This window comes from Rhinichthys klamathensis, unplaced genomic scaffold (assembly GCF_029890125.1).
Source record: "Rhinichthys klamathensis goyatoka isolate OS25496 unplaced genomic scaffold, OSU_Roscu_1.1 h1tg000157l_1, whole genome shotgun sequence".
Classification (NCBI taxonomy): domain Eukaryota; kingdom Metazoa; phylum Chordata; class Actinopteri; order Cypriniformes; family Leuciscidae; genus Rhinichthys; species Rhinichthys klamathensis.
The window spans coordinates 5,640,613-5,712,701 of record NW_026606692.1 but is presented as its reverse complement, the minus strand read 5'-3'; the positions used below and the strand labels follow the sequence as shown (position 1 = coordinate 5,712,701).

At 37.9% G+C, this 72,089-nt stretch overlaps 3 protein-coding genes and 1 long non-coding RNA gene across 4 annotated transcripts; 2 read left to right on the top strand and 2 right to left on the bottom strand.

Moving 5' to 3' along the window:
* The first annotated feature begins 7,745 nt into the window (after positions 1-7,745).
* Positions 7,746-11,573, top strand: actb1 (actin, beta 1). Its single transcript, XM_056258749.1, has 6 exons — positions 7,746-7,895; positions 8,882-9,006; positions 9,552-9,791; positions 10,130-10,568; positions 10,664-10,845; positions 10,936-11,573. Exons 2-6 carry the CDS (start codon positions 8,884-8,886, stop codon positions 11,077-11,079), a joined length of 1,128 nt encoding a protein of 375 aa, XP_056114724.1. The 5' UTR covers positions 7,746-7,895; positions 8,882-8,883; the 3' UTR covers positions 11,080-11,573.
* Positions 11,574-13,643: 2,070 nt separating this feature from the next.
* LOC130090967 (F-box/LRR-repeat protein 18-like) lies at positions 13,644-22,417 on the top strand (the record flags this gene model as incomplete). The annotated part of the gene is made up of 4 exons (XM_056258612.1): positions 13,644-13,856; positions 14,916-16,492; positions 21,826-22,044; positions 22,261-22,417. Coding segments are annotated over 4 exons (2,166 nt in total), but the record flags the coding sequence as incomplete, so codon positions are not given.
* A 28,454-nt stretch (positions 22,418-50,871) lies between these two features.
* LOC130090966 (uncharacterized) lies at positions 50,872-53,192 on the bottom strand. Its single transcript, XM_056258611.1, has 5 exons — positions 53,033-53,192; positions 52,589-52,679; positions 51,721-51,908; positions 51,420-51,604; positions 50,872-50,922 (listed from the first exon to the last, which is right to left on the bottom strand). The coding sequence occupies exons 1-5, from the start codon at positions 53,190-53,192 to the stop codon at positions 50,872-50,874; spliced, it is 675 nt and encodes a 224-aa protein (XP_056114586.1).
* A 2,758-nt stretch (positions 53,193-55,950) lies between these two features.
* LOC130091062 (uncharacterized) lies at positions 55,951-56,736 on the bottom strand. The gene is made up of 3 exons (XR_008807766.1): positions 56,596-56,736; positions 56,178-56,309; positions 55,951-55,978 (listed from the first exon to the last, which is right to left on the bottom strand). It is a non-coding gene; the product is annotated as an uncharacterized LOC130091062 (long non-coding RNA).
* Positions 56,737-72,089: the final 15,353 nt, after the last annotated feature.

The window sequence follows — 72,089 nt, the reverse complement described above, 5'->3', positions numbered from 1 at the left end:
ACTGCCGAATATTATAAGGTAGACCTAGCTATTTTAAATTTGTATTGACACTTGTTGCCTATCACATTTGTAATGTTGAAGTTGCAATTTAGTACATTTAAAACATGTTAACTTTAAATGGTAACCTAGCCTATATTACAGTAAATAACACACTACAAAATGATCAAGTAGCTATTAACATGTGCTTTAGTATTAGTCAACATCAAGCTAACTGTGCTTCTTTAAAGCATTACAAAATCATGTTTTAAAATGTAGCCTACATTAAAGTTAAAAAATAATTTGCCATTATGACAGAAACGTAGGCCTATTATAGAAGTTTAAACCTGGAAGAGGAATTGGGGTGTATGGGACACTTGAAGAGACCTTCTGCAACAACTATTAACCTGTAGCTTTTAGACTGAGGGGTTGAGCTTGGTCAGTATATGAATCCTTTTGGGAAAGCAGAGGTTGCGGCTGTGTGTGCGGCCAGAAGGAGGCGCTCTTCGTGTGATCTGTCTGTATTCTAACGCCCCACTGATGGTAACGTAAAAGGCACCGTTGTTCAAATGTGATGTTAAAAAGTTTCTGCGGTCAATTAACCGCAACTTCAGTCCTGGAGGGCCACGGTCCTGCAGAGTTTAGCTCCAACCCTGACAAAAACTCTTTTCTAGTGATCCTGAAAACATTGATTAGCTTGTTCAGGTGTGTTTATTAGGGTTGGAGCTAAACTCTGCAGGACAGTGGCCCTCCAGGACCGAAGTTGCCCATCCTGCCCTAGCCCTATAGGGTCTTTCTCAGAAAAAAAAGTCCTAAAACAATCCCCACATACAAACTCGTTACATCACCAATGAAACTCCGTAAAATTTACTTTTTTTAACATTTAATACTTTACATTAGCCTACCATTCAACTTATTTTTTTTAACAGTGTAGATCCCCCCAAACATTTCCTCTGCTCATCTGAAATAAGGACGAAGGAAGCAGGAACTTGCTGGGGTTATTTTCAGACCAAGCTGCAGCCTTCCTCTTCCTCTTCCTCTTAAAGGACAGGATATTGATTCAGTCATTTATGCTCTGCCGACTGTTTGATGGAAATTAAATCTCTCCACTCATACTCTCCTTTTTTCTTGATCATGTGACACATGAACACACATATAGCCTAAATACCAGTGGTAAGATGTACAATTATTGATTGTATTAAAGGGATAATTCATTATCTATTTGTTATTATGTAGCCTATTTAGAAATTGTGTTTGGTGTCTAATTTAATAACAACAACAACAACAACAAGTCCATTAAATCACACAGCACATTAGTTCATTTTTATACTGGCACATAAAGATGTAAAATTCAGGCACAAATAGAATCAACACTTAATGTAAAATCTGTTTACATTGACAAATACACAGCACTAAACATTACACAAACCATTATAAATTTGATACAGCTAGACTGAACAAATAGTTTATATTTAAGCATGATTTGTTTTATTTGATTTCTTTGGTAACACTTTACAATAAGGTCCATTAGTTATTGAAATTTATGATAAGCAATATTTTGTATCTGTTAATCTTTGTTTGCTAGCTAATAAAAATACAACTCATTATTAGCTTAAATCCAATGATTAATATTAACAGATACAACTTTTGATTTTAATAACATATTAGTAATTTTTTTCATTAATATTAATAAATGCTTTAGAAGTCATTTTTACTGTTAGTTCCCTGTCACTGGGGCGGCACCCTTTAAAAAGGTATGTACCATTTAGGTATAATACATAACCTTTTGGTACCAATATGTACATTTGAGGTACTAATATGCACAAGTTACAGCTTTTGATACCATTTTTTTCCTGAGATGTAAACTAGTTGTTAACAAATGTGTTAGCATTCTTATTGTTAAAAAGAGTTCATGTTGATATCTTCACATGATCTAGAGTTTTAACATATCTCAAATTCTTTATAAAGAAAACATGTAAAAGTTTACAGCCGTTATAGTGAAGACAAACACTGAAAAAGGCCATATATGCAATATGACAGTACTAATCTAACTTGAGCTTCCTCTTGTATTTTTTCTTGGGGAAAAATTAACTTTACGAGTGCATTGTGTGGAACAAACACTGATGGATTAAGACGAAGCATCTCTGTGACAGAATTAAATGTTACCATATTTACACGGATAACTATCACGCCCCTAGACACAACACAGCCTAGACCACACCAAAAAAAAACAGCTACGTTTAGGATGCATTCATATATAAGAAGCTAATTAAACCAGCTTAATTTACTCTCTTAATGAGCTGAACTCTTATGTGGCCCAGAACTACACATTTCGACTTGCTTCCAGGCTCTCTCAGTCCAAAATCAGCATTGACTGAGTTATGATCTCTGCTAATGAAGCAGTGTGAACGATGCACAAAGTGCAAATCTCTCGATTTAATGAGGTTTATCTGTCAAACCCAACTAATGAAACCATTAAGTGAAAATAACATCCTAAAATATATAATGCTGAAAGCTAGATTTTGTTTTTTCTCCCCAACTAACTCAAAAAGTAGCAGAAAATATCAGTATTGTCGATCTATCTGGCAGGTTTCTCACTTTGATGTTAAGATACTTTTGTAAACATCAACTCACACAACACATGTTGCAATCTCTTTGTCCAAAGTCCTCAAAGAATGAAATTCAAAAACACGAATGTCCTGTTGTCTGTTGAGGATTTGTGCCCATGATAAGACAAGTATTTCAAGAAGTCAATGCATAGAGTGCTTGTTGAAAGTAAACCCATCTGTGTGTCATGAATGTGTCCTTGCATAAAACCTTGATATGATCTTCTTAGTCAGACTCAACAGCTCTCTCTGCTGATGATATTGTAGAAGTTGAAACTCAAACTCTTTTTGTTATAAACTGATTTTTCAGCATCATTACTCTTCAGTGTCACATGATCCTTCAGATATCATTCAGATTTGTTGATTTGCTGCTCAAGAAACATTTCTTATTATTATCAATGTTGAAAACAGTTGTGCTGCTTAATATTTTTGTGGAAATTGTGATAATGTTTTTTAGAATTATAATTTGTGTGACATTATAAATGCCTTTACTGACAATTTTGATAAATTTAATGTATACTTATTATTAGTCCTTATTAGTATTATTATATATACAAATATCTTACTGCCCACACACTTTTAAAAGATAGTGTATTTTTATTTAATATAATTACATCATTTTTTAATTAAGTTATTCCTTTATATCTTTTTAAAGCCACATCATAAAATAAGGAAATATAATTATCTAGTATAATGCAATGCAGTACACACAAAATAACCAAAATGAAACATATTTCCATCCCCTCTAAACATTTTTCAAACCAAATCTTTTAATTTTCTTCATGGGAGAGTGCTAAAATTGAGAATCTGATTTACATGATTGCATTCATGGATGCATGGTGTGAAAAGTAAAACTGAATCTTTTTTTAATGTACCTGAGTTTGTGCATGTTCTGACACATATACATTCCTGAAATGACAGCGAGTGACCACCCTCTTTTCCTTATATGTACAATCAGAGAGCTTATTTGGAACACTATGTAGGCTGTTTCATTTTATGAAAGTATGAGAGCTACTTGCCTTATGTTATACTGTCATGTTCAGTAATTAGACAGCATAAAGTTGGCTTCCAACACATATCTCAAATTCAAAGCGCTGTGCTCTAGTCTGAACCACTCAGAGAGAGCTTAAGTGGGACCGAACAATTGGAAAATACCTGGGAAAGGTTACCTGTGGAAAACAAATATTGGGGTTATACATCACGAGGCATACTGTATGTACCTTATGTAACTTACTCAAGATCAATCATGCTTAGTTTCCTTTTGTGAACCTCAGTCATTTTGGTTATATTTCCATATTAGGAGTCTACCTGTTCCCATTGCTTATAGAGAGCAGCATCCACCAGTCCATCCCATCAGACCTTTGTGTGAGAGTGTGTTACCTGTCAATGTTTCCATATAGGGTACTCGAGGTCTGATGGGTGGAGACAGTCAGTATAGGCCACTTATAGTGTTTCTGTATGTAATCTTATTCTGTATTTCAATTATTCTACGTTGTTACAGTAATTGAACACAATAATTGTAAAAAAAAAAAAAAGAAAAAAAAAAAGGAATAAATGCAATGACAGCAGAGAGAGAAGCAGAGAGTGCCAATCACTCTTTCTAATTTCCGCTTTAAGGTGTCACGTGACTTCGCCTTGGCTTTCCAAAGTACTATACCATGTGACTCATCCAGAGATTGCCTTTTAAGGAGATTGGCTGAATATCTCTTAAAGGGGCCGTGAACAAGCTGTCTTTGTAAACAAGAAACAACACAAAGGTTATCTCCTTCCTTTATATTGGGCAGCATGTGACATGTTTGAACTCTGTATATGGCTATATGGAAGAAAACTTTTCATTTAGCTCTCTGTGTATGTTGGTACCCCCCATCACAATAAACATGCCCTTATGTCAAAACAGCTGCTCAAACTAATAAATGAATAAACAATCACACTTTACAAGTTTACCAACCAGTTTATACGCTATAATTATTTCAGAGAGTAGACTAAATTAAGTTTGCCTTACTTTATATTTCCTTTCTGATACAAGCTCCTGCGACTTCCTTTCAAATTTGTCACATGCTGTGGCTGTAAGACTTTAAGTCGTCTATCTCTCTTCCTCTTCCTCTTTCTGTTTGAAACATCCATATAAGGGCTTCAGTAATCTGCTGATGAGAGAAACAATATAGAATCTAAAACTGATAAAACAGCATCATAAACACACACACATGTATGCCATTCTTATTACTCTTACCATGATAGTCATGGACCCCCACGCACACACCCTAAACAACAACAAGCTGATACTCACACACCCACCAGGAAACAATGAATGCTGTACCATTACATACATCACTTTGTGAAATATTTTGTTGCAGTAGGCTGTAATGACTCATTCAACTCTGCTCAGTGAGCTTTAGGTGTAACATTTAGATTACACAGCACAGTTGAGTCACCTGTTCACTGTTGGAACCGGTACGGTCAAAATTCAGTGTTAATATTGATGCACGCATGTTTGGGTTAGGGGTGGGCAGGTGTATTGGGTGTCACTCCTGTTAGAAGACTCATTCCAGCCATCTCTTGATGACAAGCTTTCATCGATAGATAAATCACTCACTAGGCTGTTGACCAAAGACTGTGGTGGTGGGATAATGATACTTTAATATATCTCCTGAATAGTCCATTAAGATAAAATACACAATTTGGCTGTCTTTTTAGTTCAACACTGATAAGATAAGGCAAGAAATGCAGAGCACCCCAGACAGGACGTGTTGCTACGCGTCTCAGATTGCCCATGCTGAAGGTGACACACATATAACCGGGATTTTCATCTATAAATGGCACCTATAGGTACAAAAAAAGCACCAATAGGTACCAATAAAGGATTAACATAGGCCTAGTTTCCACTGTAAAATCAAAATAAATAAATATGGGATCTCATTTGAATAGTATAAGAATCTAATCTCACGTTATCACAGTTCTACATTAAGTAAACTAATAATAAACTTAAACAAGTTAACTATTGTTACCCTGGAAAATCTTCAAAACGTCTGCATTCAACATTTAGCAAACATTTAAGACACAAACTGATATTTAATTTATATATATTATAAGTAATTTATGGTAACAAAGAATGTAATATGCGAGCACTCTCAAGATCTGTATATTGCTACCTTTAATGCAGCAGCAGCGTGAAACGTAATCGGTATCGGTTATGACGTATTACGCAAAAGCCGGGTTGACAGGAAGTAGAGATGGGATTTATGGCTCTTTGAGGAGATCCGGATCTTTGCGATCCGTTCCTTTCAAAGAGCCGTTCAAAAGAACGGCTCTTTTGGCTCTTTTTAAATATTTAGTCAGTTTAAAGAAGCCAGCTTGGGGGAATCTCAGTTTATCCTGGAAATAATCACTGGGAGGAATGATGAGGTGAGATTTGTAGTCAATTAATTAAAACTCAGATATCACACACCAATATCTGAGTTTGAATTATTCTGAAATATTGATTATTACCTCATTTGTCATGTGTGGACTATATTCCATAGGGTTGCACAACATCCCTCTGCTTAGAAAGTGATATCACTATTTTGGATTTACCTTTAGTACAAAGTATGTGTATGTGTAAAGCTATGTTGACTTATGTTATTCATACAATACCACAAGAACTTTTGATAAAAAACAAAAACTATTTAAAGTTGTAAATATGTAGATACAATAACATGAACACAAAATGCAATGTAAATAAATACAAAGCAGTTCCTTTGTATTTATTTACAAAGGAACTTAGTGTTACTTTAGTGTTTTTTTTTTTTTTTTTTTTTACTGGAGTAACCATGTGACGGCATAAGTCATTGGCTCTGCTCCTACCCAATGACAGCACGTAGGGTTTTTTCCCACTGGAGTACTCACGTAAAGGATGCGCGCGCGTGCACAACTATCATCATGCTGTTAGGCAGTAGCTGGGTGCGCCCCTTCCCCTATAACTGAGGAGCTAATTTGTGTGCATCTGTGTGAAACACGCATGAAAAAAGAACGACAGAAAGAACGGCTCCCCTCCAGCCGCGACTCGGCTCCCATCGTTCATGTTTATGAGCCGTTCAAAAGAATCGGTTCGTTCGCGAACGTCACAACTCTAACAGGAAGTGACCGGTTCAGGCGACTCGCGAGCAACATGCCCTTGTTGTCTATGGTTTTCTATCCCCTGCTTTGCAGACAACCCGAAAACATAAAATATTCCAGAATGAGTTGATCCTTAAATACCTTTGAGCAACTATACAGGAGACACCGGTCCAAACGAAGATCGTCAACATGTCATTAATTTCTGAATGACCCCTGATGCACCCACAGACTGGAGCTTTAAATTCATATATTACAAACGCCAAACGGATCCAAAGCATTGCGCACAAAAGTGCACTGCGATTATGTGAAACAGTTACTAATGAATATGATTTAATATTGATTTACAGTTGATTTTACAAATTGTCATGATAAATATCTGTACTTTAAATGAGAGCCACGCCCACGTAACGTTAGTTCATCTAATGATCCAAACTGACCCAATGCAATGAATTAATCGCATAGGCGAACAATAAATATATTTTTATGAACTGATCCTGAATCAATTACTTTAAATTAGTTTATGTCAAATAATGACTGAAAAGTAACCAGCTCAGTCTATTATGTTAAATGATGCTCCTCTGTTCTGTCAATAATAACGATGACTCGCATTATAGGTTCCTATACTATGGTCATTTACAGTGCAGTAACATGCACAATTACATTGCACAAGGGCAATATGTCGTAATACCAGTTTTCCATGTCCTGTCATTCCTGTAACCTGATTAAAGGCTTATTTAAATGTATTTGATCCATCGCTAGAGTTTCAGTGAGCTAGTAAGCAAACTGTTCAGTCGCTATGTAAAACGTTTAAAAAAATTAAGCCACAAACTTAGTATTCAACACACAATCGTAAGGCATTTTCACTCCGCCTTATTTCAAATTATTGTAACATTCTTAATTAAAATCAGTAATATATATGCTTATGTGGTATTAAATTCACTTTTCATTTCTTACTTTTTCAAAGAATTCTGCCAGTTCGATTAGCCCTGCATACAACCAGAGTCAGAACTTGAATTTCAAGCAACTAGCTTGAAACTCGCCAAGTGGACGACGGCTGGCCAATCAGATCACTCGATGCCGAAAGTTTACCTTATATGGAAGGAGCCGGCCCCAGCGCCGGGTATAAAAATGTGACCCACCTCACACAGAGTATTGTGAGTTTTCAGTGCACGCTGAGAAGAGCTTCATACCCCTTGTTCACAATAACCTACTAATACACAGGTGAGAAAGCTTTTAACAGTATTTTATGGTATTTGGATTCATGATATTGTTTGTAATGTCGCTGGTTAAAGGTTTATATTTTTAATTGCTTAAGCTACGCATATTCAGTTCATAGTGGTAACGGTATGTGATTTGAGTTTTAATTGTGAATGCAGTTTGAGTAAACCGTGTAGCTGCTAATTTTAATGTGGATTTTTATAGCTGTAAGTTACTGTTAAGGTTACAAAAATATTGTGCTTTTATGAATCTTGCAGTAGTATCAACCGGTCGCAATTCCAGCCTTCTTAGTCGGAAGGACTTAACGTTAACCGCTTTTTGTAACTAGAGGGGCTTAAATGCACGCTTTGGGCGTTAAATGCCTTTTAATTAATCCATATAATGCCGTTAAATGTGGATTTTAGTGGCGTAGTTTCCTCCGTGTCTGTGTTCGCAGTTTGAATGGTGGGTGTGGCGACTATAAAGCATTAACCGGCATATTTAACATCACAGCCATTTGGTTCGTTTAAGTTAACTGTGTCTAAACGTTTTATATATTAAGTTTCTTGTTAACCGTTTGGCTGCAAAAAAAATTATAGCGTTGTCATTCCTAATCACTAAATAGGATGTCAGCACTTGTAGTATCTACTTGAATGCCTGCAATACAGATCATTTTGATAAAGAGGTTAGTTTTTCAGGCATCAGGATTACAATGGTGGTCGTTTGGTAAAGCGCTTATCTCGGGCCTTTGAAACTGGGAGTGGTCGTGTCCGTTGGTCTGGTTCCACGCGCTGAATCGGCGGCATTGAGCTGCTCGAACTTATTGCCATATAAGGCAATAGTGAGACTGCCTGACCACTTCCTTTGTCTCAAATCGCTTGGTTTCAACCCTGCGCCTTTGCGCCGCCTACTGGACAGTCGTCACACGTTACTCAAGCATTATCGCAGCCTATAAGAAACTAAAGGATTGCAGTATTTTAACGATTTCACCATTTTTTTTTTTTGTACAGCCATGGATGAGGAAATCGCCGCCCTGGTCGTTGATAACGGCTCCGGTATGTGCAAAGCCGGTTTTGCTGGAGATGATGCCCCTCGTGCTGTTTTCCCTTCCATTGTTGGCCGACCCAGGCATCAGGTATATATTAGTCTTTTTTTTTTTCATCGGGGCATTAAGTATCTTATTAAAACGTTAAATGTTTGTGAACTGTCATATGCATACATGTAGAATTAAAAACAAAAGCTACATTTATAATGGTAAACATTTTCAATTGAAATTTATATTATGGGAGTTTTTCTATCAAAACAGCTCCACTGTAATGACAGGAGTTTTGCATAATTTGATTATAATTTTACTTCATTTTCAGCTGTAAAGCAGCTCTACAGATGGTTGTAATTAAGCTCAAATAATTCAGTGGTGTTAATGTTGCAAATTCCTTATGTTGTGACAACTTAAACCGCTCCACAGACTATGTGTCATTATCTAACTATCAGATGTGAACTTTGAATTGAACTGTCAGAGCAGTGAAATTAGTTTTTTTTTTTTATGTTGATGACTTTCACAGTTTTTTAAATGTGTATGGGTTCCCCCCCTCTGGCTTTGAAATATTTAAACTACTTGATTTTCTTTGCACTTCCTTGTTGACTGGGTTGCTTACTAATCTTTAATTTTCCTTTCTCTAGGGAGTGATGGTTGGCATGGGACAGAAGGACTCCTATGTGGGAGATGAGGCTCAGAGCAAGAGAGGTATCCTGACCCTTAAGTATCCCATTGAGCACGGTATTGTTACCAACTGGGATGATATGGAGAAGATCTGGCACCACACTTTCTACAATGAGCTGCGTGTTGCCCCTGAGGAGCACCCTGTCCTGCTTACAGAGGCTCCCCTGAATCCCAAGGCCAACAGGGAGAAGATGACACAGGTGTGTTTTTGTGACTCATTCATATGACCCCCTACTATTTAGCTTTTGTTCCCTCTTTTCATTTTCTTTTCCATCATTTCCTCTCAGGCTCTCTGTCCTTCCATGAACTCTGTTCTGAGGTTCAAAAGGTTCATCCATCTTTGCTCCTTCCTTTTCTTTCTTGCATGGTAGCTTTTCTAACACTTCTTACTAGCATTGTCCTGAGTGTGAACTGTATCAGCATGGTGTGCCAGGGAGGTTTCCTGCCCATTATTGCTTCCTTAACCTTGTATTGGTTTGAATTTGGAAGTGTCTGAAGGGGATTCTTTTTATTAAACTAACTTTGCTCTTTCCTACAGATCATGTTTGAGACCTTCAACACCCCTGCCATGTATGTGGCCATCCAGGCTGTGCTCTCCCTGTATGCTTCTGGTCGTACTACTGGTATCGTGATGGACTCTGGTGATGGTGTTACCCACACCGTGCCCATCTATGAGGGTTATGCTCTTCCCCATGCCATCCTGCGTCTGGATCTGGCTGGTCGTGACCTGACAGACTACCTGATGAAGATCCTGACCGAGCGTGGCTACAGCTTCACCACCACGGCCGAGAGAGAAATTGTCCGTGACATCAAGGAGAAGCTGTGCTACGTGGCCCTGGACTTCGAGCAGGAGATGGGAACCGCTGCCTCATCTTCCTCCCTGGAGAAGAGCTACGAGCTGCCTGACGGGCAGGTCATCACCATTGGCAATGAGCGTTTCCGTTGCCCTGAGGCTCTCTTCCAGCCATCCTTCCTTGGTGAGTTTCATGCTGTGCATTTAAATGGGTTGTGCATTAACCAATCCATGTATCACCTGGTTTACTATGATGACTAAGTTGTTTTCTTTATGCAGGTATGGAATCTTGCGGTATCCATGAGACTACCTTCAACTCCATCATGAAGTGTGACGTGGACATCCGTAAGGACCTGTATGCCAACACAGTGCTGTCTGGAGGTACCACCATGTACCCTGGCATTGCTGACCGTATGCAGAAAGAAATCACCTCCCTTGCTCCTTCCACCATGAAGATCAAGGTATGCACCTTAAATGCATGCAAAGATGAGACTTAAAGTAAGTTTGCTTGCAATGGTTAAGGATGAGCTAACATCTCTTTTCTCTTGTAGATCATTGCTCCCCCTGAGCGCAAATACTCCGTCTGGATCGGTGGCTCCATCTTGGCCTCCCTGTCCACCTTCCAGCAGATGTGGATCAGCAAGCAGGAGTACGATGAGTCCGGCCCATCCATCGTCCACAGGAAGTGCTTCTAAACAGAACTGTTGCCACCATTTAATGGCCATGCAGTAGGATTCAAACGACCAACCTAAACCTCTCGAACAAGATGACATCAGCATGGCTTCTGCTCTGTATGGCGCATTGACTCAGGATGCGTAAACTGGAAAGGGAGGTAGTTGTCTTGCAGGGGGAGAAGCTTTCCCCGAGAGGACTTCAATGTACATTTCTTCTTTTAGTCATTCCAGACATGTCTACCACTTTGCCCTCATCACAGTGGGCATACATGACCTTTGTTATAGTGTTTATGTAAATTATGTACTCAATACATTTGTTTTTCTTTTGTACTTCAGCCTTAAACTTGGCCCAGTTTGTTATTGTTGCAATGGGGAAAGCTTTACCTTTAAAAAGTGAATATCTTGCAGGACTCCCCTAGGGTATGTGATTTAGGGACAATCCCTTGCGTATGTAAGCCAGGGTGTCTCTGTACACTGACAAGTAAACCCAAATAAAACGTGCACATGTAAAACCACATAGTGTCTACTGTCTTCAATATATTGCTCTGGTTTTAAACTGATTGAAATGACTTTTTTATTTGACCAGCATACTTAAATCTTATCTTGGTTTAACTTTTCCATCAGGGGTCTTTTTTTTTGTTTTTTTGGCTTGACTTCTACCTGTCTTAAGTTAAATTGCACTTTACTTTAAGGGATGATTTAGGTCATGACAAGTAACCATATCAGATTCTTTAAATTCAAGTGGCTTTACAGTTTTAGACTGCTTTGTGCTTAACCCCTGATTTTAGGCCTAGTCCTGGACTAAAATGAATGTTTGAGCAATTTTAACTGAAAGCAACTTGCACGGACATCTTAACATGGCACTGCCATTGTTTTGTCTCTAATAAAAGGTATTGGAATGCTCTAATTGAACTAAGGCCCAAGCAGAAATATAATACTGTGGAGTAGCAGATCAACTTTATTGATGTAATTGTGTTTTGATGTCTGGAACTGCAAATTATTTTGTTGATTGGGCAGACAATCAAGTTTTTTTTGCTTTCTGCTCCTTTTCATGTTAAATGCTGTCATTGCCTTTTGTTTTTAAATTAATGAAATAAAAAAAGGCCTAATTCTAGCTGTAAAGGCCACTATTAGGGTTATATTCAAGTGTTTTAGTTGCTTTACTATGACAATTTAAGCCCTGCCTGTGAAACCAGGTTAGGCCTAAATGTTTACAAAGGATTTGATTTTTAAGCAAAATTTGGCTAACTAGATATATATTTTTTTTTTACACTGTCACAAGTAAAACTTACAGGGAATGTTATGACTTTCATTAAGTTGTTGGACAAACAGCATGTACTTGAGAAAGATTTGGACCTTCAGGTATGGACAGTGAAACCTGAGCTTTTTTTAATTGTCTCATGGTGGATTACTTACCTCAACACATGTTTATAATCTTAACTTCTATTATTCAGTTTACTGACTCTACCCAACTCGGTGTGTAAATGTATACATTTTGGGGGGGGGGAAGGCCTTTCATACATTTCTTGTCAACCCCATAAGTGAATTTACATTCTGTGGTCTTGGGGAGCTACTGTCCTGCGGAGTTTAGCTCCAACCCTAATAAAACACACCTGAAGCAGCTAATCAAGCTCTTTAGCATCGCTTAAAAAAAACAAAAGCTGGTGTGCTGAGGCAAAATGACAAGAAAAACAACAGTGGCTTCCTAGGAGCAGAGTCGAAGACCTCTGATTTACATTATTCTCCTAACTATTGTTAGATTTGATTGTAAATTGAATACGGAAAAATTATAATAGAAAATATGTCAATTCGGTTTTCCAAATTTAGACCACACTCGGGGACCTTTTTACTGTACCGGAAGTATGTACGTCTCCCAAAACGTTCCGAATGTGTTACATTTTGTTTCCGCTATGTGTGTGTGCCTACAGTGCCACACACAGTTTTGTTCAATGGATGAATTATACATTTATTGAGATGGCAAGCATTTGTTTTTGTATATCATTTAAGTACATGTCCAAACACATTTCCCTAAAGCGGCATGGATAATCAAATTGAAATGGTAAGTTACAATAGAGGACTGTTCATTCATGCTAATAGTGATAGTTAGCTTCTACATTTTGTTGCATGCAAAGATGCATTTATTTATACAACAGTAATGTTTTCAAACTTCTCTTAATTTTTTATTTATTATTTGGAACACGAATATGCAGGCTTCTTACGGGACAGATAAGCATGCAGATTTCTAAAATAACCCCTTGCTAAATGTCACCATGATTATTACCATAGTTTCTGTCATAATACTGTATTACCGACGTTTGTACTACTGTAATATAGATTTAAATACCGTAAATTCTTACCAGCGTAAAAATAATGTAACTAACGGTCTGAAAGCTTTCTGTCATTTTTGACATTTGTTTTGACAGTAGTGGTCACTACAGTTGTATTGTAATAACATTGGAGATATTCCGAAACTGAGCATGATGGACTTTAATGTCACATTTAGTAAACAATGAACTCACCCTGTTTAAAAAACAAACAAACAAAAACTCAGGTCAAACTAGTGCTATGTTTAATGACTCTTTCTTCTTGCTGCTCTCCAGGCTCTGTGCTGCCTAGATAGCATTTCACAAACTTCTGTCACCATCTCAGACTTCTCAGATGAGATTCTACTGAATATCCTGCGATTCATTCCTAGTCATGACCTGATGCTCAAAGTGAGTCAAGTGTGCCGGAAACTTCAAACTCTCTGTCTGGACAAGAGCTTGAGAGCCCATGTACACCTGCATAAAGAATATACGGTAAGCCTAAAAAACACACACTTTCTCTCATGAACTTTAGGGTATTTTTGACAAACACACTGGTTTAATTAGGGCAGATATAAGGGGCGTATTGTTCCAATACCATTATACTCTACTACTCTATTTAACGTTACAGAACTGTTCAACAATTAGCCATCTTGTCAATTGTGTATTATAGTGTTGTGATGCCTGATGAGGGTTCAGATATTTTCTCCTGCCATATTCACTGACCCAACACATACAAAATAAAATTAATAAAATTATTTTTGTGACTGTAATTGTATTATTTTTATGGAAAGCACATACCGTAATTATTTCTGTAAAACAAATTTTGAGCCCTTATAATTTTTAACCCAAGACATTAGCTTCCCCTCCCCTCGCAAAAACACATCTTCTTTTGTCTGATGATGTGTGAGCAGGCGTGAGGTCGGGACAATAATCTTTTCCCTCCAGCAACCTGTCACTCACATTAGACTGCAGCAATTAGCAAATGACAACGATCCACTCAATTCCTGATGGACAAAATCAAGTTCAGCCTTCCGCTTTTCTCATTTCTCAAGTCACTTTTACTGATAAAATCACAATAGGGATTAAAAGATGATCACAATTTCTGTTTCATGGTGACTTTAAATGTATATTTATTTTATGTATTATTTATTTATTTTAAAACTGCTACATTTTTCACATATAATTGAATTTTTTCTCATCAAATGTACATAGGGGGAAAACAGTTTACAAAGAAAAATTGCAATAACAGCAATAATTTTAATTTGCAATAATTATACAGGAAAGTTCAAGATTCCATTAGTTCATAAACACCCTTTCTTGGAAAATAATGTCAATTTCATCCCATTCATAGGCTACCAAGACTATTATTAAGTCACTTTTGCAATTTCAACAAAAACTCATCTATGTTTATGCCATCTATGATAATTTCACCTATCTAACAGGTTTTAAAAAGTTGACAAGCAGAATTTGCAACAAAATATAACAGAAAACCAAATGTTTAAGTATGAAATACATGAAAATATTACATTTTGAATTGCTTCTTATTCACAGGCAAATGACGATGCTGTGAAGCAGCTTTTGAAGAACCTCTCCGGTGACATCCAGACTTTAAACCTCAGTGGCTGCTACTGGTTGGCCGGCTCTACGGTGGATCAGGTCACCCGCTGTAAGGGTCTAGTCAGCCTGGACCTTTCAGGCTGCCGTTTGACGTCGATTCGGCTTTCGCATCTGCTGACCTCTCTCCGTTCTCTGTGCTCGCTGGCATTAGATGTGGGGCCGGGGTTCGACCTCCAGCAGCTGAGTGCAGAGGGTAAGTCAGCTTTGGCTCGCTTGCAGGAGCTCAAGCAGACATTGTTGACTCCCTCTTATGGGGTGGTGCCATGCTGCAGTGCCCTACGACGCCTTCACCTGTATCTGGAGGCCAGCGAGGGCTGGAGGGAAGCAGGCGGGTGTGCGCAGCTGATGGTGGGCCAGAGCAGCGTCCCGCACTATCAGAACCTGCGCTGGTTCTCCGCACGCCTCGCACCTGGTGAAGTCAATCGTACTCTGTTGGCGCTCTACTTGGCTGTTTTCAGTATGAGAGTGCCTGAGGGTCTTACAGGACTGGTGCTGTCTGTGCCAGGAGTCGCACCGCCAAGGCCGGTTGCAATGACGGCGCTAATGGAGAGCATGGCGTCAACAGTGGGAAATAGCGTTAGCGCTCTCCAGCTTCCACGTACATGGTTGGATGGTGCTATTCTAGGGCGAGTCCTAACGCACGGCTGCCCCGTTTACCTGAATGTCTCGCACTGTTCATCTCCAGGGTTTAACCCTCTGCATGTGCTGCTCAGTGCGGGTCGGGACCTCACACCCCTACGGAGTCTCAACCTGCGTGGCTGTGGCCGAGGACCTCTCGCCGAGAGCTGTGGAAAGAGCGAGGAAGAGATGGACACGGAGAGCATCAAAGCACTTACTGAATGTTGCCCGCATCTTATTCACCTTAATTTATCCGCCACGCACTACCACCATGCTTTTCCCACTGGGCAAGATGGACACTTGTGTGGCGCTTTAGGACGTCTTGCCTCCTTGTGCTCGCTGGCACTTCCGGTGTGTGCCTTGGCGCAATCCTCTCCAACACCTGTGAACATTCAGGACTCCAACTCAGACCTCACACCAAGGTCACTACTTCTCGGCCTTAAAAAGAGCAGCCGTGTCGGTGTGCCCACATATCGACCCTCAACAGGGGTCATCGAGGGTCAGGGTGAAGAGCAGCAGGACAGAGGCTTCTGCATTCAGCCACTGCTTCAAGGCTGCCTGCATCTAGTGGAGCTGGAGCTGATTGGCGCAGGCTTTTCCTCTGCCATGCCACGGAATGAGCCGGCCATCCGCAAGGACCCCGTCGCATGCCCCTGGTCCTACAATGTTAGAGACAGTGAGTTAGCTGCTTTAGGAGGGATGAAAAATTTGCGCAAACTCACTCTTGCTCACTTACCGGGAGTCCTGAAGGGGACAGGATTGATTGAGCTGCTTAAGGGGTGCAAGGACCTTCATTCGTTATCGCTGGCAAATCTCGGATCGTTAAAGACCACGAATTACACGCAGGCCCTGCTGGAGGCTCTTTCCTACTGCACACAACTCAGGGATTTAAGGTGAACGCACACGTCACTAAACACTCCATACTCAAAATTAAGCAAAGACTCTAAATGTAGACTTCTTATAGCAAAAAGAAAATAACATTTCATCAGCCATGCCTCAAATTTTTAAATATTACAAATACAGCTCACCAGTAGGGGGCAGCGCCATACTGACAGGATTGCTGTACATCCTGTATGTTTAAATTGTATTTTGCATTATTTCCTTACAATAAGTGTATTTGGGGCAAACTGTGCAGTTAGATGAATCTGGCTCATTAATCATACAAAAATTTTGAATAATGTTTTGATCTATACTAAGTATTAAGATAAATGGTGCATACATTTAAAAATGATTAAATAAATAGTGATAGTAGAAGGTTAATTCATTTCATATGATGACACACTATGATATCTTAAGCCCTTTTCAGATGTTAATTGTTTCTCATGGGGACATAAGCTGATTTAAACACTTACAAGAGTTAATCTGTGGTTTATTGCTGTCTGAATCCAGAATATCTGTTTTATTTCTACCATCTAATATTCAAAATATGTTTTGACCAAGTTGCCAGGTCTAATGTTTACCTTAGGTAAATGATTTATGTTTTGGTTGAATTTGAAAAGATCATTAGAACAACCTAAAAAAAATCTGCGGTTATAACACTTGCACCATTATATTTTAGAGAGTCTCTTGGCTAAACGGCAGCTCTCACAATAACATCGTCCAAAAATTATTTTGTGTCTCATAATTTTATTTTGGTTTGAATGAAAAAATAATGGCTCAATAAGGTTAAAGTAAAAAGTGACATGCAACAGTCACAGTTTTTTTTAGTAGACCATGTATCGTCTTGATGCACTTGCATTCATAAAATGGAATGTAATATTATTTTATAAGAGATGTTAACATGCATTATTTTTTATTCCTAAAAATGTTATCGTTTAAAGGGGTGGTTGATTGCGATTTCACTTTTTTCATTTTAAATAGTGTGCAATGTTGCTGTTGGTGCATGAACAGTATCTGCAAAGTTGCTGCGCTGAAAGTTCAACGTAAGCAGAGATATCGTCTTTTAAAAATCAGGAAGTTTGATGCCTACAAAAACGACTCGAATGGGACTACAACGAGATACTTCCCGGGTTTTATACGTAACTAACCCATAAATTTACATCAACCCTCCCTCCGGAATATGCAAAAAAAAAAAGGGGGCATGGCCATATTTCTGCGGCTTTGTCGAAGAGGAAGAGTTATAGTGGAGAGCTGTTAGCCTGGCTCCGCCCTCCTACGCACTTCCGCTCAATTTTATTTTCCTTCAGTACTACGTCTGGGATTGTGCTGTAGACTGGTTTCCAGAAATAATTTTTTTACCGGTCCAATCAGCGAACAGAGGGAGTGGCTGAGAACGATGACGTTGATGTAGCGCGTCAGTTTGAGTTGGAGTTCAGTAATGGCAGCGGAGAAAGACGTGAGAAAATCTATTCGGTCCGTTGTTGCAAAACTGCCGAATATCCAGAAGTTAAAGCTGGAGCAAGATCAATGTTTGCTAAGTGTTGTTGGTGGCCATGATGTTGTGGCCCTCCTCCCCACGGGGTTCGGGAAAAGTTTAATTTTCCAGCTCACTCCGCTAGTGGTGAATGAGTTAGCTAAGGCGAACGATAGGATGCAAAGCCGATATTTGTTGTCGTCTCCTCTTGTTGCACTAATGGAGGACCAAGTGAGGGAGGCAGAAAGGTTAGGAGTTGGTGCTGGGCAGCTCGGCGTGCACGATGATCACTGTACAGCATTTGCGGCAGATCCGAAACGACCGCAGCGGCGTATTGTTAATGATTACACCCAGCTTCGACAGTTGACTGAATACATCACTGTCCTTAGTGTCAAATATACATTTAGAATTTAGAATTGTTCCTTGAACTCTTAAATTCGATGAACAAAACATGCAGCTCTCGTTGACAGACATCTTATTCTAAACATAATCCTCTGATCATTCGGACTTGTTTTTTTTTATTGCTTAAAACAATACACAAGTAATAACAGAAAACATAATACAAAAACAAACAAAAAATAATAATAAAAACAAAACAAAAATAAAACAGTAGGGGGATAATATAAAATAAACATGAACAAGTTAAGAGAATTACATGACACTGAAAAAAGGAAAATAATTACAAACAGATAATGTTTTTTAGGCTTTTTTTGTTCTCAGACAACTTAATTGAAAAGAGGTATTTTTAAAATTCTTTCACAAATATAAGAAAGAGAGGTTTAGCATTTAGATATTTAGATTTATGAATATGGAATTTGGACTTGTTGTTTCCAGCCGGTTTCGGCGCATGACATACGTCACGACCACACGTTAGCGATTGGCTATGGCAGATCCTGAGTGACGCTGGGCAGATCCAATAGTTTTGAACTTTAACAGAGAACCCGCCTACAAGGAAGTAAACGTTTCTCAATGGAGCGAGGCCAGACTCTCTGTACAAATGAAATGTACGAGAGTCTGGTAGAACCAGGCTAGAGAGCTGTAGCCATGCCGTCGAAAGTGTGTTATTTTCAACCAGCTGTCGGGTCTTCTGTGTTCGGGCTTCCTACGGACGCTGTAGTTCGTCAACAATGCCTACAATTTATGTTTGATTATGTTCCAGAAAATTACAATCGTAATTTAGCTCTCTGTGCTGCGTATTTTATGGAAGACAGCTTCCAGAATCTCCACAAATTCAATGCTGGATTCAACAACAAACTGTTACTAAAACATGAAGCAGTTCCAACTTTAAAACCAGAGGCAGCAGTTGTTGGGCCACAACCTGTAAGTAAGACTTAATATTATTAAATGTATTTGCATGTATCATTTTAGACGTAATGTTTTAGTTTTTATAAAGGACGTAAACAAATGCCAGCGCTGGCTTTAGTAGCCACTTAGTTATGCTATTTCGTGTGTCTATGACAAACGCGTACAAATATTTTGATCCTGAATTTGTAATTATGTACTAATTTTGTAAATGTATGTTCCATGTATAGTTTGACGTAATTTTTTCGATTTGATCAAGAACGTAAACCAATCCCACCGCTGTTTGTTTATAGTAGCCAGTTAGTTCGATGCTATTTTGTGTGTATCAGACAAACGTGTATACTATAAAGTTAAAAAAATTATATGTAATCGCAACAGCAAACTTCAGCTGCTGTTATCAGATGTTTTCACGTTCTGTTGGCATTTTAACAGTTGCCACATGTACACCTAAAGAAAACGATACACCGAGTAAACTAAGTTTTGTGAATAGATAAACTGTTGTTCATTATATCGATAAAACAATAACTTTCAAAAACGGTATTACTCAGTCATTTATTCAGTAATATTAAATATTTAATCAGGAGAAAACAGTATCTCAAAAGCTAACAAGCAGCAGTAGCATTTTCAAGTAACAGCATATCGAAATTCTTATATAATAATAGTATAGTAGAATAGAATAATAATAATACAAAAATGTACCATTCGGAAACGTTTTGTAAGAGCCGTGTTTGGGGAGGTTCTGCTTGACTCTCTTCATTGCCGCTTTCTGGGTCTGATTCTGGCTCAAACTGAAACGGCAGTATTGACACCATTATTTACATTTGACTGGAGCACATGCAACTTTCGCCCCTAAAGCAGTGTTGCCAGATCTCGCGAGACAAATAAGCAACCAGGCCCGTGAAAACAAGCCCAAAACAAGCGACTTTTTCTCATAGATAGACAGTAAAAGAGCTTTTTCTACGGAGCCCCCCTAGGTTCCGGGAAGAGAAAAATAAATAAACTGTGTGCACGGTTTTACAATCCGTGGGGACGGATAGTTTTAAACTGTGGGTACAGATTGTCAATTTACATCCATGTGGACAGATTGTTAACAGCGCAGTTGTGTAAAACTGTGCACAGTACAGTTTATTTTTCTTCAGTAATGAAGCTTGGCTGTCCATCTAGTGAAAAATGTTGGTACTGCGCCCAAATAAAATCTCACTAAAAAGCTAATTTTTTGAGATATCAACCTAAAATTTGGAACACAACTTCTTTAGATTTTTGGCTTACATTTTCTTGCAGTTTTAGAGTAAAATATATTTTGTAATATATATATATATATATATATATATATATATATATATATATATATATATATATATATATATATTATAGAAAATATAAATAATTATATTTTTACATTGTTCATTTTCATAAACTCAAACTTGTATAACTTTTTTTCTGTTTCACTTTCATAATTTCATAATACTTCACTTCAACAATAATATGGCAAATGTCTTCTTTAAAATAAGACCAACCATAGGTCTATATTCCAAAGCATTCTTGAATTACAACCATTTAAGTTTGGATAGTGATTTTCATGTCTATCTATGCGAAAAAAGGGGGAGTGACAGTTAAAGGATTAAACAATTATTAAACTATAATATCTATATCTATAATATCTAAAATATAATTAATATATAAAAACTCTCCTACAGTCCAGTCACCATCAGTCGCGACGGTCGCAATTCATTTAAACGTCACTCACTGACGTTGTCGTTTTCCTAACCAGAAAAAAAACGATTGCCCTGCTCTGCCTCTGATTGGCTAGTACTCGTTGCCATCTGGGTCAGAGCCAATTAGAAGCAGGATGTGGGTGAGAAAAAACTCTACTGTCTCCTGTGTGTATGGGGAAAGGGGAGGGACAGAGGGAACAGGCAAGAAAAAACTCCTACGTTTAAATAACATATAGAAAATATCTGCTTGACAACGAGCTGGGAACAAGCCCAAATAAGCAACTACACTTTAGAAACAAGCCCAAAAAAACCGCGACCCGTGACTACCAATATTTGTAAGCGACTTTACAGAAAAGCAAGCCCAAAGTCGCTTATAATAAGCGGACTTGGCAACACTGCCCTAAAGGTAATGGGTGTGATGTTGCCGGACAACGTGCGCTATGCAGTTTAGCCAATTACAACACATGGCCCAACTAACCAATCTGAGCCCATTGCCTGTTTCTGATGGAGTGGTTTCATAGAATCAGGATGTCAACCGGCCGTTCAAATGACAGAGGAGAAAGCGGTTTACAATAAAGTTGAAATTGATGGAAAAATAAGGCTTTAAAAAAAACCCCCACAAAGACATGTTATATTGCACCCCATAAACACAATCATGCAAAGAAAAAAAAACAGTAAACCACCCCTTCAACTGGCTTGTAACTCATTCCGCATTTGCCGTTGGTGAGTTTTAAATTGGACCCTGGCTAGAATGAGAACTAGGATTACTTAATCAATTATTAATATAATTTTTAGCAGAATATTTTATCCCTATAACTTCTGCATTTATTCACTGTCTGTATGTGTAAAACTGCAGGCTGGAGCAGCCTTACTTTAATGCGAACACAACATTTTTTGAAGAGCTCAGTCAGTGTCAGCAGCTGCGGCGTGTTTGTCTGGTTTCTCGACATGGGAGCTTCCAGCCCGCCGCATGTGCCCGCCTCATGCAGAGCTGCACTGATGTCATCATGTGCCACATGTTCATGGGAGGTACCCTGGTGGCATGTAAAACACTGCAGAAAACCCTTCTGGACAGGTTAGTGTTTTTAAGAATTCTTAATATAAAGACTTAATGCCTGAATAATTTCCAGACAGCAGCATAGTGCCGGCCCAGATTCGGCCCGCGTCTGGTGCACATTTACCAGATGTGGGCCGGATCTGGGCCGACACTATGCTGCTGTCTGGATTGTTGTACATGAAGTAACCTGGTCTACATCAAATATTAACCAGTTCGTTGTTTTCCCCCCTGCAGTTTTTCATTTTCTCGTCCAGCTCTTAGTGTGGCGATTTACCCTTTACTGCACGAGGACCTGGCCCATGTGATCAGAGGAATGCCACTTTGCCACCTGGACGAGATCACACTTTTCAAAAGCCGGGTCGCTGAAGAGCCTGTGAAGCAGCGACTGTGACTGGAGCAATATAATAAAACAGAAAAGATGTGGTGGATTAACATGGGTAATGCTTGACCCGTGCTATTTTGTGAGAGAGAAATGATGCATTGTAGGAACTCTCCCTTTGATAAGAAAAATATTTTCAATCTGGAGGATTCCAGGAAAGCCATTTGTTTTGACTTGAGAGATCATTGAGCTAAGAGGACAATCACAACTTTAAATAAGGTCATAATTTTCCAATTAAGAGCTGCTATGAACAAATTCCTTAACAGGTTGAAATGTCATCTTAAAAATAAAGCATTGATAAATACATTTTCTGAAGTGTTGTGGAGAACTTGCATCACATTATACATTTTTTTAAATCGAAACATCCAATTTATGGTAAATCACATGATATTTTTACTTCATGTTATATCATCAGTGCGTGGTCAGTGTCAAGAGTTCATTGAATCAGTGGCTTTTATGCTCATAACATTTGCGAAAGTCTGATTGTGGGAAAAAGGAAGTCTAAGGGGTTTTCTTAGAAAAAGTCATTAAACATATTCTCTTAAAAAATCTCTTAAAATATGATTACCTGTAACCGGTTAACAACATAATTTTATAGGTCTGTTTAATATTTTAATTTGGCAGTCAACCAATCATGAATTCAAATGGAATGACTTATGCAAATGTGAAAGTTGACATCCAACATGAGTGATATGCCCGTGCTCAGCAGGCAAGTCATTTTTACGCAATGCCACCAGTCCGCCCCACAACACACTGGCATTCTACACACGATATGCAAGAGCGACATTTAGAGCTTAGGAATATTTGCGAAGGAATGTCACCAACCTTTAAACAACTATATTAATGCAGTGTTTCCAATAGGAAATGCGCAAGTTTGATCCCTGAACTTCAGGGGTTGCAGTCAAATGTGTGCCATATGATGCAAGATGCTAACAAATAAACATAATATGCAACAGAGAGAGAGAGAGAGAGTATACACTACCGTTCAAAAGTTTGGGGTCAATACGATTTAAAAAAAAAAAAAGAAATTAGTACTTTTCTTCAGAAGTATAGTAAGACAAGTAAGTAAGACAGTAAAGACATTTATAACAATGCAAAATATTTATTTTTTAACTAAATGCTTTTCTCTTGAACTTTCAAAGAATCCTGAAAAAAATTTATCACGGTTTGCTCAAAAATATGAAGCAGCACAACTGTTTTCAACTGTGATAATAATCATAAATGTTTCTTGAGCATCAAATTATCATATTAGAATGATTTCTGAAGGATCATGTGACACTGAAGACTGGAGCAATGATGCTGAAAATTCAGCTTTGATCACAGGAATAAATTACACTTTACTATATATTCACATAGAAAACAGCTGTTTTACATTGAAATAATATTTCACAATATTACTGGGTTTATTTTGTATTTTTAATCAAAAAATGCAGCCTTGGTGAGCAGAAGAGACTTCTTTTAAAAACATTAAAAATCTTACCGACCGGTAGTGTACATTTAATAACCGACATTGTAACAATATGAATCTGTTTGAAAATTGGCAAACTTATTCTTCAAATTCTTAAGTCTGCATAAATTTAGTGCACTTTGAAAATAAAATGAAGAACTTCAACCCCTTTTCAGTGGCCAAACAGAACTTTTTTTTTTTTTTGACAGACAGGGCTTAGATTAAGCCAGGATTAGGCCATAGTTAAATTAGGACATTTAAGTGGCTTTTATAAACGTGCCTTAGAAAAAAAAAATATTGATCTGCATCTTGAGACAAAACAATGGCACTGACATTTCAGTGCAATTTGCTTTCAGTTAAAACAGCTCAAACTAGATTAAACCTTGTCTTTGAAATTTGGAGATTTTTTTTTTTTTTACTTTACTTGACTTACCTCACCTAAAGTCCCACTGTATCAAATTATCTCTTTTACAAGAGAGAACTGTTCAAGGCAGCAGCCATGCAAGCTAGCAATTAAAATACAACATATACAACATGTAATTTAACACAGAACAATTTTACATAAAACAATCACATGTCTCCACCACATTCTTTATGATTACCTTAAATTCATCAGTAGATATAAGTGTATTCAAATGTGTATGCTAATTATTCAATTTTCAAGGTGCATAATAGGAAAAAGCAGTTTTCCCCAGTTTTCAACTATACAGCGCAACTACAGAGCTAAAACAAAGAAGGTTAAAGAGGTTGGCTGAATGTTTACTATGTATAACTTTATAGATAAAGATATACCAATGCTGTTTTCTATGTGTAGTCACTGATGTCCAACCCACTAAATCATAAAGAGTGCAATGATGAGTAAGAGACTTTACATTTGTTATAAAAAGCAGAGATATATGGTACACTTAATCAAGGCTCTGTAAAATAGAGGAATCTGCATATACAATATATTACTGTAATCAATCAAAGGCAACAACAACAAAAAGTAGCTTTCAAGTTTTTTTCCTGGCATTTAAAGTGAAACTTGATTTATTTCTAAAACAAAAGCCAATCTTTATTTTGAGCTTCCTAACTAATTTAGCAATATGTACTTTAATACATCATCTATCCATATATAGCCAAGGACTCTTTCAATGGATTTAGCACCGGACCTGAGAACCATCATCAAGTATTTGTGAGCGAGGGGGAAAAAAACTGTCTTCTGTGCATTCAAAATCCATTTTAAACTCTATAGAGAAGTTTTTTAATGAATTAAATCATCTGCAATCATCTGTCCACAAAAATGTTGGAAATTATGCAAATGTGAAAAAGCATAACGTTGCATGTTTTGCGTTTTGATAAGCAATTTTGATTTTAGTTGGATTGACCGATCAAAGCAGTGTTGCAAAACACAACGTTAGAGATGTTTTCTATAAATAATAACAATAATAATAATTTACACTGATCTTCCCATTTAAAAGGTGTACACCTCCGGCTCTTAATGCATTGTATTTCTTTCTTCAGCATCAGTAAACTTTTTGCTCCTCTTGTAATAGTTGTGATTGAGTCCCTCAGTTGTCCTCAGTGTGTAAAGAATGATTTCAAAATAATATTCACTTTGGAGAAGGTTGAAATATGCTAAAAAAAATTGCATGATCTGGAACATTTCTGTAAAGAGCAGTAGTTTACCTGCTCTGGACAGACAAGGGACTCATAAACAACTATCACAAAACATAAAAACATTGGTTAAACACCCACATAGCACACCGTATTAATATTCAAGGGTGTGTAAATTTTTGAAATGGTTAATTTGTGTAAATTCAGTTATTATTTTGTTGTGGACTGTATGTAAACTCTAAAAGTGATGATCTTTGGACAGTATTAAATAAAAAAAAATAACATGTTCTGCAAGTTGTATGAAACTTATGAGCAGAACGGTTCAGCATGCATTTTTAATAAAGCTAATGCACGCTGAACTGTACTGAACCTTTAGAAAAGAGAAGCAGGGCGCTGAGTGGTTTTAGTTTCCTTTTTATTATAGCTGAATTACTAAAGTGAAATGGTTGAGAAAGCACATTCACTAAATGGAGAGGTTATATAAATGTAAGTAAAGGGAGGGAATTATAGATGAGGAGGAAAAGGACTAGTGAAAACAAGGTTCTTGTGAAAAACATCTATTAGAGTGGTGAGTAACACATCTTATTAAATGCTATTTTAAGTTCTTTTGAGGTGTTTCATACACCGTGTTTGATACAGTAGCCTACTACAGTGCCCCCATCAGTACAGTACCCACACAGTGTTTGATACAGCACACAGTAACCCTAGTCTCAGCCTCAGACGGAACGCCCACGGAAGGTCTGGCTACGCGAGACTACAGTAACCCCATCAGCAAAGAAACAAAAAAAGCAAAGCTTTCAAAATAAATGTAACGTGTAGTCAGTTTTGTTTTTGTTTTCTCTGTGTTTTGTTCTGGTTATTAATTATCTCTACACCTGTTCTGTTTCAGTCAATCATCCTCTGCTCTGTGTATTTAAGCCCTCGGTCTCCTGAGTTTCATTGTCTGGTATCGTCTTACGATTCACGTGGTTGTGTTTGTTTATTTTCGTATTCCCTGTTTGATTTATTAAAGACCATTTTTGTTCATTACTCCGCCGTTGTGTGCTTCTCTACAGCCACGTGACAATAAAGCTTTGAGCTGTATTGTCTCAAATAGAAACTTTAAAGTGCACGTACACGGCCCAAGTGTCTAAGTAGGCGTAAAGGCTGCAAGTGTGTGTAGAACTTTTGATTACTCGATGGGACACACTTATAGTCTTGCAAAAAAAATGCAAGTGTTTACAGAGCTTTTATTTATTATATTTTCAATACTTTGCATTTTAAAATAATCTTCTACATGTCTGTTCAGTAGTCGCTATGTAACTAACAGAAGACAAATTTAAAATTGTGGTGCTTTTAATTAAGTGATAAAAACAGTTTCAAATGTTGTAGAAAACAGGCCTATACATACCATCCTCATCTTTGCACCTATAAAATGTTTACTACCAAATTATATGTATCTAATTAATTTAAATTAGTTAAATTATGGTGGAATGTTTTCCTCGACATCTCGTTATTTCGGGGCACATGAGTTCCCTGATGGGATATTTAGCCTCGAACACCGCTCTGAAGCTCATAGAGAAAAATCATAGAGCTGTGATGAAGCCACCTTTGCGCTCATTAATGCTGCTTCACAAGACCCCTCTTTAACCAAGGTCAATGGAAGGTAATATTGCAACATCTCTGTGCAGTCAATGTGGCTGGTAAATTATACTTCTTATTTTGTGACAGGGTATAAAATGGTATACCATAAATTGCACCAGGTAATTGAAAAATGAGCAATAAAGTGAATGTGCCTGCTGCATACTGCTGCTTAGACAACAACAAATCTCAAGAGGATTTAATGAGAAAATTCCTCCTGAAGACAAAACTGTGAATGATTTAAAGACAGAGTTAGCAAACAGTTAGATAGTCACATCTTTTCAGTTGTTAAAAGAAAAAAATGCTCCTTCAAAATAAAGCTTTATTGGACTATTGTCTGAAAGAGAAACTTTATCAAATGCCTTAAAAAAAAATATATATATATAATGATGATAATTCTTTCAATTATTAATCACATCAAACATCTATGAATTAGAGGAATTTGACAAATACATATAAAGCTGGATGTCTCATAGATTTGATCTGATTAATAATTGAAAAAAATTATCATTATAATATTACCCTAAAGACTGATTTTTTTATTGTTTTTTTCCTACTCAGGTTGCCAAGATTTCCATGAGAGTAAATTTACCATGATCGTGAAGCTATATTAGGAGAAAAACTTCCCTTGAAAAAATATATTTACACTAAAATAGCAATAGCTGGAAAAATTGTATCACAAACTCAAAATTGTATTACAAGTTTTTTATTATATCATCTAATTTAATGATGCTCAACAGAGAGAAATAGTAAACACTTTTGTGGATTTGTTTGCATTCATTCCTCTTAAGAAAATTACCAGTAGTTGTGAGATCCTGTTTAGAGTGTAATACAAATGTTTGGCACAATTTCAACTGAAACCACCAGAGAGAAAATATGATACTAACAAGAAGAGTTTACTTAGTGTCCTGTTCAGTGAGTGTGGTTGTTTAACCTTCACTTCATGAGATCCATTGAGTGTATTTCACCAGATACAGTATAAAGAGGAGACAAATATCTCATAGAAATTGAATAAGACAAATGCAGTATGATAGCTGTAGAAAAGTTGTCAGGGAAATCGTCTGATCTGTTTTGCTCCACAATATTTTTTATGCTTACTATCTGAGATAGCTGGAAAACTTTTACCCTGACATGTTATCAAAACAAAAAGCTTGAAAACTATATATGGCAAGCCGAATTAGCTGTAAATGCACCCAGCGTTATTAGTCATAATTGCATTTTTACTAGTAAGAATTGAATTTAAGAGCTCTTTAACTTAATTCTTACTGGTAACAATAAAAAAATAGAGCTGTTATAATATGTAAGTTGTTATAGTAAGAATTACAATTTGATAACTATGTAATTATGACGCTGAGAACATTAGAAGATAATTCAGCTTGTCGTAGAAAACACCTTTGGAGAAAAAGTCTCATTGAAGTAAACCGGATCTATTCAGGATCTATACTTGCATGACTAAAAAATTGCCACCATGTGAACCGACTTTGATGTCAGTCAGCAGTTCTGCCACCTGGCAAAAATATGCGTCATGTGATATATATTCTATATCCTGTAACAAATGTCAGATATTGTATAAAGCATTATCTTTCAGATTCATAAAAAAAAAAAAACATGTTTGTTGGTTGGACTTTGAGCCCTGGTTCATTTCCTTGAAATTGCTCAAATCAGGAGGTTATAAATACTCCCGTTCACTGTAACACCAGTGTTCTCGCCTTCGGTGTTGGTATGTACTGTTGTATTTGTAGAGCTGCCTTTTGTCTTTTACATTTGTATTTATTATTAGATGTTTAATTACTCAACAGATGGTTTTATGTATCATATTTCTTACATTCTTGCAGTGTCTTTTCTTTGATAATAGATTGATCTTTGACTTGTACTGCTATAAATTTGTTTATTTAAAAAATATATATATTGCACAATATAAGCTATTATAAAAAAAAGTATCACATGTGGTTGTTTTTGCAGAGATCTTGATAATTCCTCATCTCATCCTCTTCATCATGGCGCTGCTTCTTCATGTGCTGATGCTGTTTCTTCTCTCTGGTGGTTCAGCCAGAGTTGTGCTGGATTTTGAGAAGGAATGTGGTGGCTTTTTTGCAAATGGAAAATCACCAACAAGATTTTCTGGACTACAGTACCAGCAGATCTGCCAAAAACTAGATAATCATTACTATTATGCCACATATTATGATACTGAAAACAAGATCCCAGTGTACTCAGCCTACAAGTATAAAGGGATAATGGGCTGCAAAAGACAAAAAATAAAATAATAAATGGTACATTGAACCTCAAGTAAGTGAAATATTACTCTAAACTATAAAGCTTATATCCTATTATTGTTCAGTATTTGTTGTTTACATAGTTGGTGAAATCTGCATTCAGACAAATGGTAGGAAAGTGTTAACTCAAAGACACCCCCTTCTGTGTGGAAGATATTTACAAACTCTAAAGAACTTTATTACCTTTTGGTTTACTTTGGGAATTAGACATTTGTACCAGTCGCACTGAGACATCAAATAATACCAAACAAGCACCACTAAGTAGTGATAGCAAAATGAGGCTTCCTGAACCACTGAGACCTCGCAGCCCATTGCTTCACCCAAAGGTTCATTACTCGAAGCTTCATTCAGCATTGCTCACTAGTGACACCTAGCTACTGTACAAAGAAACAGCAGGCAAATTAATGCATTGTGAACCAATGACCCGCCCCCCTCCCGCTCTGTTTTATTTATTTATCTTCTCACTGATAATGTCTCTGTAACCTTTCATTTGCCATGATAAAGATATCTGTGCAGACATTTGTCCATTGCCTGGGTATGAAATAAAACGTTTATCTTTCTCTGTCTGCATTTACTTGTACAGAGACAACTGTCACACACAATTAATTAATTATTTAAAAAATAGGATAGTGACAGTATGAACAACAAAAGTGACACTGTGTTGAATGCAGTGCTTATGGTGGAGGGACTCAAGGGAGTGTAATAAAGGTTATATCAGGACAATTACGGTTCCAACCTGTAGGGCGACCGCAGAGGAAAAGTCACTTGGTGTCGCTTTAACGGTTACGAGAAAATGAAAGTGAAAGAATTTGCCCTCTGCGAACAGACAGTGACGGGGTTTTCAGAATCAGTTCTGCGCTGCACTTCAACTGAGACAGAAGATTTGAAGATGGGTAAGAATGCTAACATATACATAGCCTACTAACCATACACAACATGTCAATTAGCAACCGAAATCTACAAGGTAACATTTATTGTAATTTATTTTCATTTTCGTTTCATCAACTGCTATGACGATTTTAAAATACCCTACATCTGGCACAGTTTCAAGGTGACTGGCAGCATCAGCTACTGAAAGGTTTGGTCAGTTAGAGAAGACCGTCCTCTTTAAGCACAAATAGTCCTTCATAGCTCTATCTATCAACAGCCTCATATGTAGCTGCAATGCCTAGGCCTATGGCTTAGCCTATATGCAGTCATATATGGCAATATGGGCTGCAAACAAAGGTCTAGCCTACTTTCGATTTTCGGTTAGCAATGTCAAATCGTGTAGATGAATCGTTTGACCGATTCACAAAACATGTCTGAAGGATTTGTTCACGAATCAGACTGAATTATTACGAGCGCGTCGCCTGTCGTCAACAACTCAACAGTGAACAAGCCGGGTCTCTGCATGTGGTTTAAGGAGCAGTCGACTGTTGATATTTGAAACTGTACTGTATAGTGTCGTCCACATAAAATAACCCCCCAATCAGCTTTCAATATCAAACAAAAATAATTGTTTATCATCAAGTCCTTTATCACTGTATTGTCAGTCATCAGAGATGGTCCGTGTATATTTTGGTCATTTGATTTCCTGTTTGGAATGGAATAACGAGAAATGAAATCCAGCTCGTTTATTCGTTTTTTTGTTTAGTTTAAAAAACGAAAAATTAGATTTTGGCTCGATTTTTCATTTTTCGTTTGTGGTTTACAAATCGGTTTATGGGTTCGATATTTCATTTGCACACGTGGGCGGCGCTGAAACGCCCCTTTCATCTGATTGGTCAAACCGCTCCGCCTTCAGTACAAGCTTTTCTTTCTGTCAGGCAGAATAAGAGTATTAATAAATGCACTTTAATAAAACAATGTCTGAAACCACCACTCACTGTTAACTACGCACAATATTTGAAGCAGAAATGTTGCTGGTAATGGGGGCTCTGCGACCCCAGTAATGTGAGCCACAGTAGATATGACAGATTATTTTAGCATGCGTATTTCCCATTGATAAATACAGTGCAAATAGTTCCGTCTCTTTGGATAAAAGGGAAGTGGAAATAAAAATCAATAATAGGCTGAACTGTAACATGATAATATGTTCATAACATTTACCACTCTCGTCTTTTATTTACATCAAAAGGTGTGTGTGTGACATGCACAGTATATGCCTAAATAATTTTGAAAATTGAATAGAAATAAAGTTTATATTTATAAATGTAAGCATAGGCTATAGCCTACTCGGTTCACATGAAAAGAAAGAGACAGAAAAGAGAGAAGCTAGAATCAGTGAACGTACAGAACGTAGGCCAGGCTACTTTCAAAATTAGCAGGGTTTGGGATTAATTAAAATCATGACAGTTGAAGAGCACGGCATACCTTTAAAATGTTATTAGTTTGTTTTATTATAAAACTAATACAATTTTATTACATACTGAATTGGTCGATGTTTCTCTGAGTTCTGTTTATTATGTTGGCTTGAGAAAGCATATATTTAAACGTTATTATTATTATTATGAGAAATTGACTCCGCCTAGAACTTTAATGCTTCACCGAACTCAGCTCAGACCTTCAGACTGGTCTGACTCGCTTATATCTTTTTCTAACTGGTCAGACTTACTTTCCCAAAAAAATCCATTGACTTGCGTTATCTGAGCAATGGGCGTAATACTTAATGCTGTCCACTAGAGGGGGCGACAGGATAATACGTCTTTCTACTCTTTTCCTGTTTTCATCAGTTTAAATGACAAATAAAAGCATGAATTTCATTCATAAATAGGCCATATCTGTGTATGAGAACAAGCTTTACATTTCAAGCTGTAAAACTAATTAAAACTTGAACCCTACTTCAAAGTTTGCCACTCTATAGTTTCTTTTAAGATATTGTTAGTTTTTGCATTTAATATTAGTCCATCTGGAACTTTTATTTGTCATGAGCTCTATATTTTAAGATGTACTAGAAAAAATATGATTCAACAACAAAAACTCTGTTTTAACTCGGCAAATGTGTTTTCCTTTCAAGGCTATAGCCTACAAGTTAGCCTGCTTTTTGCCATGGCTTGCCATACTGCCCAGAATAAACTATATTTTCTCCACACGAGATGATTAAAAACCCTGCATGTAGTTTTTGTGAAGACGAGCGCATATCTTACAATATCTATCTATCTATCTATCTATCTATCTATCTATCTATCTATCTATCTATCTATCTATCTATCTATCTATCTATCTATCTATCTATCTATCTATCTATCTATCTATCTATCTATCTGTCTGTCTGTCTGTCTGTCGGACTGACTATGAAAAACTTGAATGCAAACATTTATGCACAAATATATCTTAAATAACAGTTTAAAAAAAAGGTGGTCTGCTATATTTCACAAAGGAAGCCCATTTGTGTGTTATACGAGAAGGACATAGCCTACTGTAAAATTAGCTGGTTTACGTAAAAATGCGGATTGATCATTGCACAGTTATTCCAGACGCCTCCCGGTGCTATTCGTATTGGAATTGTGTAATCACAGATTATGAACGGATGTTTTACACAACAACAAGGATATATTCCCATTGGGTTTTCATGTTTTATGGGAACTTTAGACATCATGATTTTTATACTGTACAAACTGTGTTATCCCCTAACTCTAATGTAACCGGTGTCCGTCATCTACGGACATCTAATGTTACGGACATATTTTATCATGGTACAGTTCAGTTATTGATTATTTTTTTTCCACTTCCCTTTTATCCAAAGAGACGGAACTATTTGCACTGTATTTATCAATGGGAAATACATCATGCTAAAGTAATCTGTCATATAGGTCTATAGTGGCTCACATTACTGGGGTCGCTTGCCAGTCGCAGCAGCACGAGTTACGTGACCAGCAATATCTCTGCTTCAAATATTGTGCGTAGTTAACAGTGAGTGGTTTCAGACATTGTTTTATTAAAGTGCATTTATTAATACTCTTATTCTGCCCGACAGAAAGAAAAGCTTGTACTGAAGGCGGAGCGGTTTGACCAATCAGATGAAAGGGGCGTTTCAGCGCCGCCCACGTGTGCAAATGAAATATCGAACCCATAAACCGATTTGTAAACCACAAACGAAAAATGAAAAATCGAGCCAAAATCTAATTTTTCGTTTTTTAAACTAAACAAAAAAACGAATAAACGAGCTGGATTTCATTTCTCGTTATTCCATTCCAAACAGGAAATCAAATGACCAAAAGATACACGGACCAGAGATAAACCACTTAAAATAGTTTTTAACAATAATTCCATTTCGTATTGCATGTATTTGTTTTTATTTATATTATTTATGGTTAGATGAGGTTATTAATGCTCATTAGAAATCAGGGCTTTGCATCCCTTCTCATTACCCTTCCTTGGCACTTAAAGGCACTTATTTTCCTTGATAATAAAAAAAATACAATTAATATTATATAAATATTAATTTATGTAAGTCCACATTTTTCTCTTTTTTTTTCTCAACACAGATAATTTCAAGATAGTTTTTTTGGAGGAAGCTCAATCAGGTGGCACCATTCGGTGTCAGCTGTCTCCTGAAATCAGTGCTGTTGACATGGAGATCAGGTGGTTTAAGGAGACAGACTGTGTTTGTTTCTATAAGAATAAACGGTTGATAGAGGGGGTGGGCTATGAGAGCAGAGAGAGTCTACCCAAGGAGGAGCTGAAAAGAGGAAATGTGTCTTTACAACTAAAGAAATTAGATGTTGGGGATTACCTGTGTCAGGTCACCATTGGAGACACAACAGAGGAGATAACAGTAAGAAAAGGTGAGTGTTTCATATAACCTCATTCTACATCAGCTCAAATCTGTCAGAATGAATTGAAATCTAGAGGATTGCAAAGTGTTGGTTTGTCACTAAACTGAGAAATGAGACCTATTTATTGAATTGAATTAAGACCAATGTATAAAAAAAAAGCCTAATTAATAAACCATCCAATGACATTTTTTTCTGATTACTTTGATTACTATTACTTTAAATGTTTCATTGTGATTTCACTGTGACTCAGCTGTGACTCATGAAGATCAGGCTGTGCACCCACAAACAACCAGTTCCAAAAAGGTAACAGAAAAATATACATTTTACTTTAAATACGGTATTTTTTTATTACAATATTTGTATACATAAATACAGATTTTCCCCCTAGTATTTATGAAACAAATATACATAATTGAAAGTATATTTTGTATAGTTAACTTTGCTCCAATAAGAATGATTTAATAATGCAAAACCTGAAAAGGTCCACACCTTCATTCAGTGAAGATTTCTTTAATCTTGTTTTATTGATTATTATACTCAAGAGCATGTTAAGTACATTGTTGTTGTACAATTTTGACTTCTTGGATTACTGTCAAAAACATTTGAAGTTACAGCTTGCCACTAGGGCAGTACCCTTCAAGGGGCAACTTTGTACATTATCTACACCTAAAAGGTGCATATTAGTAGTGTAATGGTACGCCATGAGCCTTTGAGGGGTAAATCAGGTACAAAGATGCACCTTTAAGGGTATTGCCCCTTTGACAGCTGTTGTACCCCTGAAGGTAACATCATTGCACCATTTTTTTTCTGAGAGTGTTGGATCATCAAACCAAGTGGAATTTGATTACTCACTTGTATAGTTGTCAGATTATATTCTTACTATATTCAACAATACTTGTATCATCAACCTAAACGGTCATATCAGTATTTCACACAGTTTATATTTCATAAAAGGTTGTTGGACAATGTTTTTCTCTTCAACAGATCGACAAAGAATGGACTGATAAGGAGAGAACAAAAATGACAAATTCTGCTTTATTGGCAGGTAAGATCTGTTAGGACTAATATCATATTTTTTGTCAATGATCATGACAGACACTATGAACTCATTGGACTCCATCTGAAAAACAATAACAAAGCTTAAAGTAGTTTGACAACCGGACACTTGATTTATTCAATACAGAATAAATCAAATGTGGTTATCTTATATATATGAACACTTATTAAGGATTTAATATGCTTTTTTTTTTTTTTTTTTTAAATCGGGAATTGTGTGTAGTTTTCCGTAATCTAGAAGAAATAGATACACAGAAAGAAGATCAGCAGACAGAGAAACGGGAACAGACTGAGGAGAACGACAGTGAGGGACTCCTAGTGAAAACAAACGGGATTGAAACCAGTAAACCAGAGGAACAGGAAACCAAGCCAGAAAATAAAATAACAGATCAGAAAGAGATCTGTTCAGATCAGAAATTACTGGACAATGGTGGGTGTTTGTCACATTTGTAGTTTGTCAAGATGCATCTAAATAAACCATTTTTGTGTATTCCAAAGTTAAATCTTTACATGAACATGCATATATCCACATGAGTAGATAACAAACAATGTCGCAATGTATCACAAATTCTAGAATGTATTTATCATATCTGCTAGAAACATACTGTCATTTTAAGAGCAATCATTAGAGTAAATGATAGAAAGACAATGTTATAGATGTCTTCAGTCTTAAAGTCACTTTTTAACTGCAAATATAACCTATATGATTTAATCAGTATTATTTATATGTTGTTAATCATTTTACCTTATTTTCTACTGATTTTACCACAAAATGTTTTACAAACCCAGGTCCGGGACAAAACCAATATCAAGCAAGTGAAAGCTCACACAAATCAAATCAGGTAAATTTTAAACTGTTACATTTCTCCGGTAAACATCTTATACAGTTTTTATCCAGATACTGTGACTACATTTACCATAAATTGTGTCTGTAGCTTGAAGGTGATTCACAGCAAGTGGCTATAAAAAGGCAGAAAACAGAGAACAACAGTTCTAGTACAAGTAAGTTTTTATTTTATGATGGATTACACAACTGCTTGTTTAGTCACACATTACATTCTTGACTTTTTGATAATAGTTTAGAAGAACTATTTCAGAGAGTGGAATTGATTTTTAAAACTGTCTTTATTATATTGCATCCATTTTTTTTATGATCTTATTTGTACATTCCCCTGTTTTACTTGATTCATCCCAATTCATTTTCCAGAGGGGGTCAAAGTGCATCGATCCATTTGCTTCTTTGTTCTGTAGCTTTCGGCAGTCTGTAAAATATACCTGTGATTTCTTGTCAAATCTAGCTGTACGGTCAATTGCAAAGCTCTTTCCGTTTTAGATATATTTTGTGTGTTTTTCGTGGCATTCAGCTATCACACTAAAGAAAAAGGAAAACATGAAAACACATAATATGACCCCTTTAAATCTAAAAGGGGAATGTTAGACTCTGGCTGTTTAAGGCTCCAGCTTGTAATGACTATCCCTGTCTCTAGCGCTGAGCTGTAATGACTCTCCCAGCCACTAGGTGGCCCCAGCTTCTGTAAAATTCATTGTTGCCATTCATTAGTATTTGATTTATCCCTTGTTTGTGTTGGCCTTTTTAAGCATGCCTCTGTCTTGAGCTTACTATGCTTGTATTTTCCTTGCAAAGAAAGCTAAGTCTGTTGTATTTTTGGATTTGCCTTACCTTCTGTTTCTTTGATTTATTCTCTGAGGCTAGGATTGAATTCTGGTCTTCAAGTCAACTGAACTGCTTTACCACTGAGCTATTGTGGATGACAAACAGCAGATGGACCCAAGGGCAGAAGAATAACTTGAACACTTAGATGACTGAACAAAAGGTGTTTTTACTGAAGAGTCCAAGTTTAAAAGTACAACAAAAAGGAAGCCAAAAACAAATCCTTTTTGTTGTACTTTTAAACTTGGACTGTTCAGTAAAAACAACTTTTGTTCAGTCATCTAAGTGTTCAAGTTATTCTTCTGCCCTTGGGTCCATCTGCTGTTTTTCATCCACAATAGCTCAGTGGTAAAGCAGTTCAGTTAACTTGAAGACCAGAATTCAATCCTAGCCTCAGACACCCATCACAGGCTGTCATAGAAGCCATTTACACAAAACACGTTTTTGCTTTGAAAAACGCAAGACGCTGGCAGTGGAATAGGGAAAATAGGCAAGGCTTCCAGATGTGTTTTTTAAAAGCTGAACTTATTTTTACTTGAGCACCGTGTTTTTAGAATGCTGTGTCATGTGCGAGACACGAGCACAATAGTCAGACATGTCCATCTGGCGCGTGTTTAAAATTGAAAAAGAATAAAACAGTAGCGCAGTGGAATGGAAAAACGCGTTCTGTGTGAACGGCCCCATAAGCTGCGCGGCTTAGCCAAGGGGGTAATCCATCGACCGGAAGTTGAAGCCGGCCGGGTGCCGCCATGTTGTAGCAGAACTTCACTTGCGTTAGCATTTCCATTGACTCCCAGTCATTTTGGCGTCACTTTGACAGTGAATAACTTTACATCTGAGGCGTTTAAAGACTCCATTTGTCCATTATTTATTTCTAAAGAAACACGACAATATATAAAGGGCTCCATTACCTTCTATGTTACATTATGGCCCCGTAGAAACAGATTTAGTAAAAATAGGCTAACGATTGCGTCATAACCACTCGACTCTCTGTCGCGCTGTACAGAAATGACCGTACAGACAGGAGGATAAGCTCGCAGGCAATCGGGGGGACGTCCCGTCAAGGGAGAAGCCCATAGATAATGAGTCCATAAAAGCAACGGGATACTTACTCCTGCTCACTCACGCCAAAGAACTCTTTGCTCAAGTTCCCCGTCTCTGCAAGATTAACGTTGGCAGTTTTCACGCACAGCTACTAGAAGATTTACATCTGTCAGACAGGTTGCTCACGTCATCAAGCTTAGTTTGAGTCGGTCTGAGTCTGCGCGTCAGGAACGGAAGTTCTCAAAAATCGCTAAAAGTGGGCTTCAACTGTCTCAACTGAGTTCCAATGAGATCGCTCTGTCCATTTCTTTTACTGTCTATGGGCTTAGCCGAGATCAACGGCTCTGGCCGTGATATAAACAAAACGCTTTTGGTAATTTTTTTAAAAAGGGGAGGAGCTGGTAGATATGTCCCGCCCTGGTTACTGCAATGCTCTTCTGGCTGGACTTCCATCATGTGCAACTAAACCTCTACAAATGATCCAGAATGCTGTAGCTCGTCTTGTCTTCAACAAGCCCAAAAGGGCCCACGTCACTCCTCTGTTCATCTCTCTGCACTGGCTACCACTCGCTGCTCGCATCAAGTTCAAGGCTTTGACGCTTGCTTACAGATTGACCACAGGTTCAGCTCCCTCCTACTTCCACTCACTACTACAAGTCTACATCCCTACCAGAAGCCTACGATCGGTCAATGAGCGACGGCTCGTGGTACCATCACAGCGGGGCACAAAATCACTCTCCAGAACATTCTCATTCACGGTTCCATGCTGGTGGAATGATCTCCCCGCCCTCATCCGGAATGCAGAATCCCTGACCGCATTCAAAAGACAACTGAAACTCATCTCTTCCGGGAGCACTTAACATAACATAAAAAAAATAAAAAATCCTTTCCTCTAAGTCCTCGCTTGCCTGGCTTATGCTACTCCGAGCTATGTCTGAACTTCGTATTTTGAGCACTTCTTGCGTTGTTTTTGCCTCTTCACGATGACTCGCTTGGTTTAGTCCTCAGTTGTAAGTCGCTTTGGATAAAAGCGTCTGCCTCGTTTACACTGCAGGTCTTGATGCCCAATTCTGATTTGTTGCCTATATCCGATTTTTTTTACCGTCCGTTCACACGTTCTTTAAATTGTGACCCATATCCGAGTCATGTGTTTACACTTGACTGACACATCGCGCATGTTTAAAGGGGTCTTCTTGCTCAGATGGATGAAGCGCAGCGAGATCTCAGGACAGGTGGGAACATACAACATGATCTCATAAAAGTGAGTAGCCTATCTGTAGCACAAATTTTATTTCTCATGCCATTTATAGCCTACGCCAAAAATAGTTTTTGCTTGCATATGATACGCACTGTAAACGTGCGTATTAAACGCCATAAAGCTATATTTGTGGCGTAAATGCCACGTGAAAAAAAAATCGTGCAATAAACGCACTTTCATGAGATCGTGGCGGGCTTTAACGAGGAGCAGTGGGTCCGAAATTTTAGGATGAGCAAGCCAACCTTTGATATGTTGTGTCAACGTGTGTCCACATCCTCTCCTATGACGACACAATGTTTCGTCGGGCCCTCCGTCCATCCGCAGATGCGCGTCTGGGTTTCTCTCGTCATTAAACCGCGGAGACGCAGCCTAATGCCTCAGAAAATCCGATCTGCCTGTTTACATGACAGTCGCATTGGCACATATCCGATTTACATCTGATTTATTTCCACATATGAACGAGGCCTGAAACCGATCTCGAAATATCCGAATGCATGCGTTTTTTTCCTGTTTACACTGTCATAGAACACATCCGATCTGTGTTGCATACGAGTAAAAAAATCGGAATTGGGTCACATTTCACTGACAGTGTAAATGAGGCCTAAATGACTAAATGTAAATGTAAATGTACTGTCCTGCGAGCGCGAGGTCTTGCTTTCTCCCTGCCGTCACTCTCTAGGCCTCGTTTACACTGCCAGTGAAATGTGACCCAATTCCGATTTTTTACTCATATGCGACACAGATCGGATGTGTTCTATGACAGTGTAAACAGGAAAAAAACGCATGCATTCGGATATTTCGAGATCGGTTTCAGGCCTCGTTCATATGTGGAAATAAATCAGATGTAAATCGGATATGTGCCAATGCGACTGTCATGTAAACAGGCAGATCGGATTTTCCGAGGCATTAGGCTGCGTCTCCGCGGTTTAATGACGAGAGAAACCCCGACGCGCATCTGCGGATGGACGGAGGGCCCGATGAAACAGTGTGTCGTCGTAGGAGAGGAATGTGGACACACGTTGACACAACATATCAAAGGTTGGCTTGCTCATCCTAAAATTTCGGACCCACTGCTCCTCGTTAAAGCCCGCCACGATCTCATGAAAGTGCGTTTATTACACGATTTTTTTTTCACGTGGCATTTACGCCAAAAATATAGCTTTATGGCGTTTAATACGCACGTTTACAGTGCGTATCATATGTAAGCAAAAACTATTTTTGGCATAGGCTATAAATGGCATGAGAAATAAAATTTGTGCTATAGATAGGCTACTCACTTTTATGAGATCATGTTGTATGTTCCCACCTGTCCTGAGATCTCGCTGCGCTTCGTCCATCTGAGCAAGAAGATCCCTTTAAACATGCGCGATGTTTCAGTCAAGTGTAAACACATGACTCGGATATGGGTCACAATTTAAAGAACGTGTAAACGGACGGTAAAAAAATCGGATATAGGCAACAAATCAGAATTGGGCATCAAGACCTGCAGTGTCGTCTACCTTGTTCAGTGAATGGCTGAGACGAGCAGCAGCACATTCATGTGTTGAGCGCACAGCAGTTGTTTTGTTTTTCCACGGACTTTGTCACTTATCTGCGTCTCTTTTGTTTCATATTTAAAGAATTTAGTTTGACCATTTTAATTTCCTTTCTTTTGCTTATTACTTGTAATGCTCACTATCACAGAGCTTTCATCCAGTTCCCGAACTCTCTCAATTCAGATACTGTAAGTTTACACATATAAACATTTTTTGTCATACACTATATCATAGCTACTTGTTCTATTGTCTGACAAAAATAATATAGGAAATGAGAATAGCTTTATTGGACATTCGGCTATATTACATTATATTAAAATAAATAATGTCAGCATAAAACACATTAGGCAGGCAGAACACAAGTAAGATGCGATGACGTCATGAATATGCTAATTGACGTATGACGTCATCTAGCGACATTTAGCGACTTTTAGGGGAAGGCGTTATCTACTTTCCTTTGAAAATAGTTGGCAACACTGATTTCAAGGCACTTCAGTGGGCCTGCAAGTTCTGCACTGCTCTTCAGCCAAGAGATGTGAAAAAAGTTCAAATGTAAAGTTCATGTGAACACATGCGAAACCATAGGCCTACACAAAATGTTTAACAAAATCAGATAAAATGTGGTCAGAGGAGACGTAATGTTTATGGAGTATCCGGAAATGTGTCCTGGACTACTTTTTATACGATCGAACAACGCATCGTAAAACGATTATGCCGCAGCTACGGCATGGACCACGTGCAGCATAATCGAAAATAAAGATTCGACATTTCTCTTTACTAGTGTCTCATTTTGCATAGCTATTGAAAGAAAAGGTGAAATTAAAGCTCAAAAGCTTAAGTCTGATTATAGGCTACTTGTTCAAGCTGTGTGGGCTAACAGTGAAAGGTGTTTGTTTTTTTTCATTAGAATATTACGCATTTTTTAAACAAAGCATATTAAAACTGAAACTATAGGCTTTATGAATGTACTCGTGTCAGTTTCCCCTATAGCCTAAAGTTGTTCTCACAAATGAAAATTTTCTGTGCCACAGTCCAAAGTAACAGACATCACATCAGTAATGAAACAAAAAGAAAAGCTGCTTTTTAAAATTATAGATTACAAAGGTTATAAATATTCATGTTTTTCTGTATGTTGTAACAAAAGAATCTGGTGGAAATTAAGTCAGTTAGGTGATGTTGAGGTGTCAGTTTAAAATCATTCTGTTCTCTCATTATGAGTCTTGTGTCCCTGTTTAGGAGAGAAAATGGAAACTAAAAGTAAAAGTAAGTTCTGTAAAGTGACTAATTTTATTTTCCTTAATTTATGGGATGTGTCTTAAAGGAAGAGTCATTTTTGATCTTTGATGATAACCCACAAATTTGTGTACTATATGAAGTATAACTGCAAATTCATAACCATTTTTTCTTTGCTTTTGAATTTTCTAGAGAAAGTATATGTGTTCACTCATTTTGCTGGGAACACAAATGAATTGCAAAAAATACATGTGGATATTATTGGCACTCTGAAAACCCGAATTAAGAATCTGGACAAAGCTTCTACAGTGGATGGAAGTGACATTGTTCTGGTTCTCTGTCCTATTGTTTCTCGAACTGGAACTGACATTGATGCAGCAGTTAAAAATTTCAAAGACAACACAGGTTGTTAGAGTTCACTGACACTGTTCGCTTGTTAAAGCTAGCTATGTTTATGTATTTTTCTGAATATTTTGGAGTGTAAAATATATATTAACCATAGCGTTAAACAGATTTGTCTAATATAAATGTGCCTATATCCTGAACAGACTCTAAGCTGGTTGTTCTAGTGGTGCTTCATCACACGTTTGACCCAGAGAAAACAGTACCAGACAGCAGCAGATATGTCAACAGGACAGACATACTCACTGTGGACTGTCTGTTCTTTGAGGATGGATTACTGAAGTGTCAGAAGAATTCAGAGGCATTTGACCAAGCTATGAACTGGTTAATTGAGGAGGTATTTAACAAGATGCTTCAAAATATATAAACTGCCATTAAATGTATAATTTGAAAAACATGTAACTCGTAAGCTCATGTTGTAATCATTCTCTTAGGGGAGGAACACGGGTGTCAAAATAGATCCATGTCACAGTAGGTATAGATTAACTATAAATCACTAAAATAAATTAAAACATTTTATGCATTAAAAAAAATGGATGCATATGTTTTCTGTTTGCTGTATGTATGTCCTAATGCTCAGTAACACACTTTAAAACTCTTGTCTTTTTTTAACAGACAATGGGCAAAATTCAAAAGGTAGGGGCGATTGTTCCATTATATAGCCGTGTGGAACACACTTGGCGAAGGGAGCAACGAAAGACAACGTAATTTCCTCATTATTTACACCTGTGATGTTCCCATGACAATGCAGCATGGTGTCCATCAGCTGATTAGCTGTACTTACAACAGAAATGTCTTATTATTGCTGTTAACAAAACTGTTGCAAATAAATATACATTTTATTTAAATATATATATATATATATATATATATATATATATATATATATATAAACGTATATATCTGATATACCTTAAATGTTTAAAAGCCGTCTCATCTTTGGACCCTGCATACCTAACACATTTCTTACTTATGAAACTTATTTAAACATAACATAACAAAAATGTGTGAAATATATCATAAACAAAACAACTTGAATTGCTCTGTTTGTAAATTAACTCGAACTCTTCTGTCATCTAGCTTTAAAAATAATCAGGAGTATTTACTGGGTCACATGACCATATATGATAAAATTACTTCCTTGAAGCGGCTTTGTGGAAGGGCCATTCTTGAAAGGATCCAGTTCTCCTTCGTTTGGAACACACCTACAAATGTATCCCCTTCCCGAAGGGCCCTTCAAGGGCGCAAAAATGCAGTTTGGAATTTGCCCAATGTAGTCAGCAAATCAAGTTTAAAAAAAGATTTTTAAAAAAATTAGACATTGAGGATCAGTACACACCTGTCACTCTGTCCACCACTACTTTCTGCAATTCTAAATGATTATTTTAAGTGTGCTTTTAAGTGTATATGGCTTTAAATTAAGTGTGCAAATAAAAAAAATAGTCTGATTATAATAAACCATTTATGCGATATGAATGATGAATGAAGTAACAGTCTACAGATGTCATGTTAAGTACAGCTGAATTGTTTCTGCACATGTCCTCTTATATTTTATCTGAAAACTAAGAGATGTAAAACATTATTATATCAATAAATAATAGGGTGCATAAGTATGAAATCAATGTTGTATTGCTTTATTGCAAATTTTGCCTATGTGGTCAAAGGTGTTTGTTCCACCAGTTCAAAATGCATACATTTTCGTAACCATTATCTCTTTTACCTTTAATTTTGTCTTTTTATATAGAGGTATACAGCTGTATCTAACACAGCTTTTGTAGATGGATGCTAACTTGAATATGGTAAATGCTGACAGTATAGAAGTGAGAAAGTGAAATCATTTGAGAATTTACACCGTGGCTAGATGCTTTAAAATGTAACTTGGAGACGCTGTCTCTTTAAAAAAAAAAAAAAAAAAAAAAAAAAAAACATTCACTCTTTACCTGTAGGTCTATACCTCACAGTCATGTCTTTTAAATGTTTTTTTTTACTTTATCTGTGTCAGATAAAGTTTTTTTTTATTATTATTTGAAATATAATGGTATTTTAAAAGTGGACCGTAACGTAATCAGAAAACTGCCAATTTTTGCAGTTACATTTTTATAGATAAATATAATAATATAAGTATAATTTAAACACACCTGCAAATAAGACACAAAGTCACCAAAATCAAAACACCACAGCACACTGATATATACAACCTGTATTTATGAAGTAGTGCAGACATCAGTACATAAATGATTTAATGTCTCATTTCAGCTATACAAGTGATCTGCTCATTCCACTCATTTCTCCATCATCATCATCATCATCATCATCATCATCATCCAAATCCAGTGCTTTGCTGAAGATTGAAACCCTTTTGATAAACATGCACAGCTGTTGCATAGAAATCACCTCTATATTCTCTTTCATGCAACTTAATAGTTTTTCTTTAATTTAATGTGTGAAACAACTGACTTTGAATAAAGAAGGGCAACCCACAATCTCTGTCTATTTTAGGGCTTGAATTATATATTTTTTTCAATCTTTCAAAAATGAATTAAAATATAGACTTGCTGGTGAGGTCAAGCTGGGGAGATAAATGAGTAGCACTGCTAAAGAAAAAAAGAAAGGCTTAAACCAAAAACTGACCACATGGTCTAAAACTCAGATAAATATGCAGTGTTATAACGACCCTGTCTGTCAACGTTTCTGGGTTAAAAATCAGAGTTCAAATAAGATATTTTTGCACTGCAATGACTTTGCAACACTGAACTCATGTGGCAACTTTAGGAAATGCAGGGTCATGGTGTAGGACAGCATCCAGTGTCTTTTAATACTCCAGATTGTAGTTTGGGGATAAATTGTGCTTTTTGCAGGTATACCAAGGTCACTCTGAAACAAATGTTGGATATGTAGAAGAGTCCGAAAGTGAAGTCAGATGATTTTAAATAGTTTTTGGGTATGCTTTGGGAGGGGGAGTTGGTTGACTGGTTGTCAAGAGTGAGTTTGCTTCAGCAAAGATTAGACGGAGACATACAGACATTCATTCAATCTCATTTATCAGTCACAGATACATAGTGCAAAACAAGTGTAGTCCCCATTTATGCAGTTTCTATGACATTATAATACAAGACGCATCCAATCAGAACCAGATTTGACTCCATCATACTAAGTCTAAGCCAGTCTGGAGTGGGCATGGCTGTTTTCTACTGTCATAAGGGGCTGTTTTGTGTCATGTGACAGCAATATTGCATTTTTAACTGGATCTGATCAGGGGTCAAGTGTCTGTAAGCAATGCTTTCAGTGATCAAAACTAATTTAATTCATAAATGCATGTTTTATCTGGAACATAATACTGGAGAAAGTGCCTGCATCTGCTTATTACATGCATTCATAAGGCACCCAGAGTGAGAAAAAACTGTCACAAAAATCCATCAGATGAGTCCTAATGTTGTTGATCTTCCAGGCAGAGGTTTGTTGACAGTGTTGAATTATGAATGTGATTATTCACAGATTTAGATTCACAGGACTAGTTTGTTGCATAGGCAGTGAGGTGTTACACAGCACATTTGACTACTGTATACATTATTGAAATAATACAATTAATCAAAAGATGAAATTTTCACCTTTGTGTGATGGTTTAATCTTTTCAAATCAACAGACACAGCGAATGGCATCCAGACGAAGTCGGTGGAGGAAATTTTAGAGGCCATGTGTGATAATGGTATTTCTTGTAATCGTAATACATTTTAACAAATGTTACAAATCAGTTTTTGGTATTGCTTAAGTTCAAGCTTAATTAAAACTACTGTCTTAGTCTTCCATTGACATTTTACACAAAGAGAAAAGCTCACTTGTTTGAAAATTACAATTTATGGATACAATATTTATCCAGGTGACAATAAAACGGCATATATAAGGTTGGTATTCTGATCATTTTACATTTTGAATTAGCTGTTGAGATTTAGATGCAAATAATGGAATTTAATTTAATATTTTTTTTTAATCAATGATTTACTAATTAACTATTGACAGTATAAATACTGACAATATGAATTATGAATTTGTAATTAAGATTAAAAATTTGTATTTAGAAAGTTATTATTGTGTTATTATTGTTATTATTTTGTTTTATGTACTTTAGGTGCACAGCAGATGGAAGAGTCCTCAGAAACAGCCACTACTGTAGCCATCGTGATGACTGCAGATAAAGGTATCTTTCCACATTGTGGTTATTTTTATATAACTGGAAGTGACTGTTATACCATATATATTGCCTTAACAAGTTACAAAATAACAAAATATAACAAATGAGCTCTTCCTCATAGTAGACCTGGCCAAGCAGCCTGGATAAAAACAGGCAGTTTCAACAGATTACAATACTACAATAAGAACAGATATGGAAACAGAAGCATAAACTAAAACATTTTAAAAGGTGTAAAAAACATTAGACTGTGACAAATTAGCCTCCAATCCTTTCATTTAGGATATAACAGCATTTAACTAGATTCACTTTTAAGTATTTCAATGGGCAGATTCCAGGCAGAACGTGCAGTAACGTATAAAAACATCTCGAGAGTGCAAAGGTGTTGTCCAGTACATTTCTTTACAATACAAACACAGAGAAAGGAGGTAAGAACACCAGCAATTGCTTTTTTTTTCGAATGATAATGTACCCGTGTACAAGCCTACGGGTGGCTACAGCAGACCGACCTTCGACTGTACGAGTTATGGCCTTACAATTAGTAATCAAACCTGCATCAATGTGAAGTTGTGCTCTGGAAGCAGCTGAAGAACAAAGTGGTGATGAGATTATTTCAGGGTTATACTATAGCCGCTTTCTGAAATGTAAACCAGGAACTCTTCTTTCTTGACCTACTTTTTTCCAAATTCCAATGATTGAGCATCAGCTATGAGATTAATTGATGTGCAATACCCACATTTGCATTTGGCAACAGTTACAAATGAATAAGCTGCCTTTTAGATGTTGCTTTGAATATGGTGATGAGTATTTCAACTAACTGGCTTGACTTCCAAAATATCTGTGTTTTTCCTTTGGTAGATGGAGACAATGTTTACTGCATTCCAAAATGTATCTTGTTACTTTGAGTTGTTTTTACAGTGTTGACGGCCCCCAACCCATCCCTACAAATATACACACATACTCAAATAATACATACATACATACATGTGCATTTTAAAATGTATTAAGTGCCTTTCACCTTTTTCATTAAAATATACTTGATGAACCTTGCTCCAAATTTATTGTAATGGTTACACTTCACTTGTAAGAAGAAAACTGATCTTTTTGTTGTTTTCATTCACCCCAATTTTTATTTATTGTTGTCATTTGTTGGCACCATCAATGTGGTTCCTTTTAAACTGGGCCATGTGGGGATCAAATAAAGTTCTATTGTACTGAATTGAGTCTACCTGTTTTTTTATATATAAATCTGTTTCATCATTGGTTCAGTAGGGCCGGGTTTTAGCAAGGACCTCACCATAATACAATTTAATTTTTAAAATTTAAATATAATGGTTGCTATGTATGCTGGTATCACTGAAGTCACCTAGTTCACAAGACGTAGTTCCCCTCGGAAGTATTTTCACACTCACCGTGTTATGCTTTTCTTTCAATGATTAACATTTAAGATAAAATGTGAAGGGTATCATTTTATCTGTGTTAATATATTACAAACTAATAATATAAATATGAATTGTTTCCTTGGATTCTGAGAAATAAAGTTTATTGTCAGTTTATGCAAGGGAGTTCCACTTCTGTTTAGAGTTGTCTGCCATGAAAAGACTACATTTCAATTCAAAGTACTGCCGGTCACTATGATATTATATTTTAGTCACAAATATCAATTATTTGAACACATAACCAACCATTTCTTTAAAAAAAAAAAAAACTTTCTTGAGCTGAATACAAAAAAATGCTTTTTAAATGGCACATGGGTTTTGGTAACATGGACTGAGAAAACATGCATCCATCGTCTGCTTGGAAACTTGGTAATAACTTAAGTTGCCTGAGAGTGACCAATACACATTTCGAATAGTTAAATATGTGTAGTATTAGATTCTGTGTTGAAAAAATATGCTTAATTTTGAAGAGATACAGCAAGCAAATGTCACCTATTGGGTGGAAGGGCCAATGTATAATGTAGGCTACTCTTGTATTTGACTACCAATAGGCCTAATAATAGTCTACAAGTAGCCTAAGAGGAGATGACTACCCATCATGTAGACGATGGTCTTATTCATTAATGGTATTTAACCATCATAACAGCATTAACATAAATAGACAGCTTATGTATATAAGCCATGTGTGTCCCAAACCCAAACATAAATGCAGTGTGCGTGTGTATACCAGATATTCCTCATGTTGTGGGGTTGTAAATCTGTTTACAGATTCACAAACAAACAAACAAACAAACAAACAAACAAACAAAAAGCTTCATATAGGCTACTCCTATTGAGCCTTCAAAGTGCTCTCTAAAACTACACCAGGGATGGCTTACGTGAAATGAGAAAATTAAAACTTTGTTGTAGAGCTAAACCAATACATCGTTAGAAAGGTCTTGACCTAGAGAGTAACATATGTAAGTATTAAGATTCTACATGGCCCCTGTTTTGAAATACTGAACTTTGAAACATCACCTTGGTGCATGTGTGAAGGCTTATAATTAAGCAATGAAAGGGGCTATCGACATGGGACCAAATGTTATAGAGAGCTCTTGTCCTTAGTTATCATGTGAATATAGATAACAATTTGGAACAATGTCAAGTATGGTTAAAAATAATTTTAACTTATTTAAAAATGTAAAAAATATTTTCATTTAAAATCTGATTACATAGATGTGTTTACAATCCCCCTAAACTCCTCACTGTACTCTCAACTAACTATTTACAACCTCCAATTCTAAGAGAAACACTAATATTTTAAAAACTACAATTCCCTATAGCTACACAATGCAGCTTGATACAAATCAGCACTGCAGTTGTAGTTTTTCTGGTTTGCAAAGTAGGGTTGTAAATTAGGGTTGTAAAAAGATATATCTACTGGATATATCAAATATATAGTACAGCCAAACTATTAATTACACTGTATCTAGATGATCTACGTTAAGAAAATGTAAATATGTTGGTTTATTTAAGATATGGTAACGCCGTAAACCCCGCCCACAACACAATGCACTTCCGTGTTTATCAGAATCGAAGGAGTATTTGTTAAAAGTGTTAACCTTAACATGAACATATCGTATTGTTGAGTTATCAAGTTGTGTTTTTTCTGTGGACAAATGTTGAATTTATTATTTTAAAAAAAGTGTCTGTGAATAAAATAATTTCGGGCGGAAGTACGTCATGCAAGCCACGTGGTTTCAGCTATAGCGGCGTCAATAGCAACCACCATAGCAACTAAATGCAAGATAAAACTAAATGTAATGTACATTCACTGAACGAAGAATGTGAAAATAAAATTAAAGCAGTCCATTGGAAGAAGAAAAGAACCTATGTACTGTTATGTTAGAAGAACCTACTGTATTGTATGTGGCACACTGTCTGGTGGATTATGACTGTAAAATCATTCGATGTCATTTTATTAAGTAAATTACTTGAATTTATGTGTGCTTGGAATAAGTGCTATGACAATGGTTGAAAACATGGCTAACTCATTATGGGAAAGGTGTATTGTAGAGTCAATACGTATGTTCCCTTTTTTTTACCAAGTGTTGAGGTGTCCATGAGCAAGACACCTAACCCCAGCTGCTCCCGACGAGCTGGATGGCGCCTTGCATGGCTGACACCGCCGTCGGTGTATGAATGAGTGAGTGGGTGAATGTGAGGCAATATTGTAAAGCGCTTTGGCGGCCATTGGGTCTGTGAAACCGCTATATAAATGCAGTCCATTTACCATTTAGTTTTACAAACTTATAGTTGATTCAGAGGATTCAAGATTCAATACTTTATTGTCATTTCAACTCAGTCGAAGGGGATTTGGTTTGGTGAACTCACTAAAAAGAAAACAAACTCACACATGACCACATTTGTACATTACAATGAATAAGTAATATCACAATGTAGTAAACACACAATTTTATACTCACATACTAGTGTCGATAGGCCTATGTGCTCAAATACAGTACCTAAGCTTTAAAATAGATCAGACCTAGTAAAACACGTCTTTGTGAGCTTTGTAAATACAGGCCCTGTCCTGTCATACAAGTGCTTACATTCCTAGTTATCATGGTCATCCTCAGTGTCATCCTCATTATCATCATTATCACCATCATTGTATACTAGTGTCTGTATGCTTGACATGGGGGAGGACCTGACACAAGTAGGGGTTGTCTACAGGAACAATGTCTTGTACATGTGGGTGAAACATCATAGTGGCTTGATATCGTTTTCGTTCCAGCTGATGGAGTCGTTGGGTGAGAGCAGCTTTTGCACCAGGCTGATCTGTGTCTTTGATGGCAGAGCACAGAAAGGCATGCTGCTGATGGAGGTGTTCAGTTACAGTTCTCATTTCCTGGTAAAGCATGCGCTTTTCCTCAGCTGCCCGAGTCTTCATATGTAAGGCATCAATCCCTATTCAGACCATTCAGACTCCTCGAAACATTATCTTCTTCAATCTGAAAGATAAAAGAAATAGTAGGGCTGTCAAATGATTAATCACGATTAATCACATCCAAAATATTTTTTTTTTTTACATAATATATGTGGGTGCACTGTGTATAATTATTTTGTATATAAATACACACACATACATGTATATTTAAGAAAAAAATATTATTTATATATAAAATATTTATATTTATATATAATATAAATTATATATAAATCTATATACAGTATATACATGAAAATATTTCTTAAATATATACAAGCATGTGTGTGTATTTATATATATAAAATAATTATAAACAATGCACCCACATATATTATGTAAAAAAAACTTTTATTTTGGATGTGATTAATCACGATTAATCATTTGACAGCCCTAAAAAAAAGCTATGTCATGTTACCAGGTGGTTTCAAAATGGGCAGGTAGTTGTGGTTGGTAAGTGGTTGTCAGATTGTTTCTTGAGTGACTGCTGTGTGGTTACTAGGGTTAGGTAATTATACTTACAGTGTCATCAAAGCAGAAGTAGACTTGGCAAGAGGGATCGCATGCTTCCTGAAAATCAATTATTGTAGGGAAGATGCTCATCTGCGGTGGCCACTGAATGCGGTTGTATTCTTTTATTGCCTGTCTCAGTCTCTTGTTGGAGCTGGCAATCTGCTTGGAAAGTCTAATGGCAATGCCCTGCCCATCTTTAACAAAGTTAGGAAACACGCATGCAGAGAAATGCATTTATTAGTTTGTATTATGGTCCTTTTCAAAGTTGAACTTAATATCTTAATGCATCTACGTATCCACAGCACTTTACCTGGATATTTTCTTTTCAGATGGAGGAGGACTGCTCTCTCCCTTAATTCAGTTCTAGCTTTGAAGATTAGTTGCCCTCTGAGCTCACAGTCAACATCTTTAAGGGTAGACTGAAAGTCTGAATCAGATTCTTGCCATCTTCTCCCAATCCGGTGATTTTTCTCTATGTTCAGCAGAGAGTCCTCAATTCTACAACGGTCAGAAAATAAATCTTATTAATTGTTATTTACACACTTGCTCAGAGAACAGTGACAGATTAGTGTGTGCTTACTCTGTTTCACACTCCATGTATGACTCACGAGTCCCAGATCTATACATAAAAAAAAAAAAACACAGCACAAAAATTAATTAGGTACCAAGCAGAAAGCATTACTGTGGTACACCCCTGACCAAAGAGTGTATACGTTATAAGGGAGGCCTTGGTGATAATTGATTACTAATCACACCATATTCAATTACTGCAGTATTATAGCAACTCTTAATTTATAACCATTGTGACGGTTTCCTTCAAAACTATGCTGTTACTGTAATCACACCTAGGCTTCCATGTTGAAGCACATCAGCAGGGCACTTATTAAGACAGCTGTAATTACCATATAGTCTTACATATACAAGTTCAAGTAAGAGTTTAATGTGTTTAACTGAATCAGCTTGATTATGTAGTCCCTTTTCCATCTACAGACAGTGTCTGAAGAACAGATAAAGACATTATACTGCTTTAATTAATTGTTTAATTTCATGTAACTTCACATAGCTTACAGGATTGTATTTCATTACCGTACACGGAAAGGTAAGTATAACATATTTGCAATATTCTTTGCTAATAATATGCATGACCTTCACCGTATTCAAGACATTCACCCATTCACTTCAGTTGCTTACTTATTGGTTTCTGTTTCTGCTGGGCTAGCTCCATCTCTCTTTTTTTCCATTTCACCATGTCTCCCTCAGAAACCAACACTAGACAACAAAAATAACAGAAAACAAGACAACATCAATACTACATACTCCATGCAAAATGCGCTTGTAAACAGAATCTAAAATTCTCCGGTTTACAACTACTGTTACCTGCTTCTTATGTGCATTGTTTACCTGGTGCCTCTCTGATGACAGATGAGATGTCTTCTTGAGCGAGAATTTATATTTTCTCTGCTCTGTCTAGTCTTTGCACGAGCTGCATCTCTGCAAAGACAGTTTAATTTACTTATGCTGACCAATTTGTGAGTGATCAGCTTCACTCCAGAAGATACAAAATGTATAAACAGTGAACCACCAGCACAGAAATTTGACAGGTTATGCAGCAGTGGACAAACCTAGGTCAGTTGATTTCCTCCGTCCATAATGCAAAAGGGCATCAGTCAACAGGTCAAGGCGGTGAGATGGAGTAATCTCCTTTGTGACTCTGGCAAATCTTCGGAGAAAAGACCACAGCCTTTCCATTCCTTCCTTCCCCGTCTGTGAGCCCAAACCCATCGAGCCGCCTAGTGCTGTACTTGATCTGTGATTAATGCAAAGTGGTAGAATATCACAGACGCTGACACTGAGCATGATCCTACTTCAGTGTAAACTGTTTATAGTGATCACGGTTACAGTGATCAACCACTTATATGGATTCAAAAGCTTGGGACAGAATCATTCCTGTAGCAATGCTGTGTAAATAATTTGTTTATAGTAATCAAGTAGTCCGCTTAGCGTCTTCATATTGTGTGTGTGTACATACGCTTGCTGTGCGCAGTTGCGCGCCATGTGATGTTTTCCTCTACTCACACTGCTGTGGTCTATGGAGTTATTTTGCCCTCCTGTTCCTGCTCTGCTGGCTTTTTGGGGACTTTTATGGTGCATAATTATCATCCCAGCTCTCTCACAGCAGCAGCTAGGCCTACTGCATGTTACGTGAGTGGAGTGTAATGCTTTCACCTTGACCATTCAGACAGGGTTTGGAGCAGGAGAGGGCCTAGGTGTAGCTTAGATTATTTTATCTTTAAAAGGAACACTCCACCGTTTTTACATATTAAACTGTTATTTCCTTAACTAAGACGAGTTGATACATAGCTCTCTCGTCTCAGTGCGTGCGCTCAATCGCTCTGGCGCGCGGCGACACTTTGAGTCCAGTTCATTCATTAGGATCCAAACAGAGATGAGGTTAGAAGCGACCAAACACCTCCACGTTTTCCCTATTTAAATACAGTTACACGAGTAGTTACACAACCAAGTATGGTGACACAAAATAAAACGTGGTGTTTGGTCGCTTCTAACTTCATCTCTGTTTGGATCCTAATGAATGAACTGGACTCAAAGTGTCACCGTGCCAGAGCGATTGAGCGCACGCAATGAGACGAGAGAGCTATGTATCAACTCGTCTTAGTTAAGGGAATAACAGTTTAATTTGAAAAAACGGTGGAGTGTTCCTTTAAGTCAGAAAAAAATAGTGAAGCTGTTCATGTTATTACTTTATATGCATGTAATAATTATACAAATTAGATAGTAATCTGCAAACAAATTTGGTTATAACAATCATCCGCTTATAGTGATTTGGCCCAGACAGATGTGAGATAAGTGGTTTCCACTGTATTGTCCAACAGTGCATCTCTGAAACAAGTTTAGACAAACACCAGTTGGGAAAAATGCCAGAGTAAAGATTACTTTTAGGCACATCTACTTAATTTCAGCTGTGCAGTTGATAGACAGGAAAATGGAGGGCAAACAGGGAGTGAATGATGTGTGACACAGGTCCCGATGTCTCTATAAAGTCAATTAATTACCTGGCAGGGCAATTTGTGTCTATAAATGTAAAATGCTGGTACGGCCAAGGAGATGTTGTGTGGTATGCCCTCCCCTGATTTCTGATTGAACACAGAATGGCATAATTTTAAGTAAATGTGTCAAGGTCTTTTCTCAAAACAACAATTCAGTTTTACACAAAAAAGTACTTACATGCAAATGTGAGGCAACAATGTCATAGACTACTCGCAGGTGTATGTTCTTGTCCTCACATCTTCAAAGTAGCTCATCGATGACATACAGGGGATAGGCTAATCTATTTCAACACAAATTTGAATAAGGACACTTTATACTGAGGAAAAGTAAAAATTAATTATACAATCTCCAGCATAGTGAAGTATAGAATGGTGGTAAAGTTCAAATTGTGTAATGTTTTGGAATATACATTCCATAAGGTTCATATTTGGTGACTGGGAAAATTTGAATTAAAATATGGCTTATTATATGAATAGGTAGAATCAATCAGGGGAATTATCATTCTGGAACACTGGGTCAATAGTCAGAGATGTCACTACTGTGGCATATACTTACCGTTCTCCTTGGCTCATGTTGACAAACATTAGGGGCATTTCATGACGACAAGAGGCTCCAAACACTCCTGTAACATCAAGTTTCTTTGCTTGTTTTTGTGACCTCAGCACGTTGCCAGCCTTGAAGTTACGGCAGTCCTAAAGATTTAAGGAAAACATAGATTTATGGGAGGAATAATGATTAATTAAATATTTCATTAATATTTCATGGACTCAGTCCATGAAATTCTGCAACTAAGACTAACCTCGTGAGGGTTTGAGCTGTCAAGATGTGATAGCAGGTATTCCTTCACATCCTTTTCATTAACAAACATGCGGGTTCCGTGTAATGGCTCAACCGCACTTGTACCTGAGCTTTGCTTCCTCACAAGGCCAAAGTTGGCATCCAATTGTCATGAGGTTGCAGGATAGACGAACCCAAAAGCAGACTGATTGCTCTACACACAATTTATTGACAAAACAGAAAACAAAAACCCACGAGGGGGCAAAACAGGACAGGAACAGGATAGACTAAAACTAGAAAATGACTTGACGGTAAACAAAACAGCAAACGAAGACTCAGAACTTCTCTGTAGACAATACACTTGACAGGATACTCACAAGGATGACAATGTTTGACAAGCACTCAGACATGAATCACAACGTTTCACAATGTACCGACCCAGGACAGAAAACATGAGGAGATTAAATAGGGGAACACTAATGACGAGGACAGGTGAAGCTGACAAGACAAGGACAGGTGAAACTGACTAGACAATAATGACGAGACGAGGATAACAAGGGGGCGGGGTAACATAACGAGACAACACAAGCACATGGCACCAAACACAAGACCATGTGCTTGCACACAAAACATGGGTCTGTCATGATCCTGCCTCAAGACTAGAGAAAAGAAATGACAAGAGGGCAGAATCATGACACCAATGTCACAATCATATCCCCATCCGCCTGGAAAATAAACACTTACAGTAATCCTGGTTTGTATCTGCACCAGGTTTATACATTTATACTAATACTATTTTATTATAATATTTTTATACTTTATACAAAAATTAAATAAGTTTTCAGATATCAATTCAATGCCATTAGGTCATGGAAAATGCAATCAGGTTAATCAAACAAGAACCACGCTGGAACTAGAACCAACCTTTGGGCATGCTGGGCATATGGTCCCATCATCTAATTGTGGGCAAATATCTACCAAACTTCTTTGTCGGAAGTGGTGATGCCTAAAATGGGATATGGATTCTCCCACCAGGGCTCTGTAGAGTGTGTTAACCTAGGGTATAAGCAGCAGTCAGTGAAAACATTACCGGTTTGTATACTTACATCTGGTGATGGTGGTTCACTCAGAAGTTGTTATTTGATAGAAAACTTTTAAGAATACTTTTGCATGCAAATGTACAATACTAGATGGTTCCATAAAAGTTTACTTTAAGTTGTGATAATTAATGATGCAGTACAATCAAGGAAGAATGTGTAATTTTCACAACCATATGAAATCAGTCTTCCATGAAAGTACAGTAACTGAAATTTTCACTTCACAGGCAAGACTTTAAACTGACCTCTGCAAGTGTGAGGTTATTTTTCCAGCGCAGGGTGTTGCAAAAACCCTCAACAGAAACCTGACACTCCAGTGACAGACAAACAAAAAGCTCTAGCAGAGGTATGGAGAAGGCTGTCTGGGGCTTGTCGGCTGTTGCCGGCCAGAGGCCATACCTGAGCAGAGTGCAGGTTTCTGGTTCACATGCACACATGACTGTGACGGTGCAGAGCCGTCCTGCCAAATAAAAAGAGGGAAATATATATAAAAACAAACATAACCAAGTACTACTATAGAGACTACCATATCAGCATAGACTAAATCACTTGAGTGTGTCACCTATAACACCATAAATCAGCAAACAACTTTTTTTACAAAATTGTATCACAAATTTGATTAATTCCTTATAGGAAATCATTACTACACATGTAAATAGGACCGAATTCCTTAACCTGTCAAGAAAATTATATACATTAAGATTCTGTATCATGTAAAATGACAAACCTGTGCTGACAATGACCTTCATGTCCTTTGTGTACACAGCATGGGTGCTATGGCCTTGGAGTTGGGCTGGGGAAGACCTTGACTAAGGTAAGAAACCTTTGCAGGGCCAACGATACACCTCCTCATCACCTTAATCTTAACGCTCCTGGAACGTGTGGTCTTACTGTTTTTCCCATATCTGAAATCAAAATATTTAGCAATTATTACATAAAGCAAAGTGCAACCTGTAGGCCTATCACAGCATGGGATGCAGATAAGGGATATGTATTTGGTGCCATATATAGATATGTCAATAAGAGTTAGGCCTATGATGACTTCAGTGAAGCATAAACGTGCATACAATATTATGCAATAGGCTGCCTTACAGTGTGGAAAAAGTAATTTTTCAGGCTAACTTTGCGTTTAACTAGAAACTACATTTCCGCGTTAGATTCATACGTAAAACATGCTTATTGGCAACGTTAATGCTCAAATAAAGCAAGTAAGTTAACTTAATGATGGGCTAATGACGTACCGTAATAGGGCCTAACGTTAGCCTATATAACGTTTACAAAATAATCGCAATACGCTTATCTCATGTCAACACTCATGTCACGCAACATTAAAAAACATTTTATGTACTGTTTTCCATTATTGACTAATTAATTACAGTATAAATGATCGGTTTTATCATTTAAATGTTCTTACCTGAAAATATCAAGCACGAAATATCGCAATACGGTTATCTCATGTCAACACTCATGTCACGCAACATTAAAACACATTTATGTATTGTTTTCCCTTATTGACCAATTAATTACCGTTTAAATGCTCGGTTTTATCATTTAAATCTTCTTACCTGAAAATATCAAGCGCGAAATATTGCAACGTTGCTGCGTCATTCAGTAGACTTCCGATTACCGGCGAGCTGGATTCCTCTGGGATTGGATCTGGAGTCTTCTCTTGTATTTGTCGGTGATTAACCATGTGGATGGATGATAACAGCCTTCTGAGCCTACCAGTAGGCGCAGCAGGCCCCTACTGGCCCATATATATGAGCTGATAACCACTGATAACGCCCATTCAATCGAGTGATAACATTCGAAGCGGGTGAATACAGTTGAGATTGATGAAGATGCCTTCAACAATCTACAAAATTCAATGTAAGTATTACTGTTTTAGGGTCTTTATTTGGGATGGTACTGAAAGGGGCACTAAAATAACTTCATTCAAAAGGATTGACTGGGATGATGACACATGGGATGAAACTTGGACTCCGGATACAGAGACACAATCACAGTCATCCACAGAAGAAGATGAGACCGAGGAAGTTGAACTCTCAGAAGAACACGAGACCTGGGAAACCTCATCCGCTGACGTGGATGAAGCAGAAAATCTGGATCCTCAAATTTGCATTAGGTATGTGTATTATTATTATTATTATTATTATTATTTTATCATTTTGTAAATGGAAAGTATTGTGATGCTTGTACATTTTGTTCAATATGGTGTATGATTTTCATTGAGGGTAAACCTTACTGTTGCATTTCCAAAAGACCTCCTTCCAGCAATCAGTCTCCGAAAGCAATACAGATGCAAAAACCACGGAACTGTTAGTGTTATCACCTATATGTAAAAACCCATTGTAGGTGTTGGTGTGGAAAGCTACCAGACTAATGTTAATTCGGACCAGAGTGGCTGGCAGAAGCTTTTGTTTACCGGGTGATGTGTGAAATATATTTTTCTTTACATTTGCAGGTCTGGTGTTGCTCTCCCAAATGGAATGTCGTTAGAGGATTATCCTGTGATTGGCCTTGATGAGACTGTGCACGATGATCCGGAAGATAAGGAAGATGAAAGACATAAATTTGCTACTCCACCTGACGCACCTATGGTCCTCACAGAGGAAGACGTCATCGGTCGGCCCGCATCCATAGTCTATCATGACATTATAAAGATTCCGCTGGACTTCCTTATTCTTCCAATTGAAAAATGCACAGTGAAGGATTCCATCACAAAGTCACCCTGCAGCTAAGCCATTTGAGGTTTCTGTAAAATCAAGGTGCTCTGCTGTCATTGCGGAATGGGTGAGTAGAACATTAAATTTGCAGCTCACAAAGAGTCAGTTAAATAGTGGCATTTTCTTCAATGTTTCTCAACACTTGCACTCGTACAGATATGTCCGAATGGTCACACTGTTTGGAAGTGGAGTTCACAGCGATATTTCAAGCATGGAATGCTAGCTGGGGATTTTATGTAGTGTGTAAACATCTTCCTGTCTGGAAACAACTTTCGTAAAATAGCTCTGCTCTTCAAGTTTATGAACTTGGGGATGATGGACCGGAATACATTCTACAAAATTCAAACAAAATTTTGTCTGCCGCATATTGAAGATTTGTGGAAGAGAGAGAGTAGCAATGTCATCAGCCAGTTGAGTTCAAAGGACTCTGTTGTGCTCCTTGGTTAGTATATTACATGACTGCCACTTACAATATTATTATAATTATCTGTGGTCCTTCTGTCATCCTTCTGTTATCAAAACATTTAATCCATTTATATTGTCTTTATAAGGTGATGCCAGGATGGACAGTCCTGGGTTCTGTGCTGAATTCTGCACATACACTACAATGGAGAATGACACAAAAAGAATTGTCGATTGTCAACATGGACAAACGACAGGTCGGAGGGAACTCTGTGGCTATGGAGAAGGCGACATTCATGGAGACCTTGGACACGCTGCGTCCAAAGTTGGGGAATGTGACGGAATTTTGCACTGATGCCAATATACAAATATCAGCACTTTTTAGTAAGTGACTTTTTGCAATATTAGTTCAATAAAAACAAGTTTGCCGTTCAATGAATAATAATACTACTTTGATGTTTTACAGACAGTGGCCAATACAAAGACTGCAGTGTGAAACACAGCCTGGACATCTGGCATGGTGCAAAGAACCTTAGTAAAAAGATTCTGGCTGTATGTATACTGTTATTGATATGTGTTTGACCTCTGGTAAGAAAACAATTATTTTATACCTATACAATTTTTTAGGCCAGACATGAGAAGGACTGTTCCCTGCTTCTGAGTTGGAACAGAGACAGTTGCAACCACTTTTGGTACAGCTGTAAGGAAGCAGAAACGTTTGAAGCTTTCAACGTAAGTTTTTATTTACTGTATATATTACTAAGCAATTAGAGTAAACTAATGTGTAAAGGATGTTTGTCAAATGTTTTTTGTAGTACACATGATTTACAATTCATAAAATTTTAATTACAGGATCTGTGGACAGGAGTTCTGCATCATGTGACTGCCATACATGAGTGGTACTTTGGGGCCTGTCGACATGGGCCTTTGGAGGAAGACAGGAATAAAGAATGGATTCCAAAGGGCTCACGAAAGACTCCAAAAGATCGTTTATGACGCACGCTGGTTGAAAAACATACCCAATTATCTCACTTTCAGGTAGACATTTTAGGAATGCAATTATATTATAAACCACCAAAATGCTGCTTTATCAAATTTTGATAAATGCCGGTTTCAAATATTGTCTTATTTGTTTCTTTATTGTTTTTTTATAGATCGACCTCAGACCTGGGGCCCGTTCTTCGTACGTTGCTTAAAACATCCGAGATCAAACGAGACATCCAAGATAATATCATTGTGCTCATCACGATCCGGCTAATTAGGTTCTTCGAACACTCCTGCCGGTTATGGTTAGTATAGCTGGATTGGGTTATCTGAGATAATTGCGCGTTCATGCGCTGGGTTAAAAGGGGATATGTATCGATAGTAGAAACATTGATCAGCAACGCTTCTATTGGCTGCTCACCGTGGCCAAAGAGAGCGCTCAGTTTTTTTTTTCTCCACAGAAGAGCAAGAGTTATTGCTTGAAGGATTTGCAGAATTTGAAAACTTAATTAAACCGCCAGGGAACACCTTAAAGTGTGCAAAAGCCAGGAGAGAGGGCTGGCAAAACGTAACAGACAAATTAAGTTTGTAGTTAGATGTTTTTATCACTTATTACAGTATATAATTTTATATTTTAATAGTTTCTAAATAATTAATAACTTTGTTCATTGTAATGTCAGAGTCACCATCCCACTACTAGAACATGGGAACAAGTAAAAGTGAAGTACTAGAATATTCTACATAATAGTAATTTGTACTAACTAATCTCTTTAAAAAAAGGCACAGTTAATAAATGTTTGCCTGTTTATAAAAGCAACCAAGAAAAAGGCTGAGAAAAAATAAAGAAAAGAAAAACAAACAGGTGGTGGTCCTGCACCCCCACAGTATACCCAGGCAGAAGAGCTGGCCCTTGGGTTAAATGTGAACCTTGTGGAGGGCATCCCTGGGTTCAGCTCTTCCTCAGACCAACAGCCAGAGGCAGGAGCAGCAACACCTTCACTGCTGGTAAATGAATTTTAAATGATCCTAGCACACTGTAAAATAAATTGTTGCTGCATTAAATTAAGTAAGCCTATAATCCAAATGGCTGTCCAGTCATATCAGCTGTTAAACCTTGAGTAGTAATGAATTGCTTTGACTTGTGAAAGTCTACATGTGTGACTGTGAAACTATATAGGCCTAGTTAATGTAAAAATATATGTTGCCATGAGTTATTGATCATATTTCCCCCCAGTGTACTTCATTGTAATGAAATTGTGTTTTCCTCTTTTGTGCAGTATTAAACAATACACCAACACTTTTACCTGTTCCCAAGCAAGTGGTGGCTGAAGCATGTGCAGTAAGTGGACTTTTTCTAATGTTACATCAAATGGGAAGAAAGTGCAACATTTTGTAATGGCCAATGAGTACCTATTATTTCTGAATCCAATATGATTTGCAGGAGTCCACATCTACTGAAGAGTCTGCACAAAGCAGTGATGCAGAGGTGGGCAGTGTTGTACTTTTCCTTTTCATTTTTGACGCATAAGCCATGTGTTTACCCCTACCCCTAGAAAACAGAGTATTTTGAAAATACTTGACAACTTAAAAAAAAAACTGGCACTAGAGATAGAGTTGCTTCATAGGAACTCAAAGAACTAAGCGTATTTGTCTTGTCTTTTATTAAACATTAATGAAATGTTTTATATTTTTTCTGATGGTGATGTTGTGTAATATGGCCCATGCAATGTCACAGGCCCTGTCAGGTGCAGCCCTCAGACTTTTCAGACACTTTAGTTGGCCAAAGTTCAGGCTAGAGCTGCATTGTAACTGGTCTGGGGTTTGGGTCAGGGAATGGGGTCATAAACACCGGTCTCCAAGCAGGATCCTGTTGTAGGCTAATCACCTGTTTAATGGAAAAATTCAGTTCTGGCATAAGTGTATGTAATACAGTGAGCTTGATATTTAGCCTATATATTTTTCCTTACCACGTTCAAATAATGAGCATAAATCTCTGAAAATTCTTGAGTCATGCACAGATCCTGGCCATATTTGTGATATGGAACATAGTCACACACCATCTAAGAGATTTTAGTCAGTCAACCGCCTATTTTAAAATTTTATATAATATTACTAATCTGGATAAGAATCGCAATAGTAACTTGCCTGCACTGTTATTAAAGCCGACTCCGACGAGTCCAACATTTATGCGTTTCCAAGAAATTAATGATGTAAACGACATCCTCACGAGTCATGAGAAAAACGATATCTCTCAAAAAGTACACTATCGCGCTGCGCTAAAAGACTTCCCGTATCAGCTCCGCTTATAAAGCCGCGATCTAATCCTGTTAACATGAAATAAGCCTGCTCGCGAGCAGGTTCAAGCTGGCGCACATGTTGCTATGACAGCAAGTCCAGGGTGAGCGTCGAAGAACCAAACAGTCCAAGATCATGCCAAATCGCCAACAATCAAATCCAGCTAAGTGAGTTAGCGACGTGCGAAGAACGGGCCCCTGGAGTCCTTCCATAACCATATTCTTATGTATGCCTCAAAGCGCTTCTGCTTCAAACCACCAGTGTACTATGCTCGGACCCTGTTGGCAGGGCTTGATTATAACTACCACCTAAACCGAGGAGCACGAACAAATGCTGATGGCTCACATCAGTAAGTTTCTTATAACTGTTTACCTACACTACATAATTTATTCTATGCATACAATGGCAATATTTACATGTTTTTGTTTACTCCTCTAAGGTACGGCAACATTTTTAACAAAAAATCTAAGATGTGGCGGCTGTACACCATCAAGAATCCAAAAACCTACAAGTATATCCCAGATCTACAGAGTGCCATTGTCCATTCAAGACTGTTGGCTCCTAGGGGGATGACAGGAAAGCAGCCTCTTGCACTTGATGATCCACGAAGGCTGGGGCTGTTGTCTGGTGGGCCTGCCCCAACAGTACAAGAATTGAAGGAAAAGAAAGACCGCCGAGGGCTAGGTGAGTTGTATTCAAGTCAAGTGCCTTATTTTGTTTAATTAAAACCTCTACAGTGTACACTGCTGTTACATAGGATAGAATTATTTTAAAAAGGTACATCTTTTTATACCTATAAAGTCCTAATGATATGTAAAACTATGTTTTTTTTACAGGTCAACCATCTCACACATGACCTGTCAGTAGATGTGGTGCTTGAAGAGAATGTGACTTTGGAAGTTTATCTACATATAAAGGGGGCCATATCTATACTTTTTACATTTCCCCTGTTCACATTGTGCCATATCAGACATTTTCTGGTGAATGTATGCCATGTATAAAAGAACGGTATATAATTTATACATTAGAGCTAATAAAATACAAAATGTGCAAAAAATTTATTCGTATTTATGGTTTTCTAAGGGGTAAATTTTATTTATATTGGTACATGTAAGTTATAAACAGTTATCACATACAAGTCTACATAAACTATTGTCCTTTGTGAACTTTCTAAAGCCACTTACAAATATTTTATAGTAGTATGGGAAACTGATATGAAGTACATGAAAAAACAATATATGTTTTGAAGAGACTTTATTATCAACAAAGGTAAATGGTACAAAATTTTAGTGTCAAATACACACATGTATTGATCCAGCTTATTTTACTGTGCAAGTATAGCTCCTGAGGTATCTTAGAATAAACAGCAATTAAGAAGATTTATTGTGAGTACACAATAGGTTTAGACTCTGGCCGGAATAAAGCCTACGTAATTGCCATGAGGATCCGGGAAACGATCTCTAATTTTTCACACACAGCATGAAGCTATAACAATTCTATATCCTGGTCCCAGAACACCATATTGCCAGACAACAAAGTTATATATGCAGCATAGCGGAACTGTCTGTGACTTTCTCCCGTATCCTGGATGTCCACCTCTGCCCTAAGGTCATTCCAGATTCGCCTGGCCAGTCTCAGTACACCTTCTTGCAAGATGTACAGCTCCATGTGTGGCAACAGTGATGTGCAGTTTTGTGGTTGTTGTTGACAGCATTTCTGTTCCAGCAGTGTTGGGATTTTTCTGCAGTTTCTACAGACACACCAGCTGGGTGCCTGGGGATGAGGAGGTCCTGGTTGAGGGGGATCACGGGTGAGACTCATGAGGTCAAAGATGAGACTAGGTTCACGAGTGAGGCATCTTTGTAGAAGTTGTTGGCACTCATCTATTGTCAGACTCTTTATCCTATCCTGTTCAAAATCACACTTAGACAATGTTCTTATTAGCCCTTTGACACATACAACTTTCACATAAACCATCTAACAGGCAAAATGAATTCATGTGTGCAAACTTTTTCTAATAAAAGGAATAAGGCAGTACTTCAGCCCATTCTCATCCCTAGGCGTCATGAAACTGACGCCTTGGGAATCATTTTGACCATGCTTCAATATTCGACGCTTTAGGCACCCTTTAGCGTCAGTTACATGACGCGATCCTAGGGCGTCATCTTACTGACGCTTTACCTTTAACGTCAGTTAGATGACGCTATCTAATCCTAACCCTACCCCAGACCTAAACCTACCCGCGTCATCAAACTGACGCTAAAGGTAAAGCGTCAGTAAAATGACGCCCTAGGATCGCGTCATGTAACTGACGCTAAAGGGTGCCTAAAGCGTAGAATATTGAAGCATGGTCAAAATTGTCATTTTAGTGACGCCTTGGGATGAGAATGCGTTGAGTACTTTCATTAAACTTTTTAGCGTTTTCACTGTTGCACACTGTCTGCCTCGCAATGTATGAGGGAGCATTACAATAACAAAAGGAAAGATCACATCTCACACTGTCTGTCTGACCCCTTGGACCAGAAATGTTACAATGACAATAGTAGTGCTTGTACTAAAAGAGTTTGTAAGTTAGCGTTAGATGTATTCTGCAAAAAAAATGACAAGTTAGCTGTCATGTATGTACACATACCTGCTCAATTGCCATCCTCTGTTTATGAAGCTCTTCAACCCTTTTGAAGTCCTCCCGTGACAGGTCAGCGAGCAGACTGCCACGGCCTCTAGCCCGACCGCTGCCTCCCCCTCTCCCACGGCCGCCTTCTACACGCTCTCGGCTGGTGCTGGCTCTTGCGCCCCTGCCCCGACCTTGTCTCCATCGGCCTCTAGGCGTACCCCCCCCCCCCTCCTGGATCTTGGTCGGGATGAACAGGGCACGGGCTCGTAGTCAATATCAGATCCCACAAGATTCTCTTCTTGAAAGCTCTAAACGCAACAGCAATAAAAAATAAATAAAAATTGATGATAGACGATAGCTTGTTTATTGGCCTGTAGCATGCTAAAGTTAGCTATAGAAATGCTTGTCATAAATAGATTTTCACTTACCGGTGGTGAGTCTGACCAGAGCCCGTCTACGGCTAATGTCCTATTAGACATTCTCTGGTCTGACATAGTAGAAACGACGTGCACGAGGTGAACTAGGCTCGTGCATGCTCTCTCGTGCACACGTTTAATAGGCGTTCCCTCTCGGGAGCAAATAGAGTGTTGCGCATGTGCATTTTTTAACCCTCTATGGTACGGTGTTGCCTCCAGGCAACATAGTCTATTTTAGCTTTTTTTTTATAAAAACTTAATAAAAATTAATTGGTCAATGCTCTCTAAGGGGAGGGGAACTCAAATACTAACAAATGAAAATGCAAAAGAGTGGCCACATGACCCACAGGGGTCCATTTTGTTCCCTCTTTCAGCACATGTGCACATGTCACATGGCTCCATATATTCTCCACTGAAAAGGGCATTTTTCACTAATTTCTGTCCAGATAATCAGTTACAAAAAAACAGAATCACCTTCATTGGTAAGTAAAGAAGTATTTTCAAAAACTTTAGATTATATATCATCAAATGTTTCATAGGAAATTACATAAAACTGCATGTTGCCTCAAGGCAACATTGTACCATTATAGAATCACATAAGGCCATACCAGGCATACTAGGTTTGAATACAAGTATATTTTATTTGTAAGGAAAAGAGTTTGAATTATCTAAATGTATTTACATTTTTGCAAACTTAAAACTCAGCATGGTTCGACAGGACATTTGGCCACTATAGAAGGTAATCGGACAAATAGTGGGTTCGTGGGACGGGGGCATGGCTTGGGAGTGGTCAGCGGGGGTCGATGGGTCATTTGGCCACTATAGTGGGCAATCGAACAAATAGTGGGTTCGTGGCTTGGGACCGGTAAGGGGGGGGGCGACGGGAAATTTGGCCACTATAGTGGGCAATCGGACAAATAGTGGGTTCGTGGCTTGGGACCGGTCAGCGGAGTCGACGGAACATTTGGCCACTATAGTGGGCAATCGGACAAATAGTGGGTTCGTGGCTTGGGACCGGTCAGGGGGGTCGACGGGACATTTGGCCACTATAGTGGGCAATCGAACAAATAGTGGGTTCGTGGCTTGGGACCGGTCAGGGGAGTCGACGGGACATTTGGCCACTATAGAGGGCAATCGGACAAATAGTGGGTTCGTGGCTTGGGACCGGTCAGGGGGGTCGATGGGACATTTGGCCACTATAGTGGGCAAGCGGACAAATAGTGGGTTCGTGGCTTGGGACCGGTCAGGGGGGTCGATGGGACATTTGGCCACTATCCACCTGTTTCTCCAGCAACCAATGGGTGCTGACCTACTTCCGCTTTCCGGTATTGTGTTTCCTGTTCAGCGGCTAACCTCTTGCTAAGTTGCTAGTGTATCATGATATCGACAGAGAAGGCAACATTGCATTGATTAGAATAAGTTGTTAACATGAGCTCAGGTTCAACTTGTGCCGTTGTTGGTTGCATCATGTCATCTAGCCACTCTGTCAGAAGTAGAGCTTAGATTCTCTGCCCGAGCCCGATATTTCCCGACACTATCCTCCTGAGCGCGGGCGGTAATGCACTCACTCTGTGTGTGCGGGTTGCGGAAGAGTAAAACGATTCGCGGGACTCCCGCAAACTAGGAATATCTTTGAATAAAACATACAAAAACTCATAGACTGAGATTTGGAAATGAAGATGGCGGTTCGTGCTTTCACTCACTGCTTCTGTGATTCTGTTTTCCAGGTTCGTACTCTGTAAAAACAATCATAAGAACTGTTTCCTCCTGAAGTGTATGAGGTGTATTGAAGCTGTGATGAGTCGGTTAGTGAATTATTGATGTGTAAAGCCGAGTTAGAGAGCCGCGGTTACAATCGCGGGAAAAAGCATGTGTAAATGGCGCTAATGGCTGTATAACATGTGAGTATTGTAGCTATATGGATGAATAGGTGTGCTGATGTCCTCACTTCCTGATAATGTGTATTTCGAGTGATTAAGGTGTCCTGACAGACTATAAATAATGGTTAGTGTTAATAGAAAAGGGAAAGGTGTGTTAAAACTAGTGGTGCAACGGATCATCATTGATCCGTGATCCGTTCGGATCAATATCTTCGGTTCGGCACACAAGTGATCCGCGGATTGATTTATGAAAAAAAAAATGTAGGTGTGTGTGTGTGTGTGTGTGTGCGTGTGTCCTACGCATGTTTAGTCCACACACATCTCCACAGCGTGGTCATCATGGCGATCGGAGGACGTGAGCTTGAACGCCCCGCGTCATTTAAATCCCCATATATGGGAGCATTTTGGCTTCCCTGTCAAATATAATGATGAAGGAAAGAGGTTAGTGGATAAAACCGTGACGGTGTGTGTAGTAGGGTGGCCATACCTCCGGATTTTTTCCGGACAGTCCGGAGTTGCGCTGAATTGACCTAAAAAAATTAACTTATAAAAATCCCGCATATCGATAGCGGCTCCCTGATGCCCGCAAATTAGTTAAAATCTCCCGGAATCTAGAGCGCGCGTGCGAGACGGAACATACTGCGCGCATAACATACGACGCGAACGGCAGAGAGGGAGAGAGCGAGAGACCTTGCGTGTGCGCGTGTGTGCGCATGTAAGACAGAGAGCATCCTGATTGGCCTGTTTCGGTAACTCAACCAGTCAACCCCCCTAATATCTCTAAAAAATACGATATTATGCCTTGTGCACTTTAAGTTGATTTTATATATTTTAATTTAATAATTTAAAAGTGTTAATAAGACAAATAAACATAAGTTTAGTCTTTTTGTCATTTTTGCTGATCCGAAAAATGATCCGATCCGTGACTCTGATCCGAGAAACAATCCGAACCGTGAGTTTTTTTATCCGTTGCACCCCTAGTTAAAACAAAGGAAAGTTTTTACTAAAGTTATACAGAAGCAGTTACGTGTCTGGTCTGTATGTAAAATGTATTATAAGTTTAACAGTTATCCCTAAGTGTATGATGATTCATGTTTTGTCACTAAAAGTCATTTAAATATTCATCTACAGCCAAAGAGGGTTTATAATTCACATTATTACATCAGTATAATGGTGTATTTCTGGAGTTAAAAAGAAAACAAAGATATATAGTGTATGTATATATATATATATATATAATCATATAGCTTAAAACATGATATATCCTTGTGATATTATTGCACTTTAAAGAAAGAGTAATGTTTGTTTTTGCAAAGACATGATTATTTTCTGAATGTGAGTGTGAGATATGTTGCCCACTGATATGTGGAAAATAGAGAAAACTGTAGTAATGTGTTAAAATTGAAATTAACAAATGGACATTGAAACTGAAATATGGTTACACTAAGGGAATGTTATTGTTTTATACCATGATTTGATACATTTGTAATAAAGATACTGAGATTTGGAAATGAAGATGGCGGTTCGTGCTTTCACTCACTGCTTCTGTGATTCTGTTTTCCAGGCTGACATCTAAGCGAGTTGAGAGTAGTGAACCCCAGTCAAAATCATTTGTTACTCCAGTTACAACATTTGAAACTTGTAACATAGCCTAATCATCTGTTGAAGAAAAGCAACAACTAAAACAAAATAGAAACGGGCCAGAGTTTCTATTCATAACATGTTTGCAGCGTTGAGCGATGTAGCCAATCACAGTCATATGTGTTGATTTCTTGAACGCAATGGCCAATCAGAAGCATGTATGATAGACTCCCCTCACCGCTCAAAACGGACTTTTTATTCAGTGCTGAATTCTGTATGCTGGCAAATCCTCTAATTATAACAAACAAAGTGTGAATATTATGAAAGATTCATTGTGCAGTCAGCTTCATTGATAAAAACAGAGATGTGTGAGATCGCGATGAACTGTCAGCTTTTTAGGAATTATTAAGGGAGCGCGCATCCAGTCATGCCAGACCATGCACGCGGGAGAAAGTAACATAGAAAGTAGTTGAGAACGTCAGTTATAACGTCCCACGTATAAAAAACGGTCGGGTTTAAATAGGGCTCGGGCTCATAATTACAGTTAATGTGTCGGGTAGGGTCGGGCTTGATTTTTTTGGGCCCGATCTAAGCTCTAGTGGATGAGGGACTGTTACGCTACTGTCGTCACGACTTGTTAAAACATCCATGGAGTATCCACCTCCGTTTTTGTCCATTTGTGCTTCATCCATGGAGAAACACCGGCTTTTACAGCAAACAAGATAGCAAGCTACAAGCTATCAAACGTACACAAGCTTCGAACCAGAAAAGGACAACCAACTGCCGGTTCAAACCCGCTATGAATCATGGGTAAATTCGCTAACCAGGAAAAAGGTGGATAGAGGGCAATCGGACAAATAGTGGGTTCGTGGCTAGGGACCGGTCAACGGAGTCGATGGAACATTTTGCCACTATAGAGGGCAATCGGACAAATAGTGGGTTCGTGGCTTGGGACCGGTCAGGCGAGTCGACGGGACATTTGGCCACTATAGTGGGCAATCGGACAAATAGTGGGTTCGTGGATGGGACCGGTCAGGGGGGTCGACGGGACATTTGGCCACTATAGTGGGCAATCGGACAAATAGTGGGTTCGTGGCTTGGGACCGGTCAGGGGAGTCGACGGGACATTTGGCCACTATAGAGGGCAATCGGACAAATAGTGGGTTCGTGGCTTGGGACCGGTCAGGGGAGTCGACGGGACATTTGGCCAATATAGTGGGCAATCGGACAAATAGTGGGTTTGTGGCTTGGTACCGGTCAGGGGAGTCGTCGGGACATTTGGCCACTATAGAGGGCAATCGGACAAATAGTGGGTTCGTGGCTTGGGACCGGTCAGAGGAGTCGATGGGACATTTGGCCACTATAGTGGGCAATCGGACAAATAGTGGGTTCGTGTCTTGGGAACGTTCAGGGGAGTCGACGGGACATTTGGCCACTATAGAGGGCAATCGGACAAATAGTGGGTTCGTGGCTTGGGACCGGTGAGGGGGGTCAACGGGACATTTGGCCACTATAGAGGGCAATCGGACAAATAGTGGGTTCGTGGCTTGGGACCGGTGAGGGGGGTCAACGGGACATTTGGCCACTATAGAGGGCAATCGGACAAATAGTGAGTTCGTGGGACGGGGGGACCCCCCTGACCCCATACAAGTCATTAGGTCGGGGAGGTCTTCCACATGTTTGATCTTGCTGTTGTTGAGGCCTGGCTCCTCTACCGGAGAGACAGCAGAGTTAGGATAAGGTTCATATTAGGATGAGGTTATGGTGATTGTTAATGTTTTACCTTAAAACAACACCGATTGTAATGTTTTGATATGATAACTTGATGATATGATGGTTTGTAGTACTTGCGTTCCACGATGGTACAATGTTGCCTGAGGGCAACAGCTGGATAATAAATGTTACTTTTTATTAAATATGAAATATATAGTTCATTAAAAACTTGATAAATCTGTTTGTTCAAGTGTTTAGTTAAAAAAATGTATGTTTTCAATGATTTTTTTTTTTTCTTCATGAAAATGTCAAATGTTTCAATTTGTCCATTGTGGTACAATGTTGCCTTGAGGCAACAAACTTTTAATTAATAAATAAATAAATAAATAAATAATGATAATGTTTATTGATATTGTTATAGTGTCCAATTTTAAGCAGGAAAAACATAACAAATAATTTTTTCCTTACTGATATCATATTGCGTACCATAAATTGGAGAGGGCGGGTCTTCTCTAAAATTCAGAAAGATCCTCCGCTATACCTTTAAGAACAAATAAAATAATATCCTACCATCGAAATTCCATATGTGTATCACAATTTTAAACTATTTTTGGAATAAAATAAGTCCGTCCCCAGGTTTTCCGTTATTTCCACCTCCCTCAACAAAATTCACCTTAATAGATCCACCTTAAATATTTTATTTACTTGGTAACCATGGAAATAATAGTGAAAAAGACGTATTAGTTGGAGATGAAACTTCAGGCACATGTGCTCTTCAGCACACGAAAATAAATCAAGGTAACTCAAGCTTTTATACAGAGTATTTTTATTCAGCGTCATTTCCACCTTGGCTGTAGTTCGGTTGAATTATGTACAGCAAATATGAAAATGATATATTTTTGTTTATTACGAGTAAACAACATACCAAGTCCAAAAGTAGCTAAGCCTGACATGAAGGTGTGCTAATATTGCAGAAAAACTGCTAAAATGTAATTTTCACCTCCATCATTTCCACCTCTGAGAAATTACAGGCATAGCTTTAGACATGATATATATGCCGTTTTTGTGCGCTATTTGCATGTTCTCATGACATATTTGTGCTTTTGGACTGAGAACTTTATATATCCA

What these genes read in the sequence shown, in the direction of transcription:
- actb1 (XM_056258749.1), top strand. Translation starts at nt 8,884, where the DNA reads ATGGATGAGGAAATCGCCGCCCTGGTCGTTGATAACGGCTCCGGTATG. An exon ending in ACAGGGAGAAGATGACACAG is followed by an intron (nt 9,792 to 10,129) that starts GTGTGTTTTTGT and finishes TCTTTCCTACAG; the next exon opens with ATCATGTTTGAGACCTTCAA. An exon ending in CTTCCAGCCATCCTTCCTTG is followed by an intron (nt 10,569 to 10,663) that starts GTGAGTTTCATG and finishes TTCTTTATGCAG; the next exon opens with GTATGGAATCTTGCGGTATC.
- LOC130090966 (XM_056258611.1), bottom strand. Translation starts at nt 53,192, where the DNA reads ATGGGTTTGGGCTCACAGACGGGGAAGGAAGGAATGGAAAGGCTGTGG. An exon ending in TCTGAAAAGAAAATATCCAG is followed by an intron (nt 51,605 to 51,720) that starts GTAAAGTGCTGT and finishes ACTTTGTTAAAG; the next exon opens with ATGGGCAGGGCATTGCCATT. An exon ending in ACTTCTGCTTTGATGACACT is followed by an intron (nt 50,923 to 51,419) that starts GTAAGTATAATT and finishes TTTATCTTTCAG; the next exon opens with ATTGAAGAAGATAATGTTTC.